A 72,089-nucleotide genomic window follows, 5' to 3' on the forward strand; every position below is an offset into this window, starting at 1 on the left:
ACACAGGAAACCTAGAAATGTTGGAAATTAATTGGAAATACGAGCAGCTAGAGAGGCTGCAGATAGCCAGAGAGATGGCTGTGCAATGAAAGGTCAGACATTCACAAACCCTGTCCTTCATAAGAATTGGTCTAAAATTCTGCTGCAAATGGGTATAAATACCCCACACATGCACCCTGTTAGAAGTTCCAGCATGAATCTGGAAGCTCGGAAGAAAAAAAGCTTCTGATCCCAGGGATAGACCCAGATTGGGTCCTGCAAAATTCTCCTGTCCTTTCAAAGAATTCCTCAAACAAATTCTCATTCATCGAACCAAATAAAAATTAGTACTGACAGGAAAAATACAAGAGAATCCTCTGACTATCACTAGGGCAAAGCATGGTAGCCTACAATGAAAAGGAGTAACTTCTAACAAATTCACATAGTGTTTAACATTAGTAGACAATTTTTATCCGTCTCCCTATCCCATGATAAACATTTGAGCAAAAACATATCAGAGAGATACGATGTTACCTGGTTTGGGTAACGAAATGTCTGCAAGAAAACAACCAAGCTCAGAAGGCACCAAAGGACCCATCATTTGAAACCTGAGCTATAAATATTCTCCTCTATTAGTATTATATTTAAGTCTCATTACCAGATCTGTTGAAGATAGTTTAACACACCAATTCAAAATTTTCCAATCGGATCATGCCACCAAATATGTTTGGGCTATAACTACTAGAAATACCAGCCATTATTGCGGTGGTTACATTTCCAACACAGTTTGATAGAACAGTCAAGAAAAGCTCTAGTAATTTAATTCCCATTGGTTTTTTTTCTCTAAATATGATTAAACACTGGAGGAAGACTTGTATGTAATATTTATCTTCAGTTTGACATTAAATTTATTAGTGTTGATTTGAGCATTATGTTCAGTCAGATTATGAATTTCTGGTTTTTCTTCTAATGGCAGCATTTCCTGGAAGAAAAACAATTAATGTTAGTTTAAAAATTCTAAAAATTTGTTTGTTTTCTACATGATTCTAAAACATCATATGGAAGCACTTTGGTTTCTTATATATTTATAAAATTCATTTTATAATACAGAATTAAAATAATATTCTATAATTCACTTATAAATGTTCATATTTTGTTTGAGTTCAGTTCAATACTAAGAAAGATTAATTAGACATAAAAGTGAATTTTCAGAAAAAGGGATTGTTAAGTATATTGAAGCCTCTACATAAGAGCAGATGTTATATGTTACTAGTTGGACTGACACTGTGAGAATTCGGTTCAGTGAAACTTTCTGACTAGATAGTTGGGTGACAATAAATTTGGGGTCAGGGAAAGTCTTATGTTCCATCTTAAAGTAAAATTGAGATACTAAGATTTTATATTCTGGGCAAATCAAATAATAATCATCTTGTAGAATGGAGCAAGACAAGGAAATTTTCCAACCAAGCCATACAAAATTACTAGAATGCATAGTGTGAACAGACAGATCAGGGCAATTGTTCTGTCCAAAGCTTCAGATACCATAATTATGCACACACTTATTTTAAAAGCAAGTCTTGTTTTATTGCAACACTGGGAATTATTTTCATTCCCAGCCAGTAATGAATCGCAAACAGTCCCTCAAGATAAGCACCCACCTTTCTTTCCTATGAAGGCTTCCAATAACAGAAGTGTCAAATGAACTAGAAAAAAAAAAAAACTAACCAAAATACAAAGAGCTTCAAGAATGAATTTGAACCAAACGAATGACTTTGCTTCCTGCAAAGGTTATGTCATCTTTGCCTGCCCTTTATACCTTATGGGAGGGACAATCACCTCCCAGCCTTACTCCCGAGTCACTCCTTTTGTTCCAGCTGCTCTCACCTTCTAGCAGGTCTGGGTACACATGCACTGAGAACAGGCTCCCCTGGGTCCTCTGCCTCACTGCTGCCAGACTCCGAAGGCTCTGGAGGAAGCACCCCACTACTAAATGGTCCTGGCCCATCTCTGCATTGGATGCAGGACCCACATCCGAGTCCTCTCCAGACCCCTGGACTGATCCCCTTTCTTCTCCACTGTGCAATTCTGCTGCCATCTGCACAGGCTGTGGAGAACTGCTGAGGTAATTCCCCATTAGGAGAATGAGCGCATACAGAGAGAAGTACTTGAGAGTAGTGTTTGAATAATACACACACAGCACACAGATACACTGTACAGTAAATGTAGGTTTTTACTTCCAGAAAGGTTTAAGCAAAGTTCAAAATAAGCAGTCCAAAAGCCATTCACAGGTTAAATCAGTCAGTTTTCAATCCTGGGATAATCCAGTAACAAAGTCCAGTGTCAAAAACAGTTCAGTATCAGACTTACATTAAATCCAGAAATATCAGTCAATTAGGAAAAATGGAGGAACGGCAATACTTTCCAACAGAAGGAAACAGAGATACACTCACACACTCTTCTGAGACTAAGACTAAGACAAACCAGGTTTCTGGCTCCATCTTATGGCCGTTTGAGAAACCACACCTAATTACAGTTTTGCATTTTTTTAAAGATACAGTTTTAAAATGTTTATCCTGGTTTATATATTTCTAACCCAAATAGCTGTTAGGTGACTGATATTCCTAACAAGAACCACAACACAAGTTGCCATATTGTGATAAATCCTAGAAATACAGATATGATGTGTAGGAGAATATGAAGAGAAGTTCAGAAAAATCAAAGATTTTGAAAATATAGAGGCTGAAGAAGGTAACAGTCTATTGCTCTGATGACAAACCTATGGCACGCCCCAGCTCAGCTCGGCCATGCATGTTCATGTGGCTTCTGCCAGCCAGCTGGTCTTTGGGTCTCTGCTGCACATGCCTGGGGGAGGGATTCATGTAACAGGCAGGGCACACATGGGATGGAGTGCATGCAAGGGAACATGCACACATGCATAGGGATGTGCATGCATGTAGAGGGGTGGGCATGCATGCATGAGGACAGGGCACATGCAAGGGGAACATATATGCATTGTGTATTGGGGAAGTGCATTTGTACTTTGGCATTTGATGCCAAAAATGTTAGCCATCACTGGTCTATTGAGAAAAGATGGATTTAGACCATTGAGGGGAATAGTCAAGGAGGATGGAAGGAAGAAAAGAGCAAAGGAGCTGAGAAGTTGGTTGGAAGAAGGAAAAGGACAGCAAAAAGAGAGCTACTCAGGATTAACATTTCAGGAGACAGAAAGAATAGTTTGGATTGGATATAACAAAGCAGCCAACCTTCTACTAGAAGGCCTGTAGCAAGGTTGAACTCATCCCTGAAAGAAACTGGAACATCTCTATTCACCACAGAGAGAAACCTGCTCCCTCATGGTCTTGGACTTGTCAAGTTAAAAATATAGAAATCTGACATGAAAAACCCAATGGCTTTATGGCTTTCCTTTCTTCCATGCTTTCCCTGGCAGTTTTGTTCTTTGGTTTTGTTCCAATGTTTAAATCCACAGCCAGCTTGCTGGAGCGAATGACAAGTGACTTGGTGGGAAGACAAACAAGTTTGTTCAAGCCCTTTTTGACAAATTGCTTTTTTTTAAGCTTTCCGTTGGCTTAAGCACATTGTGTTCTTCTGCATCACCGCCTTGCAGAGCCATATGTGGAAATAATAAAGTATCCTCCTGCTTCCCAAGATAGGGGAGAAGTTGTGTAGCCAAACCAATGAAAGAAAATACTATGAACTGATTAACAAATATGGTTATACGCAGCCGTACAGGGAGCAAGCTGCAGACCCAGAGTGCAGGAAACATTAGTCAGCACAGGCAATGAATAACCTCCCATTATAGATCATCAGGATTCTTTGCCAAGGAAAGACCAGCAACAGTCTAGCTAGAAAGCAAAGGAAGTTTGCAAGCAGTTTTTTTTCCCCTTAGCATTATATTTCCAGCTGCTGAAATGGGATGCATATATATTGAACAGATTGCTGGCTTGGTACACAAAAGGATCCTGTTTTGTCTCCTGCACAAAACTGATGGCACTCGGCTCCCGATTGGCACTCACAGGAGAAAAAAAACAATGTAGGATACTTCCAAGTAATGTATTTTACATACGATGGTCTGGCTCGCCAAACATGAGGTTACATAAAATCTTGTTTGGCATCAGTTTACTTTAAGGACACAGCACCATCTAAAGGTTTCATGAAGTAATGGGGACAGAAATCTCTGGCGGAATGAATAATTATTGGCCCTATCACTTCCCACTTTTTAAAAAACTGTCAGGGGAAAATGCATGTACAGTCTTTATAAAAAAATCAAAACATTTGGTTGTTGTTGCTTTGACAACTTCTACCCATGGAATATTTTCGCATGCATACTAGGGGGGAAAAGATTTGCACTTATTTATATCTCCAGTATGCTAATAGATGATAGAAGCAACCTCATCTGTACCAAGAAGAGTGGGAATAATTTCAGTTTTTCTTTCTTTTCTAAGATTATTGTGCATTTTTAACGTAGTATTATTAGCATTTTTAGCATGGGTACAATCTAGATTTTACTGAAACTTCCTCTATAAAAGACCTGCAAACAGATGGAAATATTTTAAAACTAGGGCACCCCTAGGGTGTGCATGTAATATTTCTGCTGCATGAATTGTATTGGTACCAATTTATGTATAGATCCAAGCAGGATGTTGGTTGTGACCCATTAAAACCCTTCATGCCATAGGACCAAGTTAACCAAGGGACTGCCCCAACCCAATTACATTGAACCACCTATTTGTAGACTATATTAAAGAAGGTAGACTATATTACAGATCCTGATAATTAAAGAGTTCTGACTGATGGAACCCTCTCTAGGAAAAGAGCCTCCTTTGACATATAGTCCCCATCCTATGGAACATGCTGCCCCAAGAGTTCCCACTCTTATGGTCTTTCGGAAGAGCATTAAGAACTGACTCTATCAACTGACATGACGATACAAGAGTGATACCCAACTCTTGGTAGTTTGATGGACATTTACTCCATCTTTTCAACTTTGTTACTTTTTGTCCCAAGGGTGCTTTTTCAAAAGGCAACTGGACTTTCTTGTTATTCCTTGAAGACACTTATCACTTAGCTTCTTCAGTTCAGAGAACCATGACCTGAATGCTAAGAATCTCCATAGATATTTGTTACTTCTTGTAAGGATTTTATGGTTTTCATTGGGGTTTTTTATTTGTAAAACACTCAGTGTCACAGTGAGAAGAGCAATGTAAAATGTAATCTATCTATCAATCAATAAAGTATAGGAAGGACTATGTTGAATCAATCCATCAATCTATGCCCAACAATGTAATTGGGATAAGCACAGAGAAGTCCTGAGTTTATCCACCATGTTAACAACAGCCAATATTGAGACAATTGTTCTCTTTAAACTTGAAAATAGCAGATAGACTTCCTGGTTAGAAGAAGCTATAGCCCAACTTTCTCCAATGCAACCCTCTATAGTTAAATTGAGAGTTCTGGAGTTTGTAACCACAGTACTTCTGAAACCTATTCTTTATGAATTTATTTAATTCATCGTTGAACCAAAATTTCATTTCTTTGCCAGCATAAAACCATTCAGTGGTAGAGTGTTCCACAGTGAAAAGGGCTATTCTCCTTGACTCATTGCACCTCCCTTAACAGGTGGATCCTGAGCAGACTTTTGCTGGTGCGAATGGGGCAGGCTAGTTTCATTGAAAGAGGGCCACAGATTGCAATTATTATAAAATAATGGAAAATATATGCCTCTCTCTACTAGAAGGTAACTTCAAAAATGTTGGATACAAAAATAGTGAATATTAAGAAAGCTACATATACAAAAAGTGTCAATTAGAATGTATTGCAAAATGCAAAAGGGCCTATATCAAGAGAAATGCAGTAAAATTCCTGAAGTTAGGTATATATAACAAGGAAAACTTTGTGATAGGACGTCTTGTTATATTGATTTGCATTAATTAATTGGTAGAAAGTAGTAGAATAGGCAAACGATATGGAAGAGCTTGGCATGAATCACACTAAACTGCACACTGTTATTAAGCTGGTACTGATACATGGTTTGAACATTTCTCTTGGGAAAAAAGCAAAGCAAATCTAAACTTTTTAATACACTTGCTTCTCATTAGTTTGCATATATCATTCATTCATTCATTCAATGTCTATGCAGATTCTTAGATTCTCAATTCTGAAGAAGCTTCTTGGAAATAAAACATTTTCAAGAAAAAAAACCCAAGAAAATCCAGTTGTCTTTTGAAAAGCACCTTTGGGACATTCATTCACTCACTCATTTATTCACTCATTCCATTTCTATAGCTGACCATCTCAGCTAAGTGACACTATTAAAACAATTAAAAACATAAAAAAACTGAAGAATCCATACATACAACACATGTAGAAGACAAGCAGGCACAGCTGGACAACAGAGTTAAATGAGACATAAGTTTAGACTCCTTCAGTTGCCACAAACAATCCAAAACCAGCCCTTCTTATATTTTATTGGCCCTTATCTAGGACCAATTTAGTGCTGGTCATTAGTTGAACAGATTGTTTACAAATAATTATTTACTTTACAAATAATACCAATTCTTTGTACCTGTCATCAGGTGACATAGTGGTGATTTTTAAAAAAATATCTATCAATTGACCATATTTATATAACCACCTATCTCATATCATGATTCCAGGTGCCTCACAACAATCCATAAAAACAAGAGAGATGATTTTACAGTTAAAGGGGATGTTCCATATCTCTGAAACCTGACTCTTTCTAATATGCAACACACACACACACACACACACACACACACACACACACACAAAAACACTATTTTCCCTTGAGAGTGAATTGAATCACGAGAAGCCAAGGAGGCTGCTAGCCACTGGAGAAATATTCACATATCTCAGTTTCACACAATCAGTAAAGGAGAAATCCATTAAAATTCTCTTCTTTGAAATCCATTTCAAAACAAACACTTTTCCATCAAATTAAACAATGGTGGGTTAAAAAAAGAAGAGGAATATTAGATGAATTTTCTGCCCAGCAATAGATAAATTTATTTATGCTCATAAGCATCAGAAGATGGCTTCCTGAGGTGCTTGTTACTATGACAACTAATTTTTGCTGTGGTTTTTTTTAAACCAGTGTTCTTTCCACTGTTTTTCTTTCGCCTCTTTGCACAGATGGAAGATATATTCTCCATTTCTGTGCTTGACCATAGTAGCACTAGTTTTGAATGACACATAAAGGAAGTGAGTGGAAGAAATGATTCAGAAGTGCTTTGATTTGGATAAGTCCTGCTTGGAAAGTGGTCCTGTCCTGGCCTTGAAGGATAATTATGCTGGGCTGATCCCTTAAGCTATATTTGAGCTGAGGAAAAAATTACTATGTCCCCAGTCTGTCCTAGCATTTTCTCTTCTTTCTGGTTTCCTTCCCTTATTCAGCTGCTTTGCCTGTGTGACACATGGCTTCAATCCTGGTTGCTATTAATAATATTTCATTTTTGGTGCAGTGTTTTCAAGAATGCCAACTACTTTTTTGGGGGGAGGGGGCAATCTTCTATCACAATTCTTTCAACAAACTTATCCCCCTCCCCCACTCCTGGTGTGCCCCAGATGTTTTGGGTTGTAATTGTTATTCTTCTCAGTCAGCTTGGTTGTGTCATGCCTTTTGCTGTGATTGTGATGAATGAAAGAATAAACATAAGTACCTTATAAACTGGCAATTAATTACATTGTGCTTAGTATCTCACAAATTGGTTTCTCACATATTTTAGGAGCCATCTATCAGACTAATGGTGGTACTAATTTTTTCAAAAATGTTTTCGCTTACAAGGATTCTTTGTGGGGAGGGGGGAGAAACCTCCAAATACATTTTATGCTAAGATGTGATTGAACATTTTCAGCGGTATTTTTTTTTTAGGGAAATATAATAAGAAAGATGAGATTAGGGATTTGCTCCAGTTTGACATGAACACACAGAAATACTATTAAGAGCATTAAGGATTATTTCTTTTATTTTTTCTGGAGCCAAAAACATGACCAACTTCTACCCCAACATTTTCAATGTAAACAATGTTTTGCCCCTTAATTGTCATGGCAGAACTGCAGACATAGCAAGAATAATTTGTGTATGCCAATAGGGTACAGCAACCCCAGAAAAAGAAATGGAAGAAGGGAAAAAGTGCTAAAAGAAATAGTCTATCTGGATTGTTTGGTGACTTTGGATCTTTTGGGAAATTTTTTTTCTTTGTTTAAAAACACTCGGGTGGTTGTTTTGGGAAAAATTTTTCCTCTTTACAATGGCATCATCCTTGGATGAATCTAAAACTGAATATCCAAAATATAAAAAGGAAGAACAAGACTGGAAAGATACTTTGGACATTCTTTTTCAATCTCTAGAAATGGCGGTGCGTTCCTATGGAGAATTGATTGCGCAGCAGGATAATTGGGACAAAGAAGAAACTATTTTTGATGAACATGTGATCCTATTGGGGGAGAAGAAGAAAGAGGAAAAGGAAAAAGGGATTTTAAAACCTAAAAAAACAACCAAAAAAGATAAAAATGAATTGAAAGGTGGATATAAGGTTAGAAAACAACAGGAAGGGGGAAAGCAGAAGAAGAAAAGGGAGGTGGAGAGACAAAGGGGTAAAAAGGGTAAGGAAAAGAATAAGCAAGGGAGAAAGGAAGGGGTGAGAAGTCTCAGTGATGGGAAGCAAGATTTAAAGAAACAAAATTTATTTAGAGACAATGGGTAAATCTAATTGAAAAAGGGATTCTGTAAGGTACATAAGATTGTGTTATTATAGGCATTTTTAGAATAAAATGTTTAAGATATAAATGAGTATTAATAGGTATGATTAAAATGGTTTTGACAGGGGTACTAGCTATATTATATATTTATAAATTTGTTTCTTTGTTGTTCTTTCTTTCTTTTTTCTTTTTCTCTCTATATAATATATTGTGTGACTTTAGGATGTGCTAAACAGAATCCCAATACAAGTTATGTTTGATATTAAGTATTATTAGGTTAGGGGAAAGAGTTAAAGGCGTCATACTCCAATTAGTGTACAGGAGAGGTTTTGTTTAAAGAAGAAACTCTAAGCAGGGATAAGACAGTGTCAGATCCCTTCCATTATTGCTTCCCAGCAACTGGTATAAGATACTACCTGTGATTTAGGAGGAAGCATGCAGCCATCAATGGCAATACAGGTAGTCTTTCTTTAATGACCGGTTGCTTAAGAACTGTTCAAAGTTACCTACAGGAACATACACAGACACACACATATCCCAGTTTTGATAGCTGCACACAATCCCCTATTGTCACATGACCAGATTTTGGACATTTAGCAACCTGCTCACCATTATTATTGGTTATGATATTCTGCATTCACATGCCTGCAATTTATAACTTTTTTCCCCCAGTTTCTGACCTTTTCAGTAGGTTTCTGGCAAAACACTCATGGGAATACACACATTCATTTAACAGCCATGGCATTTGCTTAATGACCACTGTGTTTGCTTAATGACTAAACAATTGTAGGTCTGGTCATTGTAGGTGCCTCCAATTTTGACAGTCATGGCTTACAATGAAAATTCCAGGTTTCATTATGGTCATAAATTGAGGATTACATGAAGGGATTGAGAACCAAAATTTATGAATCTGACGAGCCCCATTTTAAAAACAATTAAATTAATGACTATCTGGGTATTACTATGTATAATAGGGAAGTATTTTCTTTTCTGAAACTTCACTGTTAGTTTCAGTAAATGGTTTCTGAGCTCTAATATTGTTAAAAGGGGGGGGGGGAGATGCTTCTTATCAATCAAATTAAAGATGACTTTTTAATTTAATTGGATGAACGTCTGAAATCACAGCTTCATGAAGAATACATTTGTCCCTTAATTTAAGCCAAATGCTTGCTTTTATCATTTGCTTCTCTTTATAACTTTGGGACATGTTTTATTTTTGATACTCCTTTCCTGTGATTTTAGAAACAAATCAACTGAGATTAGAGGCATTTAGCAAGTGAACATTCATAGAGTGAAAGGGAAGGGTGTCTTCATTCAATATTTCTACATGGATGATACTATTACTATAAATCAGGGGAAAAGTGCATATTTCAGTTTCACAAATTTTATTAAAAGGCACAAGCTTTCACAAATACCAGTCTTTTTATCAGATGCACAGAGCAGCTAACCTAATGTAGGATTTAAATTGGAGTGAAGCCATGAAGATCAAGGAAGATACATCAGTTTGGAAGGTTCAGGTTACATCTGAGACACATTATAAGTCCACTGCATTAAAAAAAACCATTGTGTGTTTTGAGACTTTCTAGATAGCTTGAAATCTCTTGACGAAGGTACTCATACACATGTATGTGAATATGAAGCCAGAATACATAAATATGAATCAGATATTCACATACATCTAAAGGTTTCCAGCTGTCTCAGAAAATTGCAACAAACACAATGAATTTTTAACACATTGCAGTTGTTAATTGATAAGATAATTTTAATCTTTCTTATATATCCAAATCTAAATAACACTACTTTCCCTTATCCTGTTTTTGTCCTCCAACCTCATATCAGTTTAAATCCTACATCTGTTAAGCACTCTATGCTTCTGATGACATGAGCTGCAGCTTAGAAAAATATAAGCCTTTTAATAATATTTGTGTATACAGTTCTCAGGATAGAAGAACAGGGAGTAAATCAGCTGACTCTTTAGCCGGCAAAGAATAGAACTGTTAGCCTAATGTTTATATTGCATACATTTTGCTGTTGCTTATGCTTTATCTTAATCTAATCATTTAAAGTGAGCCGAAGAAAAAGAAATACATTGGGAAGGAAAAGAAAGATAGAAAAAGGTAAACTAAAACATGAAGATAAGAACAATAAAATATTTTTGGAAATACTGTTCCTGACTCCCCCTTTTTTAAATTCCCCACTTTCTACTTTTTGAGATATTAAAAAGCATATGACACAGTATTGGAAGTGTTTGTGACTATTCAGGAAATATATGGGCAGAGCTAAGCTTTTAACTATATTTGGAGAACAAGCCGGTTATGTAAATAGTCTTCTTCCAATGCTTTGTCATCTACCTAAAAGGGCAGTTTATTCTAAAATAAATATTTAAAAGTTTGGGGATACTATTCATCCATACAAGGACAGGGTGAGATGCATTGCCATTTGGTGATTTTGTTCATTGTCCTTTCTGAAATGAACAAGAATTTCGTTTTCATACAAACTTTAATAGATTGATAGCTACAGCTTGGCTTAAAAGTTCTTGTAACCCTCTTTCTGAGAATTTTAGGAAATGTATGTGGGATAATGTCATTGATTGAATTTCAATAGACCAGTGATTCTCAATGTTTGCAAATTTAAGACAGGCGGACTTTAACTCTTATAAATTAATGACTATCATTAAGTGTTGATTCTTGATTCTTAACTAATGTATCTTTTCTTTATGTATACTGAGAGTATTTACACCAAGACAAATTCCTTGTGTGTCCAATCACGCTTGACAATAAAGTATTCTATTCTATTCTATTCTATTCTATTCTATTCTATTCTATTCTATTCTATTCCTTTCTATTCTAAAATTGTACAAATGTTTCTCAGAGGTTATGGCATATCCTTAGCAGTCCATTGAGTGAGCTTGCTTGCTCGTTCTTATTACTGAACTGTGTTGGAGACCTAAATTCTGCACCTTTCACATTGCTTTGAACAGTACTTCATTTGGGAACATTCAGAAGTATGTATGGAATCATAACTGCTACTGAAGCACAGAACACTGCGGTGGCCTAGAGGTGGAGCTCTCGCCTCACAAGCATGAGGCTGTGAGTGTGATCCCAGGTAGAGGCTAATATTTGCTCCTGCTTGTGCAGAGGGTTGGACTAGATGACCTCCAAGGTCCTTTCCAACTCTGTTATTCTGTGTTCTATGTGCACCCACATGTGATGCAATATTAGACAAAACTCAGCAAAGTGGCTTTCATTTTCTGGAGAAGAAATTCCTCAAGGAGATCAATCTAGGAATCCAATCTCAAGTAAATCAATACTACTTTTATTGTAAAACTATAGTAATCAAATCTTGCTATAGTATACTATAGATTACTATAGTAATCTTGAATGTTCTTTCTCCTCCTTCCCTATCACCTTTGTAAGAAGTAGGAAGGGGCTTCTCTGAGGCATCTATTCATATTACATTCCTCTCCCAAACTCAGTACTGTTTCATCTGATCTTTATTTTGGCTGTAGCTCTTCCTCATGTCTCTCAAAGCCATTTCCTTTCCTCTCTACAGGAGCACAATATTCAAAATATTGAAAGTCTTGGGAACTTTTAATAAAAACTAGTTTGTGAAATATTTGTTCCCCACCAGAGAGAAGACACAGCTTTCAAATAAAAAGTACTACTTGTTTAGTTATTAATTATACTTGTGTGTCAAACATTTCCAGAAGTTCTAGGCAGCTAAGAATAAATGTTTTAACTATTCTTCTAACCCCCAATACATTAAAAAAGTCACATAAACAAGTTAAGTATGCTACAGACCATACCTGCATTATTAAGCATTCTCCTCCTACTATTTCAGATGAGGAAGGGGAGTTTTTGCTAGTTAACTGAAACTCTGAATATTTGAAATAAGTCAAGACTCTACTGGGAGTGAGTTCTGCAGAATTAAGCAATGATGGGAAAACATGCCTTTAAGGCCCCCATCTGCAGGGACAAGAATGGAGATGATTGACACCATGAGATATGGTTGGACAGATAAATATCGGAAAATATGGGCTCTCAGATACTCAGACTGGAGCAATACAGGCCCTTAAAAATGATGGCCAGCATCTTTAACAACACTCAGAAGTCCATTGGCACCCAATGGAGCTCCCAAAGTACATCATAATTATCTACCATGACCTAGAATTTTTATTCTGTATGAGCCATAGCTTCCAGATATCTTTCTCCATTCTCATGAAATGCAATACTTTCCACTTAACTGCCCTAAATTTCAAAATACCACGGTGGTTGATTTTGGGAATTCATATCGACAGATTTGCTTGGTAATCGTGATTCATTTTTCATAGTTGCTTAGTCTCTCATAAATAGAAAAACTAGAAACAAAATCACACAAAGAGAAAATGTTTACCTTTGAGAAAGACAAGACTAACTGGAGAAGATTGGAGCTGAGCAAGTTTAACTTTGGGGGAAAATTGCTTGAGAGAGGACAGAACAATATTCTTCAAATTACCAAAAGGTCACACTGAAAGAGTCATTTGTTCTATTTGATGCCAGTTTGCAAGTTAAGAAATACATGGATGCTGTTCCAGCTGAATATTAGAAAACATAGGTATTCTTCAAGAATTTTTATAGAAGGATCAATTGGCTAATCAGAGAGGTGGTGAACTTTAGTCCATTGGATGTGCTCTAGCAGAAGTTCCATAGCTATCTGTCTTGACTGCTTTAATTTGGATTCTGGCACAAAGCAGTGGGTTAAATTTGATTACCTAAATGAGTCATTCCACCTCTCCTATTCTATAACGTGTCAAAAATTGGATGTGTATACTAGGAAACTCCCAAACAGGCAAGGCAAGCTAATGTTCAGTTGTGGTTTGAAATGAAGAACATTTTTAGAACTGGACATTATTTTGATAGCACCCATTTCAAAGCATTTGATGGGGAACATAATCTTGTTTAACTTAATAAGCAATTCAGAAAAATAAGGAAGGTTTGTGGAAGTGAATTTAGTCATGTTACTAATATCAGGATTACAATCTCTATTTAAAGAATTACTGCAGAAAAAAACATTACTATCAACCTTCCTTCCATTGAGGACCTATGTACTGCACGAGTCAAAAAGAGGGCTGTGAAAATATCTATAGACCCCTCAAATCTTGGACATAAACTGTTTCAACTCCTACCCTCAAAACCAAGCTATAGAGCACTGCACTCAAGAACAACTAGACCCAAGAACATTTTTTTCCTGAACATCATAACTCTGCTAAACAAATAATTCCCTCAACACTGTCAAACTATTTACTAAGTCTACATTACTATTATTATTATTCTTTTTATCACTTCTATCACCCATCCGCTCCCACTTGTGACTGTATGCTTTATTGCTTGTATCCTTAAAATTCATACTGACTTTGTTGGCTATATCCTTACAATTCGTAATGACTGTTTCCTAGTATGATTTGATTGCTTATTTGTACCCTATGACTATAATTAAATGTACCTTATGATTCTTGATGAATTTATCTTTTCTTTTTATGTACACTGAGAGCATATGCACCAAGACAAATTCCTTGTGTGTCTAATCACACTTGGCCAATAAAGAATTCATATAGTCATGCAATTAAAACAAACAATGGAGCTACAGTAGTGACAAAAAGTATAATTCAGGTTGATGACAGCAAATTTGCTTTAGATTTTTTTTATTAGAAAAGGAGGGGAAAGGCTGCTGACTCTTGGAGTGTTTTATACACTTTCTTAGGATATGCTGGGAACTTCCTTGATTCTGAAGGCTAAAACCTTATGAGAAAATTCATCAATTAGATCTTTTTCAGGTTAAGAGGTTTGGGAAGAGAACGAAAGCTTCCCCAAGGGAAAGCTGAACCAATTAATTTTGTTGCCTGAGAGTAGGATAGAAAAATAAAGAAGAACCTAGGCATGGCATTAAATGTAATCAACTATAACAGAAGCAATGAAAACATTTTTTTAGACACTCAGCTACAGACCTACAATCAGCTGCAGAGCCAATGGGGAAGAAAGTGGCAGACCATTGATTCCCTAGTTTAGGACTTACAGTTTGATCATTTTGTCTTAATTGAAATTATTTCTTATTAATTGGTCTACTATAGGTGACAATATGAGGCTTACTTTGGTGGACTACCAAAAGTAAAGTAAGATAGTGGGGCATGAGAATGAAACAACCCAAAAATTACACAGCTGCAGTTTAAAGTAAGGGGGAAAAGAGGAGGAAGAAGGAAATGGCATATCATATTTGAACTGTTACTACAAAAACTATGAAGTCATCGGCAGTCAAGATTGAACAGCACTACTTGGTATTAGTATCTAAGGAAAACTTCTACATTTTTTAGGTAATATCTGTCATCAAATATTTTTCCCCCATTGAGTACACCTATAAAAACTTCAATCTATGTGACAGGATTTCCAGTGAAAAATGACTTCAAGAATGAGTTATTTGCCAAATGGTTTATTCTATTAAAGCAAGCTTCTATGACAATTGAAGCAGATATGGAATCCAGACCTAGGCAGTTGGTTGCAAAAAGAAAACTAAACTCTGCTTCCAGAAATATTAGACAAAGAGAAAGTAGTTTGAGTACTGCAAGTAGAAAAGTCAATTTGTTCTGCACTTAAAAAAAAGCAGAACAAAGCCTCTCTCTGCCTTGTTATAAACCCCTTCTGTGTGTTTACAAAATTTACTTTTCTATTTTAGTATATCCTTTTTCAGTTTACCAATACTAAAATATGACTGTTTTAGTGTTGGCAAACTAAACCCAAAAAGTACTACTCTTGTTCTTTCCTCTTTCTAATAAGACACATTCTTTCATTTTAGAATAAACTTAAAAAGGATTTAGATGCTGTATAAGCAAGTTATTTAGCATATGATTACAGAGTGTTACATTTGTGAAATTTAAATTAAAAAGTTCAGGCAGACAAAAAGTCCAATCCTATTCACTTTATAATCTCCTAGCTCCTAGATTTATCATACACTGTAATATAGTGATTAAAGTACTAAACTTGAATAGATATTCTGGTCAACAATTAATGAACTTCATTGGGTAATTCTGGGAAAGGTCTCCTCTTACAGTGAACATAAAGATAATTATAATTATTTCTGACAATAATTAAATATTTAGTATTTATTTATTATAATTTAATTATAATTAAATGATGATTTAATTATAATTAAAGTTTATTATGCTGAGACTGTAGAAAGTGTACAGAGAAGAGCAACAAAGATGAGAAAGCATCTGGAGGCCAAATCATATGATGAACAGTTGAGGGCACTTCATCACACCCTTTTTACACTCTATGGCTAGCCAGGAGTGTCAAATTCAATTTCATTGAGGGCCACATCAGGGTTGTGTTTGACCTCGGGAGGAAGGTTGAGTGGGCATGGCCAGGGTGGGCATAGCCAGCATGACATCACTTGTGCTGGAGGTTGCCTATGGTAGCCCAAGTGATCTGCCAGCAAAAATGAGTTGTGATGGCCTCCTGCAACCCTCTGCCAGTGAACATGAAGCTGGAGGGGCCATGCGTGGCCCTCATGAGCTCCATTTTCAACTGGGATTGTTTCCTGATGTCAGGGTTCCAAGTAACACACCCATAGCAATCAAAATTCTAATGCAGGTGGATTCCTCAAAGAATAGATTTATTTGACATGTGATATTGGCACGGCCTGGTGAAAACCAATTCTAAATATCCCCACAGTTTTCACCCAATTAAGAGTAAACGTTCTTTCACTTTCTCCAAACAATCAGTCACACGGTCCAATCAGGATACGGTTGCTGGATGACTCCAGTCCCCTCCTTCTAAACACCTGGTGGGAATGTCCTTGGTTCCCAGGAGAAAGTATTTTATTTTGTCATCCCATCACCCCAGCTACCTCTACTTCCCCTCCGTCTTCCATAGTTCCAGTTGTGGCAGCACTGAAGCCTCAAAATGGCCACAGCCAGGTCAGCTTCAAGATTGACACCTGCAACCCTCTGCCAGCAAAAATGGAGCTCCGTTTTCACTGGCAAAGGCTCCACAGGCCAGTCCTTTGCCATTTCCACCAGGAAAATCAGGGCCAGATCTAAGCACGGCAGGCCGGATCAAGCCCATGGACCTTGAGTTTGACACCCTTAGGCTAGCTTATAGAAGAGAGAGATTAGGGAGGACGTGACAACTGTTTCCCAATATTTGAGGGGCTGTTGCAGAGAACAGACAGTCAACCTATTCTCCAAAGTATCTGACAATAGGACAAGAAGTAAAGGCTGGAAACTTGTTAAAGTGAGACCCAACCTAAAAATAAAGAGAATTTTTTGACAGTGGGAACAATTAATCAACAGAATAATGTGCTTCCAAGAGTCATATGTGATCCATCACTGGAGGTTTTTAAAAATATACTGGACAACTATTCGACTGGGATTGTATAAGGTCCCCTGCCTCAGTGGGGATTTAGACTAGAAGACCTCCAAGGTCCCTTTCAGCCCTAAAACTCTTAAGTTTCATGTCATTCCTATTGTTGTAAGTGTAAAGTGTAAACCAGCTTTCTGAGGAAAGGCAGAATAGAAAAGGAAACAAATAAAAAGTTCTCCTCCCCAACTAAAAACTAATGTTGAAATTGCCATACTCTATGGAGACATGTTTTTAAAGAATTCTCTCAAGTCTCTGATCCATACGATTTGTCCTTGGTTTTTCTTGTGTTTGTTTTATAATCTGAAGCATCTTTGGATTTAACCATCTCTTGGGGCAGTGTGCGTTGGCCAACTTGTCTTTTTTCTACCTAAATTCAAGCATCCCACAATATTGTGTTTGTTTGTTTAGCTATAAGGGGAATGTATACTTCTAGTGTATGTGTGTCTTACACTAAGTTTGCTGATCTTGGGTAGCTTCCTGATGTGTAGGCTTCAACTTTCAAACAAATAAGTAAAGAGTGATTAGCAGTCTGGGAACCTCAGAGCTTCTTCCTACCCCATGTAATTTCTCTGGTTGATTATCATAATTTATGGATCTGTGATGAGTGTACACAAATGTAACAAAACCAAAAATGTAAATAATTGTCTTTTAATGCCTCCAACTTGGTCCCACTGTTCTATAATTCTCAGTTGGAGAAAAAACTTATCCAAAAATCATCTTCAAAAGAAAGCAATACAGTCTGAACTTAATGAGCAGATAGAGGTGAAATAAAAACCCAAAATAAACTACAATGAAGGAAATTCCACCAAGATAAATAATTACCAACTGCAAGGAGATAACAAGGTACAGTCTGTTGGGAGGACGCCAACCAAGATAACTTCAGACCAAAATAAAATACACTTTGCTTCTGGCAATGCTGTGTTGTAATCGTCTCTCTTGTATACTATTCTCCTCAGCTGCAACCAATGAGGGGTATCATGGCCTCTTCCTCTCTCATAAGCCAAGTTGTTGCCTTCTCTGTTCCTCCCTGCATGTCCTAGGATGAAGAGGGGATGGGCCTGGTTCTTCCTCTGACTGCCCAGCCAGTCTCTGCCCTTCCCCAGCCTCCTACACAACCTCCGGAGCCACACCTCCCCTCCCTGTCGGCTGTTCATCCTCTCCCTCGGAGTCTGACTCTAACAAGGGCATGGCAGGACCACTGCAAAATGGTAAATAGAAACTGCTGTTCTGGATCAACATTCAAGGCTTTACTTTTTTTCTGAGCAGCCAAATGTCAATATGCTACAAATGCATTCTTTTTCTAATCAGCATTCTGATCAGTTGTGGGAATCTAGGTACACAGCACAACTAGGGAAGATTTTGTGAAGGGGAGGTGGTTATCACATATGGTAGTGAAAAAAACATGTTCCTGAAGAGCATCGATAATTCAAAAGGTCTTGATTAGAAGGAGCCAGTCAACTCCCTCCACATTCTTTTCAACAAGATGTTCATGAATATCCATGTACGAGGAAAGAATTTTGATTGGAATCAATCATCTTCACACCTTGGAAACCTAGCCCTCTGAGAAAATGCTCAAATATTACTTTAATCAAAATCTATCGTTGCCATGTAATTGAACAGAAGAAATTCAGAAAAATGTAGGTTTCTGAGTGATATTTAGACAGTCCATAGGCATATATTTATGTCTATGGAATGTCGAAATAGCACCTACAAAGCTACATTTTTAAGGTGGCAAATATTTGTCTATTGTATGTCTAGTAATTGGTTCCAATATTCTAATACTATTTTTCCTGGCCAAACGAGGTTGCTGTTACTTTGGAAAACTGGGTTAAGCAGAATATTTCTCTAATGGTTGACATTTTCCATTGCGCTTTTGCAGTCTCTAGCCTTCAATTTGAAACCATTCAAATATTTCCACATTTTGCTTCTCTCTCAGCAATACTTTACTTTCAAGGATGCCAAATGTATTTTTACAAAGGTCTATGATGGTGTAGTAGTTGTGCAACTTGATTAGAGTCAGAATAATCCAAATAAATTCACATAGCAATAGCACTTAGACTTACATACCGCTTCATAGTCCTTTACAGCCCTCTCTAAGCAGTTTATAGAGTAAGCATTTTGCCTGCAACAATCTGGATCCTCATTTTGCCAACCTCAGGACGATGGAAGGCTGAGTCAACCTTGAGCCAGTCAGGGTTGAACCCCTGGTAGTGAGCATTGAGTTAGCCTACATTCTAACCACAGTGCCACCATGGCTCCAAATCATTAATAAATGAAGTTCAAGGAATGATAATTAGACAGTAATCTAATTATCACACACACACACACACACACACATCATATATATGGTAAATTAATTCATTTTGTTATGGAAATATTCACCATTCCTGAATTCTATTTTTATTAACCTTCTTCTGCTTTTGTTTCTCCTTTCTTATTTTTGCTGAGATTAAATGAATACACAGCTATCTGTAGGAATACCAAAAAGGAAATTCTATTGTTTCTTTCCTCCTGTTCAGTCACTAGGAGAATCAAAGTCTGCTGAAATCACATATCCAACACCAAATCATAATTTCAGTTAGGTGAAGGGTTGTCAAGGAATGTTTTGAAGTAAGTCTCTCTGTGCATGTGTGTGAATACTCACACACACACAAAACCAAAGAGATTTAGGAAACGGAAGCAGCAGATGTTTATTATTAATTGAATGCATAGACTTTATAAAAGAAGAAACAAGACAGATGGTTTCACAGTAAGAGGTCTCTGTATAAATGATAATTCACCAGGCGCAATACTAAGTCATTTTGCTCTGGATGGAGAACAGCATTTTATTTATTCCAGAGCTACATGCAATCAATGTGCAAAACTAAAACAAAATTTAAAAGATATAAACCTATTTATCTCCCCCTGCAAATCCCAAAGCAATTTATTGTAGTTGTTTTAATGTAACTATTTTAAGTCACTGTTTCCTATGCTCTGTTATATTCTTTTCATGATATTGAACAACCTTTTATTTTATTTATTTTTCTCTACAGGCATAGTCCGTAAATGGGGCGGTGTTATATACTGTCAGTGAAATGGAAAATAGCTGCATCTAAATTGTCTAGAACTCCATACTACTGACTTTATTTCTATAAATAAAAACACTATAGGCTATTACACTGGTATAACATTACTGGAAGAAGAACTATAACTATCTTGTGGCTTAAGTAATTTCAGATTGGATAAGGTCTCCAGAGTAAATTCCAAATTCAGTGGTGCTTAAAATCTCAGCAAAATCACATTTTAAGGAGAGTACCTACTATAAATAAGCTTATGAATATCTTAGAAAAAAATGTAAAGAATTTTGTCTAGGCAAAGACACCACTGATTTGGCTTAAAAGAAAATTTTAATAGTCACTAAAATGAAGACCAGCCAATTAGAAATTCTTGAAAACCCATAGAAGGTTCAGTGAAGAACAATTCGGACTTTCAAACAACGTTTTTCAAGGTATAAGGCCCAGTTACAGACTGATATTTCTAGAAACAAGCTGGGTTTTCATGCTTTGTCTACCCTAATGTATTGGATCTTCCTCTGTTTAGCGCAATGGAAGTAAATCAGATTATGGCATCAAGAAGGTTGGGTAGAACGGGAGTCAGCAACCTGCAGCTCTAGAGCTACATGCGGCTCTTTGGACCCTCTGCTGCAGCTCCCTGTCTCCTTGTCATCTCAGAGTCATGACCCAAGACATGATCAAGAGAGATCAAGCTCAAAATGCCATAACCTTGAAATATTCATTTTTCTTTGGAAATAAATCAATGGTTGTCTATGGAGCTTCTCAATCATGGTTGTCCCAAAAGTGCTTTTTCAAGAGGCAACTGGACTTTCAGGTTTTTCTTTGAAGTCGTTTCACTTCTTGTCTAAGAAGATTCTTGAATGAGAAGCGAAACATCTTCAAAAAAAAAAAAAAAAAGCAAAATGTCTTCAGGAAAAAACCAAAAATTCCAGTTGCCTCTTTAAAAAGTACCTTTGGGTAAGTCAATGGTTTCAATTGAGCTTATTCCCAAGTACTCATGCTTAAATTTACACATGACCCATTGCAAATATGGTGATTTCTTTAACGTTATACCTATTTAAGATCTTGGGGGCGGGGAGAGAATCTTACTTAGGATTCCATAACTATGAGTAGAATTGGCCAGAAGGAAAGAAGGCCAGTGGGATGATAATACAGCATTTCATTAAGAGAAGAAATGGAACTTTAGATTGGCAACAGTGTAGTATGTCTCAGAGGTGCTATCTTTTTCTCTGTTTTTTCATTGAAGCTCAAAACATATTTTTTTTTCCTCATCCAAGCAATTTCATTAGTTGTGATAGCAGGAGGGATGGAAGGATAGGTACTGATAGTTGAGACTCAATGGTGGGAGGATGGAAGGATAAGTTCTGTCTGTCTGTCTGGTTATGGAGGGGATGAAAGAATTGTATTTCTTTACAGTCATCTGGTCTTTAGCACTCTTTTGCTTTCAGGGTCACCTGAATCAGAGAGCAATTGGTTGTGGAATCTTCTTGGCTGCATGGTAGACTAGAATTCTAGTCTACCATGCAGCAGTTATTACTGTATATCATAATATACAGTCCACAAATGTGATTCTAAAAATCACACAGAAAAATTATGTGTCATGATTTACTGTCTGGAAAACCATATCATATAGAAATAGGATAAGAATAGCCCTGAGTAACGGATTGACATTTATTCCATGTTGGAGATCTCATTCTGTTACCGTAACCAAGCTGATGTTTGATGGAATACTTAATTATCAATAATATTATAAAATTTATTTTTATTTTTGTTTGATGGGGGGGAGAATTGTAGAGTAATGTACAATGCAGGACAGTTGAGGAATGTCTCTTGTGGTTTATGTCTTTTCCTTCAGATTGTTCAAAACTCTTCCAAATTACAAAAGTGCCTAAAGTACAGCAGATTACCATTATACAATAATCCACATTAATATGAATGTAAATGAATAAACCTCAATTAATAAGAAACTATTTAACATGGATATTTGTTGCAATGGCCACCAGATGGCACTAAAAGCCAAGTGATATTCTACAAAAAAATTCTTTCTTTTCCTGTTAGTCTATTATTCGAGAATAAATAGATGATATGGATGATAACTAGAATGTATGTATGTATGTATGTATGTATATGTATATGTATATGTATATGTATATGTATATGTAGGTAGGTAGGTAGATAGATAGATAGATAGATAGATAGATAGATAGATAGATAGATAGATAGATAGATAGTGCAATACAGCACAGCACAGTACAGTATATAAAACTAAGAGCAAATTTCATTGTCTTCGAGCATTGATGTTTGGTGATAAAACATTTGTAAGAAAACCATCAACCAAAGACCTTAAAAAACATCTACTTGTACTTTGTACAAAATTTGTAGTAGTTCCTACAAGTAACACTTTTAAAAAAGTGCTTTGAAAAGGACAAAAAGTGTCCTTTATAATCCAAGCTATATAAAGGTACTTCTCAGTTTTCATAGTAATTTAACTAAAGCAGCCAGAGCTAGTACCAGTAAGTCTCTTAGGCCCCTTCAATTATTTGTTGGTAATCAGCAATAGAATAGCAGCCAAATATAAATAAGCCTCTGGTATTTAAGTTAGCTTTTAGAAAGTATTTTTGACTTCACTAGCAATTCATAGTAATGAATAATAGGAGCTTTGTGCTCCTTCTTTTTAAGAGATGTACCCTGAATGTCTATTGTTCCTTTCAAATGCCTTTTCCAACTGATTGGTATAAATGACAAAGCAAGGCAATTTAATTCCGTAACTACACTTGTAAAGTTTGCCAAATATCAAAGAACTTGAAAGAAAAGGGAAAGTGAATTACAAAGTCAAACCAGGAAGGTCAATTATTTGTGCTCCAGTTTCAATAGGCTCACCTTGATCATGACTGGTATATTTTGTTCACAGAATTAGGCTTCTTTATTAGCAGCACTCAATACCTATAATTTCCAGCTTTGGAAAAAAGGTTTCTTCATCAAGACCATCTCAGACTTATTCAAATAAAAGCAAAAATGAAATGTGTACCTTCTGTTCTGAGAGCAAAAAAAGAAAAAGAAAAAAAGATTCTATCTTTAACATTAATGCATACACTGGTGCTCTTCATCACAGGGTACAAATCAAGTTCATTATTTTAATTGCAGTTTTAGGCATGTGATACAAGGGGCTCCTTGTAGTGATAATACACTACTTGTGGTGAAGACTTGCAAGAGGAATTATATCTGCGTTATATTCAAACAAATCTTGAATATTTCACTTAGGTGAAATGGATCCAATACAATCCAGCATTGGCCTGAATCTGGATTTCCAGAAAACTCCAATCCCAATATATATTTCAAAACTTTCCGTATAGTGCTTTTTTACTTGATGGGGAAAAGGAGAAAGATGGAAAGAATATCAATCAGGTTACAAGGAAATAGAGATGGTCTTTCCATTCAGAATGGATTTAGCAAGCAAAATAATCCCACAAGACTCAATCATTAGATCCTTCCCAAACATTCCCCCTCTGATCCTTGCTTATTCTATAGCCCTTTATAACGATTATTGCAGTGTACTGTTCCCCAATTAATTCAGTATTTTATCTGTATGCAAAGTATCTTCACTTGGTGGAAATAATTTATGCTGTTTTTTTTTCTAAACCATATTTTTTTCTGCTATTTAAACAGTGGGCTGTATGAGTTAATAGTCTCAAAGATTTACCTTCATCCAGTTCTACTTTCAAATAAAGAGAACTTTAAACTACAAGATTTTAATGCAAAAATCTCTTTATCTCTATCATGAAATATTGCAGAAGATTCAACACTGTAATATACAATTAGCTTACCTGGAAAGTTTGTCTCAAACCATTTATCTTTTTTCACAGAGGTGAAATAAATTTTATTGTATCAAGTGTAATATAGGACACCAATCAAATTAGCAATGTGTGGCTCAACCTAGCATGCAAATTTGTTCACTTCTAAAAAGTTCAGACTGAGCCCTCTCCCATCCTAAAACATATCTCATTTCACTTTACAGCAAGGACCACCTTGGCTACTAAAATTGGATGACCATTAGATGGGAATATACAATTTATTTTTTATGCATCTCTTTGCTATCCCAGATTTTTAACCCATATTTGATAGTTGTAGTTCTAGAGTGATTTGAGGATAACATAGCTCAGTAATCTAGTTATTATTAGTTATTTATAAGTAATTTAAATGTACATTTTAGTAATTAGTTATTTCTATACTAACCATTTTATAATGTCTTGGTAACTCCACTTGGAATACTACATCCAATATGAGCCACCATATTATAAAAAAGATGTTGAGACCCTGGAAAGAAGTACAAGAATGACCAGGATGTTAGAGGCTAAAACGTATAAAGAACAATTGTGGGAATTGGATCTGTCTAGTTTAATGAATGAAGGACCAGAGGAGACATGACAGCAGTGTTCAAATATCTCAGGGGCTGCCACTGCCATAAAGAAGAGGGAGTCAACCTATTCTCCAAAGCAGGAAGGCAGGAAAAAAGCAATAAATGGAAACTGATCAAGAAGAGAAGCATTGAGAAGAGAAGCATCTAGAACTAAGGAGAAATTTCCTGACAGAACAATTAATCAACGGAATGACTTTCCTCCAGAGCTTCAATACTGGAGGTTTTTAAGAAGAGATTGGACAACAATTTGTCTGAAATGGTGTAGGGTTTCATGCCTGAGCAAGGGGTTGGACTAGAAGACCTCTAAGGTCCCTTTCAACTGTTATTCTGTTAAATTTCTGTAAAAATTAAATCGATTCTTTGACATGTTTAACAAAAATCTGATCTTGATCCCATTTTAGGCCACAAGTTAACAACGCCACATCTTCTTCAATTGGGACCACATCATATTGAAACTTTGCCACAGAAGCAGCTATTCTGAAACACTGATTCTGTTCTGAAATTGCTGTAGTTGTCCCATAAAGATAGCTTCATGATTCATTATGTAAAATTTCATTATGTTCAGCCAGGTGCAATTGCTCCATGCTCATTTAAATTAGATGGCAATTAATTTTATTAATCACAATATCACTTAAACTCATTCCTACCCTAATGAATTGAGAATCTTAAATTATGTGTGTGTTTTTCCTCCCTTTCCTTTCTACCTTCATAACAATGTGAGGTAGATTAAATTAAAAATAGTAATTGCACAGATTTCAGTCACTGTCCTTTATGGCTCAGTATACAATGGGACTTTTATTTTCCTACATTAGTTTTGAAGTTTTAAGTCAACTTTATGTAATCTTGTATAGCTCTTGGACTTATATACCACTTAATAGTGCTTTACAGCCCTCTCTAAGTGGCTTACAGAGTCAGCCTATTGCCCCAACAATCTGGGTCCTCATTTTACCCACCTCGGAAAGATAGAAAGCTGAGTCAACCTTGAGCCTGATGAGATTTGAACTGCCAAATTGAAGTCAGCCAGCAGTCAGTAGAAACAGTCTGTAATACTGTACTCTAACCACTGCACCATCATGGCTCTACTGCCATGATGGTGTTGTGTTAATCCAATAAATGTACAAGGTAGTAAGTTGGTGTCCTTTTTGTGTTCAGGTGTGTATATCAATCTTCCACTTGGTTTCTTTTTTATGTATTGTTTTTTTTTATTTAATTCTCTTTTTTTAAATTGTAGGCCACCTAAAGGCATCATGGGAGCCCCAAAACTAACATAGTAAATGATTAAATATTAAACTGTTGCATTATCCATTTAATTCAAATGCATGATGAATAGTTCATATGGTTTACCTTCACAGTGAAAAGCTTCACCTATTGATTTCTTTAAGCTAAATTATTTTTAAAATGTTGGAGCAGGCATAGCTGAATTTCTTCTGGTTAATTGGCCAGCTGCCAAATAAGGCTAGTATTCCTCAACTCTAGTTTTTTTTTTAAATGTAAAACAATAGTACAATCAAATTAAATGTAAATCAATGCATTACTAAAAATAATTTATTAGCCTTATTTATTTGCATGTACTATATTTTACTAGTACCATATCAATAAAGACTTGACTGATACATAAGAATATTACTCAAACAGTGTTTTCTTGGAAAGTAGCTAAGTTTCAGCCTTAATTGTTTCCATACTTTAGCCAGACACCATCCATTCTGAATTAATTTACAGCTCTCATAACTGATTTAGCATGCCAATTAACATTCACGAGTGAACCTTCTGTCAATCAACATGTAATTCAACAAGATCTGCCCTGCTAAACCCCAATTAAATGCATGTCAGAGATTCTCAGCTAGCTGGATTAGCCTATTTGGTTTCACTGCAGTCCACTTGCAACTTATAGTAGTCGCACAATCTGCATTAAACTGCAGCAATTTTATGGCTCATTAGCATGGAACAATATTCACTCACTGCTGATGACTCTTGTTCGAGAGGTGTATATAGCTACCTGGTGAGGAAAGAGAATGACATGGGTGGATTGGCTTTTCACTTATAAAGTAGTTAATCAATTTGATAAATAGGGGCTCTAGGACTTCCCTAATGGATAGGTCAAAGGGGATAATTTAAGACATACTTAGAAAAACATTAGAGAGCAATGTTTCTTGAATTTTGATTAAAAAACAATTGGAGATTGAAAAATAAATCATGAGGAATGAGATAGTTATGTTGAAATGTCAAAAGACATTCCCAGGGAAGAAAATTGTTAAGATGGCAACCAAAATATATGTGGTATTTTTAGCTAGGTAATAAAGGAGTATTTTCATCACCAATGATTGCCAACATCTTAACTTTTTGACACCTTCTTTACAAGACAACCCTGGCAGAAAATATCAGAGAAATTATGCTAGCATTTTTTAATTGGGTTTACGCAATATAGTCTACTAACTGAGCTTAAAATTTAGCAGCTGTCTTTCTACCATATGTTAAATGTGGTAGATTTTAAGGTAGAAGGTGAGTCCAGCCCATTTGGTTAGTCAATGGGTCAATGTATTGTTCCAAACCAGAAAATGTATATATTCAGGAACCAGGATAAGTGCCTTCTGTGAACATAGTGCATTAAATACATTGGAAGTTCAGCCCAAAAAATTTTGTTTTATTATTTTTGTTAAAAATCTAAAATTATATTGAAATATTTTCTTATAAAATTTCAACACTGATTTTGAATAGCCATCCATCCAGGCTGTAACCCATTGAACCTTGGCCTGCTTTCAAAAGATCATTATAAGTAATCAGTGTTCAAATTATTTTTACAATAAGCACTTATTGCAAACAATGATTCAAGGATTATATAACAAGTTAAACATTTCTGTCTGGGTGCCTGTTAGGCTTCATTTAGTGAAGAATAAACAGTCAAGAAGAACAATTATAACTGAGTATACTTTGGATTAGTTGCCAATTTAATTTTATATTGTGTCTGTATGTTTGGCATTAAATGAATTAACCTGATATTGACCAGTGATCACAATATCATTAAAGTTGGAAGGAAGGAACATGTACAGATCTGGAAAAAAGCAACACATCCATGGAATGACATTGAAAGATATGCTCCCTAAAACTCAGATCTAAGAAAAAAATATCTCTATTCTAATTCCAAGCTTTACCATAGAGGAATCCAATAAAATTGTATTTTAAACTCAAAAGGCAAGCCTGTGTGAAATGGTTCCATTCTATAATTAAATAATAATGTGCAGACTTTGGGAAAGGAAGTATAACATGTAAGTAAACTCTCAATAACAGTACCCAGTCTTCAACAGTCCAAATAGGCCTAAAATTAAAAATTCAAATATCAAAATTAGTAAAAGTTCTCAAGGTTGATTAAAGAAAGAAGAAAACTCAGTCAATAAGAACAAAAGGGAAGTAATGTGTGTCAATATATTCTGCAGTTAGAATTCAGAATAATTTTCATCTCATCTTCATACATGTGTAAATTTCCTCTGAGCGCTGAGTATTAAAGGAGAGGGGTGGGAGAAGGAAGGGAGAGAGATAGAGAAGGAAGGGAGAGAGGGAGAGAAAGAGAGAAAAGGAGGGAGGGGGTAGAAAGGGAAAGCGTAAGAGGGAAAGTGAGAGGTGGAGAAAGTGAGAAGGGGAAAGAATGAGAGAGAGAGAGGAAGAGGGGGGCAGAGACAGATAAAGAAAGAGAGAGAAAACAGATATTATTCGACTTACAACTGGCCAGTTAGTGACTGTTCTAAGCTACAATAGATCTCCCAGAGGTACCTACAACCTGGATTTGAAGTTTCAATGGCTTGGTTTCCCACTCCCCACTCTGGTCACATGACCCTGCTTCAGGCTCTTGGCACCCCAGATACATTTATAGCCTTTTGTAGCATGCCATGGTCACATGACACTGTTTCTGATGATTTTGTTCTTAATTCAGATTTACTTCCCTTTTCCTTTAAAATCAGTCCATTGTGGTGAACCATTGGTTCATTTAACAACTGCAGCATTTATTTAATGACAATGACAAAAAAAGCCATAAAATTGGTTAAACATGTGTGTGTGATGTAATTTTTGATTGTCACAAGTTATGACTGTGATGGTTCCATGATGGGTGGAACCATGAATACAATTGTAGAATGCGAGATTGGCTGTTGAATCTCTATTACACAAATGATAGCTAGTAAAAAGACAGGAGTGATTCACAGTTTTAAGAAAGTGGAACAAATGTGCACCACCAACCAAACACTTCAGTTCATGGAGTGTGCTCTCCAAAAAATCAGGAGTTAAGGGATGTGACAGAGCAATTTCCAGGTTTATCTATTGATAATGATTCCTTCCTGATGATGTACATAGAGGTAATTGCAGCTGCAAACTATAGTTAGATCTATGTGTCTCAAAGTTTTGAAAATCTCAGTGGAACCTCAGAGGCAAGATCAATTTTTTTTTTAATTTAACCTTCCAATTAATGGAACAGGACAAGAAAATGAAATGAGAATATTGTAGCTCAATGACCAATTCTATAGCTGTTAATAACTGGAAACACAATGATTTGTTTAGAGGAACTTGCTGGCCTGAGATAAATTGAACCTCACAAGAACCAGCAGAACTCTTCTGGTCAAAATATGCTTAGAAAAGCTTTAATCTGAATCTTATGAAGGATGAAAATAAAAATAGTGAAAATAAATGCTCTAATAAAGAGTTGTGCACCCTACTAAAATTTTCTAAAATGAGACCTTGTAAATTTAAACATCAAGAACATAGTTTCATACATTTCATAGCCTTAAATTAACTTAATCTCTTGGTACAGAAAGATAAATATCGTTGATTAAGCATAATGAAGACCATTATGGGAGGACTCAAGTAATTGAAGATATAATTTGTTCCAAAGTTCATGTCATAGGTCTCCAGAAACATCCATCTCATGAGAATTATGCTGAGTGTCCATAAGTGGCACATTATCATCTTCTGAATGGGTCACAGTGGGTCATGTGGAAAGATGCTGGGCCTGTTGTACCACTAAGGTCGGCAGCTCCCGTAAGTGAATAAACCACAGAGGGACAAGAAAGGAGCATCCCCCAAATGCCTACCAGTATTCAGGCATCCCGCAGGTAAAAGATTACACCTCCCCAAAAAATCCTTTCACAGAGGCAGCAGCCACCTCGGTGATTCCTGGCTAACATGTGCCATATGCTAAATAAAATAAAAATCATCTTCTGAAATAATTTTCCTATGCATTTTGGTTAGCACCTCCAAATATCCTTTGTAGGAAACCAGACCAGTGGATCAGGATTGCCAGTTTGCTCAGTTTGAATAAAGCAACTTTTAAATAATCAGGGAAGCTAAGAATGGAAGTTTTATGTAGCTGAAAGTTTAGGGAAAGTTTTCTCCCCATCTTCTCTCCCTTGATTTTATATTTGAACAAGTGTTGCTTTCTGCAAAAAGGCATTTGCATTTCCTAGTATGAATTAATGAGCGAAAGGGCAGATGTTAGTCAAATGGACTGCATTTTGCCTCTGTCTCCCAAGTGCAAGGGCCAAGCACATTCATCACCATCTGTTTCTTTCCATGTCCTGATGCTTCTAAGAACCTGGCAGCATCAGGCAGATGGAGGAAATCAGCAGGATGCATTCTGGACTTATAACAACCCCAGATTTCTCCAACTTGCCAAATAAGTCCTTTGTGGTAATACTTAGGTAGCTCTGCTAAAAAAAGAGCTAGAGTAGAGGAACATTCCTCTAAACATATGTGCTTTCATGACTTGAAATTGCAATAAAGATTTGCACAGCTACTTGGCAAAATGTTGGGAACATTTCTGGTAAACCTTTCTAGAAAGACCGTTCAGAGTCTGATGAGGATGAAACCAAAGTATGTGCTATGTGCCATGGAATTTATTTTATCATTCTAGTGAAAGGTATTTCTAATGAAGAAGGCAATATTAAGAAACATTGTCCAGCTTCACAAGTAATATAATACAAGATTTTAAGCCAACTTCAGTCAACATCCAAGGGATGTTGAAGACGGTTACATAATTTTGAATGCCAAGATGTGGGTTAAAAGAAAGACAGGTTATCTTCTGTAGGTCTTCTGAAAACTATGCAATAAGAAGAATATCTACGAGTAATGTAACTAATCTGGAAAATTAAGGAATACAATGTCTAACATAGCACTATTTTGTGCTATACTGTGTGTTTTACTTTATTATTTTATTTATTCAATTTATATAGCTACCCATCTCACTCTGATGAATTCTGGGCAGCTAATAGCAGTTGAAAACACAACCCAACAACAACTTCTGCATTTACAACCTCTGGAGGCAGGTTGTTTCACTGATTATTGTTCTGTCAGGAAATTTCTCTTAGTTCTAGGTTGCTTCTCTCTTTGATTAGTTTCCATTGCTTTTTGTCCTGCCCTCGGTGCTTTGGAGAATAGCTTGACGCCCTTTACTTCGTGGCAGTTCCTGAGATATTGAAAGACTGCTAACATGTCACCCCTAGTCCTTCTTTTCATCAGACTAGACATACACAGTTTTCACAACTGTTCTCTGTATGTTTTAGCCTCCAGCCCCCTTAAGATATTATCTTAATTTAATATTTTATATATCCATATAACATATGGATGGATTATCCATACACACAAACACACACACATGTGTAGATGTACGCATATACACATACATACACACAAGAATGAACCTTCATCCTGGGATTCTAGACTACATTCTATCATTTTAGTATTTAGTATTTATTTGATTTGTCAATCGCTTGCAAGATACAGGTATAAGAATAAATATAGTTTTGAATACATGAGATAGATACTTATAAGAAAAATAAAAAAAACAATAGGACAGGGACGGTAAGCACGATTGGTGCGCTTATGCACCTCCTCTACAGACCTCTTAGGAAAGGGATGAGGTCAATAGTAGACAATCTAAGGTTAAAGTTTTGGGGTTTGGGGAAGAAACCAGAGTCAGGTAGAGTATTCCAAACATTGACCACTCTGTTGCTGAAGTCATATTTTCTGCAATCAAGTTTGGTGTGGTTAACCTTGAGTTTGTATCTATTGTGTGCTCTTGTATTATTATGATTAAAGCTGAAGTATTCATTTGCATGTAACCCATTACAATGTATAATTTTTATATACTATATTTAGATCGGACCAGAGGTGGCATAGTTCTAGGTTTTCTAGGTCTAGAGTTTCAAGTCTGGTGGCATAAGGTATTCTGTAATGAGTAGAGGAGCAGAGAACGCTTGTGAAATATTTCTGAACTTTTTCTTTTGTGTTAATATCAGATACATGATATGGATTCCAGACTGATGAGCTGTATTCAAGTATATGTCTAGCAAATGTTTTGTATGCTCCAGTTAGTAGTGTGATATTACCATTCGTTGTTTGTTTGACAGGAATGCTTCTATCCAGTTATGTAGGTGTCCAGAGATACCATAAGATTTTAGTTTTAGCAGTAGTTTGTCGTGTACTACTGAATCAAAGCTTTACAGAAGTCTATGGAGATTGCATCTATTGCTTTGCCCTGATCGAGTTGTGATCATAGAATGCATTGATAGAGAAATACTCATCCTGTGCCCATACTGGTATATTTCTCATCAGATCCAACTTCAGGATGCTCTTTTAGAGAAGCACCTTATACAACTATTGCAGAAACCCAAACCCAGGAATTGACTAAAACTATAAGCTCTTAGTCTAGGAGCAGGAAAAAATGTTGTATAGCATAAAGCTATGGAAAAGTCATCCTGGACAAGTGGCAGGAGCTGTGAGTCCAGAAGGATCTCCTCTCAAGTTGCATATGAGTTTTGTTCAGGGCATTCCCATCCTTTCCAGAGCTACCAATGAAAAATTTCCCAGGACATGGAGGTCCTAAAGTCCAGAACTACTCAGCCCTGTATGTATTGGAATATTTGCAAGAAATTTGCCTGCAACCAAGAATCAATACAAAATACACAAAGTAGTAGAAAATGAAGAAGCTAAAATGCTCTGAGACTTTAGGCTTCAAACAGACAACATCTGCCACATAACACACCCCAGTCAGTACTTCTTCACTCTCCTACCATTGGGTAGGAGATATAGAAGCATAGCCAGCAGCACCAACAGGCTAAAGAACAGTTTCTACCCATGGCTGTCAGACTCCTGAATGGAAAATAACTTCATGTCAACATAGTATGATAGACATGCAGGGCTGGCACGTTGTGCAACAAGGTCACATGGTGTAATAAGATTGTGTGCTTGTTAGTAGGATTCACTGGGTTAGGGACTTTCTTTCTTCATTGTGAGTTGTGTTGTAGTAGGGTGCACAAAGGAAGGCTCACCCAATCTCATTGTATACATGTTGTACTTTGCCAATAAACTGATTTGATTAACAATTGTCATTAAAAAAAATGTCTGGATAGTATGTGGCAATATCTACAGACAGTAAAATAGAAGAGAAAGAACTGAAGAAAATCTCTAGCTATAAAGATTAGTAAGCAGAAGGACAATGTCTGTAGCTAAAGAAAGTAAATATAAGTTAATATAAAGATTATAAGGCAAGTTCAAACAATTGGAGCACAATTTGAACATCATCAGCATTGATAAAATCCCCATCAGCAAAAGACATCTTTACTTGGAACAATTTACATCCTGTGACAATATCTTTAACATCATCAAACAACATCTGCCTAACACACTTACCTGGGAAAGATTCAGTAGATGAATAGAAATGACAAATTCTGGCTGGATATGAGAATCAACCATAACAACCAGAGAAATGGTCAAATATGCAATTCTTTCTTTTTCCTTGTACTGTTTTATTCCTTGCTTCATAAAAGCATAGTAATAACTTTCTCCTACTGAAAACTTAAACTGCATTTCACAGCATGAAATGGCACCTGGCAACACAGAACAGAATAATGAGTGCGGACCAAGGACTAAGACAAGATATATTTCTCTTGGCCAATATTCCACAACTTTAATGTTTGCCTTGTGAGAAATTTGAGATTCATTTTCTTTGAGTTTTAAACATAAATACCAATTCTGCAGTAAGGTTCCTACGTCTCCTGCCCAACATGTAATAAAATAGGATAGGACGATTAAAAATTACCTCATTTCATGCATGGTGATCCTGTTCCATATAACATGATGTTCTTCTTTCTTCTAAGTAATTCTAGAGGTTGGATTATCCAATATGAAATTTATGCCTCATTTACATGTTGTATGAATTAGTGCACAAAGTTTGCTTTTATTTAACAACAGCCCAAATGAACCAGATTTGAAGGATCACATTTTATTTACAACTAGGGAAACAAATTACATGTATCTCCACCCTTGAAAACATCAAATTTATTTCATGAAATTAATTTAAATGATTATGCAAGTTCATAAATTAAAACAGTCTCTGTTTATGATATAGAAGGAAAAGAAAACGAATGGACATAGCATTAGTCGAAATGTAATATTTTTCCCCATAATGCATTGGTCCCTGGTAACCTTTTGAAACTTTCACAGTGATTAATATCAATTTGGAAATGTCTCCAAAGGAAAGAAGAGCTGAATTCAGGACTAATTATTGCTCAGCAAATATCCTGAGGTGTCAATGATGTGGATCAGTTTTAGCAGAGAACAAAAGTATTCCAAATAAAATACTGAAAAGAAAAAGCAAGATAATATAAATTTGGCACAAGAAATGTGAAAGTTAAGAAGGAGCCAGTGTTTTAAGCTTGCATGAATTTTTCCACTCTGCAAATCAGTTAGAAAAATAACAATAGCAACTTTGCTTAATATGACCCTAGGGTATTATTCTCAAGGTCAAGGATATTTCTATTGCTTAAAGGGATGTAATATTAACAAAAAGACTGTAAATCATACAGGCTGTGGTTAGAATAGAGAAGGTCTATATTCAGAGTCACTGGGGAGAAGTGCAAACTAAAAATAAGTTATTGATACTGATTTGCAAATCATATGAAATAAAAATTGTTGCTGTGCTAAACATATCTGGTCCATTTTTTTCAGTTAGATAGTAAAGAAATTACTGGGGGTCTTTTCCCAAAGAAGAAGAAGAAATTACTATTAATATGGTGGCAGTGGTGAATAAGATAAGAAGAAGATCCTAGTATACTTATCCAAGTTAGGAAATGACTTTAAAAATGCATATAAAAGTTTTAATTTGCTTTGTACAAAATCTTCTCCAACAATAAGGACTATATTATTATCACTCCAACTATCCGTAGCCTCCTTGCTTCTCATTTTTTCATAAAATTCCAGGGAAATCCATGAAGTCAGCAAGAATTCTACCAATTGTATTTTTTCAGAACTGATCTGAAGAGGTTCTGCATTCAGAACTTGTTGGAGAACTTCTCTTTCCCTTGGAGAAACCAACAATAAAACACTCAGTTTCTCTGACCACAAACTGGGCGGAGATTTTCCACAAAATAATAGAAAAATGTATGAGAGAAAAGAAAATGTGGGGGAAATCAAACCAGCAAATCTTGCTACTTCCCCTCGATTAAATAACAAATAATACTTGACTTTGGGTATTTTACAAATATGGAAGATTTCAAGAGGGAACTTTTCTTACCTTGTATTAAGTGCTCTTAGAAAAGTTTGCCTTTCCCAAAGTTATTATAGTCAGGTGCCAATGAAAATATATTTCTTAACCAAAAGGATTTTAAGTATGATAATTTTTGAGTTTTTAATCTGCTGAATTTTATCTATGCTTATAAATGTATGAGAATTTTATTTTATTCATATTTATTTTCCTATTATATTATAATTAATAATATATAATAAAATAACTGAGTTGGAAAGGAGCTTGAAGATCTTTTCATCCAATATCTCACAAGAAGAGTTCTCCACTCCTCTATCGTTGCAGAATACCTTATGCCACCAGACTCAAAATTCTAGACCTAGAAAACCTAGAATTATGCCGTCTTTGGTCTGATCTAAGTATGGCATAAAATCATACATTGCAATGACTTACCTGTCAATGAATACTTCAGCTTCAACCATAACAACAGAAGAGCACACAATAGATACAAACTCAAGGTTAATCGCACCAAACTTGACTGCAGAAAATACAACTTCAGCAACAGAGTTGTCAATGTCTGGAATACTCTACCTGACTCTGTGGTTTCTTCCCCAAACCCCAAAAACTTTAACCATAGACTGTCTACTATTGACCTTATCCCTTTCCTAAGAGGCCTGCAGGGGGCGTGCATAAGCCACCAATGTGCCTACCGTCCCTGTCCTATTGTTTCTTTCTTTTTTTTTTCTTATAGGTATCCATGTATTCATAACTATGTTTTTACTGATACCTATTATCTTATAAGCAATTGACGAATAAATATAAATATAAATAAATAAATAAACTCCCTGTTCCAATATCTCAGGGGCTGCCACAAAGAAGAGGGAATCAAGCTATTCTCAAAAACACCCGAGGACAAGAAGCAATGGGTGGAAACTAATCAAGGAGAGATGCAGCCTAGAACTAAAGAGAAACTTCCTGGCTGCTAGAATTAATCAGTGGAGCAGCTTATTTCCAGAAGTTGTGGGTGCTTCAACACTGAAAGTTTTAGCAAGAGATTGGACAACCATTTGTCTAAAGTGGTCTAGGTTTTCCTGCCTGAGCAGAGGATTGGACTAGAAGAACTCCAAGGTCCCTTCCCACTCTGATATCCTGTTATTTAAATTGAATTCTGTTAAATGAGAAGCCAAAAAGAGGATTCTAAAATCATTGGATTCATTTTTTTTTCTGAGGTTTTAATCTATGACCGTACCCTTTTAATCTAAAATTCATATTCAAACTGGATTTGGTACAAACATGTGAAAAGAACCATTTTTTTAAAAAAAGTATGGTATTTCAGATTTTAATTTCTGTGTGCCTGCTTTCTAACTCTTTCATTGTACTGGTTGCATAGATGGATTTTATTATATTTTTATTGCTATAAGTCACCTGAATTATCCACATAAATAGAAAGTTGGGGTACTATTGTTATTGTTATAACCACAACATTGAAAAAATGTTATAGTTTAAAATGTTGTTTAAAATGCATGGGATTTTGCATTTAGACTGCCACCTGGAATATGACGTACTAGATATACAACAATTGAAAACAAAGGGTATCTTTAACAGACATGGCAATACCCAGGAATAACAGAATTAAAGCAAAAGAATTACGGAGACATAACAAGCAAGGTGGAAATATTAATGGAGAAAATCTAGCAAAAATTATTCCTAAAGTATTTGCACAATAGACAGAATAACAAAGAGAGTAGACTAACATTTATAAGAACTAAATATTTTTGGCTATATCTACTGTGAATTTATAAAAATCATCTTGCTGGTCACATGTTGCGTTCCTTGGATTATCTTTAGATACCTGGCAGCAGTTTGAATTTCCAAATGACGCCAATGAGTGTTTTTATTTTATTTTCTACTGGGTGTTTCTTGGTGAATAAAAGTATTGAGGGTGGAGGTTTGTTCTCTGAACTTGTGAGTTGGTTTCTGAATGTTTCATTACCAGGTGACATCTTCGGTGGAATTTAGGGAATATCAGTGTCAGTGATCTTCTCTTATAAGGGCTTCATGTGGTCAGTAGCTCTTGTGACGGTCACCTCAAGTGAGGTGAGGACAACCTCAGGTCAGGGTCTTGTGATGGGAAGGTCACATCAGGTGACGGTCATTGAGAGGTGAAGTGCTGGTTGGGACATTTCATTGAGGGTCACTGCTATGACTGGTTGACTGTGTGGTCTATTTGAATTCTGAGGGGTTCATAGGCTGGTTGTAGGTTTATGTGTCTGTTGATGGAATTGCTTGTGGAGTGCCAAATTTGAGTATCAATTCCTCTGAAGATGTCACCAAGCCTGGTAATGAGACATTTGGAGAAAAAAAAAACCACTAGCTCGGAGAATGAGCCTCCGCCTTTATCCTACACTGAGCTATACATATTTTCCACTATTGCAATAAAAAAATTATCATCAACAAAATATTTATCAGACTAAGGAACAGATTCAGTTCTTAATATTCTCCATCCTCCCCTCTTCTTCCCCTAATATTCTAGGTGTTGTTTTTTTCCTGTGAAATGTGAACAATACATTCATGTCAGTCTAACGGCTGGAATGGAGGAAGCATTTTAATTATTTGATCAAAAATCTGATTCCAGGCTGGGCTTGAAGGTTTACAATGTTGAACTTAATTGCTATGTTTCATATGACCATCGATACAGGATTATTGTATTATTTAACTTGGCCAGCTTAATCTGAGGCAATTGGTCTTTAAAAAAAAAAAGCAGACTGATGAAAACTTGAGAAAAATGATGGATTTTATCCAGAATCATCAGATCTAGCTTGTCTTTTAAATATATCAAGTTATTATTTGTAGTACAAAAGATTGATATGAAACGTTGCATTGCATATCAAGAGAAGAAAAGCAATGCAAACATACATAATGTCGAAGTACAGGATTTCCTCATACAAATTTAGTGAATCTTTTTAAGGATTTTAAGCTGCCAAGAATAAATTCCTGCAAACCAGTGGAACGAGCTTGTGGCTGAGGACAGTGAGTTCTTAAATTTAACCCATTAGTATTAAGTCTCTGCCACTAATAATAGAATATTAGTAATAAAACTGGCAAACCACATACTCTGCAGTAGTAAGTAGATGTTTAATCGTTTATTCCATTTTATGTGGGACACAGTGGAAAATCACAGCCTTTCCTAACTTCCTGCCTTCCAGCTGAGTTGGATGGCATTCCCATCCTACCTAGCCAGCACCAGGAAAGTTGGAATAACACTTAGAACATGGCCTATGATTGGAGAAATCTGGTTCAACTTATTTTAGCTGAAACTCTAAAGTCTCTCTCTTTTGTTATCCTGAATCAGCTTCAAAGTTGAATTCAATGGGACATATAAAATCCTTTCAATTAAACTTTGAATTTCTCTCACTTTAGGGTTTAAGATTCCTCTTCAATATAGGTAAGATAAGATAACAGGTATAAATATAAATATAGTTATGAATACATGAAGGCACATTGGTGCGCTTATGCTTCCCTCCTACAGATCTTTTAGGAAAGGGGTGAGCTATAAAGTTAAAGTTTTGGGGCTTTGGGAAAGAAACCACAGAGTCAGGTAGAGTGTTCCAGACATTGACCATTCTGTTGCTGAAGTTGTATTTCCTGCAATCAAGTCTGATCCGGTTAACCTTGAGTTTGTATCTATTGTTTGCTCTTGTGGTGTTATGGTTGAAGCTGAAGTATTCATTGACAGGTAAGTCGTTGCAATGTATGATTTTATATACCATACGTATTACGACCATATTAAGACTCAAATTTCTGTTGCTAAGCAAGACATTTGTTAAGTAAAATTTGCTCAGTTTTACAACCTTTCTTGCCATAATTGAAGTTATTAAATTAGTAATACGGTTAAGTGAATCTGGCTTCCCCATTGACTTTGCTTGCCAGAAGATAGCAAAAGATGATTATATGAGTCTTGGATGTGTAACCATCATAAATATTAGTCAGTTGCTGTGTATCTGAATTTTGATCATATGACCATAGAGATGCTGCAACAGTCATTAGTTTGAAAAACCTTTTTTCAGTACCATTATAGTTTTGAATGGTCACTAAATGACCAGCTGTAAGTTAAGGACTCCCTCTGTACCTCTGCTCCCTGCTATCCATTCTCCTAATCCATCTGTCAAGAGGTGAGTATTGAAAGTTTTCCTGTGCAGTTTATTGAAGCTGGATGCTTCAATATTTTCATTTTATTCCTCCATTGTTCTTATTCAGTTTCAGCCTATTTCAGAAAGACTTTCTCTGCAGTCTTAAAGTAGTATGTAGCGCTTAAAATTCTTGCTCCTGAATCCAGTAATTGTTCCCAAATCACAAACTTTACAGTTCAGAGAAAGGGAAAATAATTAAATGTGTGACCAACACTAAGTATTCTAAATATATTCAATTTTAATTAACTCTGAATAGAAATCAAATTTAATTTTTATCATATAAGCTCATTTGCAGCTTTTTTTTTTTTTTGGATGTTTATTGACATGACTCTCCAAAAGCCAAATATAGCCTTTAGCTCAGAAAAAGTTGAACATTTCTTGTTTCGAGATTTTTCTTTTTTTTAAAAAAACAACCCTAATTCTGACTCCTATTGTATTGAATTAATCCAGTTGCTTTTGATTAACTGGCTTTTGATTTTATATATATATATATATATATATATAAGAAGCCTGATGATGGCAGATGAGATACAGCCAAAACGTTGCTACAACTTTAAAAGTACAACTACAATGACGTGGGAAAATACCCGAACAAAGCTGAATGCCATATATGTAAGTACCTGCGAAAACTTAAGAATGTATGTATGTATGTATGTATGTATGTATGTATGGAATTCGGCTTTGCTTCAGATGAATCTGACTCACAGATGAAACAGATAAAAGCCTGACTCACAGATGAACACTATACAGAAGTCTGATGATGGCAGATGAGATTCTGCTGAAATGTCGCTACAACTTTAAAAGCACAACTACTATGACGTGGGAAAATACCCGAGCAAAGCCGAATGCCATACATGTAAGTACCCGCAAAAACTTAAGATATATATATATATATATATATATATATATATATATTTGTTTTCTGAGGTTCTCGCGGGTATTTGTATGTGGATCTTTGGTTGTTCGGGTTTTCTCCCGCGTAAGATTCAAAGTGTCTAGGCAACGTTTCGATGAAGTCTCATTCATCATCATCAGGCCTCTGTCTTTGGCTCTTGCTTTTCAGAGTGATGTGAGGTTGCAGCTGCTTTTTCTTTCTAACTGTCAGTGGGGTGGGATTTGAATGGGTGGGGGCTTGGCTGTGTTCTGATTGGGTGGGGGTGTCTTCTCATTGGTGGGGGCCTGGCTGTGTTTTGATTGGTTGGGGGTTGGCCGTGTTCTGATTGGCTGGATTTCTTGCTGCCCGGCTTCGAGTTCGAGGTCGCGCTGCATCTCCATAGTTGGTGTCGGCTTGCTTCATGTATGGCTCGGAGGGGTTTGGGTGGGCAGTGGTGAGGTTGCAGGTATTCGTCTGTTCATGAGGGCGGGTTTCCAAATGGCTGGGAGGCGGGAGGTGTCATCTCGTTTGTTCATGCTGTGTGGGCGTTTTCTATTTCTATGGCTTCTCTGATTATTCTGCTGTTGAAGTGTTCGGTTTTGGCAATAGTTCTGGTATTTTTAAAGTTAATTTTATGTCCTGTGGCTTTGAGGTGTTGGACCAGGGAAGAGGTCGTTTCTTCTTTTTTGATTGAGTTCTTATGTTCTTCAATGCGTGCACTAATTCTTCTGTTAGTCTGTCCAATGTATGTGGCAGGGCAGGCAGTGCAGGGGATTTCGTGATACTCCTTGGTTTTCTAATTCGACTCTGTCTTTGGGGTTTCTTAGGATGGTGGATATTTTTCTGTTTGTGCAGAATGCTGTTTTAATATTGTGTTTTTGGAGGATCTTGCTGATTCTGTCTGTAGTGCCTTTTATATATGGGAGGAGGGCTTTGCCGTTTTCTTGTTCTCTGTCTTGGATTTTGGTTGGGGTTTCTTTTTGGATTAGGTGGGTAATCTTGTGTCTTTGGAATCCATTGGCTGTAAGTACGTTGGTGAGGGTGTGTAGTTCGGCTTTTTGGTGTTGTTCATCGCTAAGCATTTTGTTCTGGAGATGAGTGTTTTGGCTACGGAATTGATCTGTGCTGGGTGGTGGTGTGAGAGTGCATGTAGATAGCGGTTTGTATGTGTTTTCTTTTGGTAGATGGTGTGTCCTAGGGAGCCATTGGATCTTTTGTATACCAAGACATCTAGGAAGGGAAGTTGATTGTTGGTTTCTGTTTCCATGGTGAATTGTATCTTGGGGTGTAGGCTGTTGAGGTGTGTGAGGAACTTGCTTAGTTTTTCTTTCCCATGTGGCCAGATTATGAAGGTGTCATCTACGTATCTGAGCCAGAGTTTGGGTTTGTGGTCGTATTTTTCTAGAGCTTGTGTTTCAAAGTGTTCCATGTAGAGGTTTGCGATGACAGGTGAGAGGGTGATCCCATGGGTGCTCCTTCTATTTGTTTGTATTTTTGTCCATTGTAGGTGAAGTATGTATTGGATAGGCAGTGGTTGGTCAGATCTAGGATGTGCTTGGGGGTTGTATTTGTTTTGGATGGCTGTCAAGGCTTCTTTTATTGGTATTTGGGTGAAGAGGGATATGACATCGAAGCTTACTAGTAGGTCGCTGGGTTGTAAGTTTTGTTTCTTTATGATTTCGATGAACTGGAATGAGTTTCTTACATGTGAGTTGATGGATTCTGCATAGGGTTGTAGTTGTTTGGCGAGAAATTTGGCCAGGTTTTGTAGAGGTGAGCCTATGGAGCTGACTATTGGTCTGAGTGGGGTTCCTTCTTTGTGTATCTTGGGGAGACCATAAAGCTTGGGGCATCTGGATGATTTTTCTCTGGGTATGATTCTTTGCTGGATTTCTTCACTGATGGGGGAGGTTTTTATTTTGGATTTGGTAGTTTTTTCTAGGTAGGTGGTGGGGTCTGTCTTTAGGGGTTTGTATGCGGGGTCTTGGAGTAGGTTGGTTAACTTGGTTTGGTAGTCAGATGTGTTCATAACCACTGTCGCGTTGCCTTTGTCTGCTGGTAGGATTATTATGCTGGTGTCTTCTTTCAGGTTAAGTAGTGCAGTTTGTTCTTCTTTGGATAAGTTGCTTTTGGGTGGTTTACTAGTGCAGAGGATGTTGGTGATTTCAAGTCTGATTTTGTTAGCATCATCAGGGTTGGTTTTGGTCAGGCTGGTTTCAACTCCACATATGATGGTTTCTGTGGGGATGTGTTTGGGGGCGACAGCAAAGTTGAATCCTTTTGAAAGGACCTTGGTTTCAGCTTCAGTGAGGATCTTGTCTGAGATGTTGTGCACTGTTTGTTTCATGTGTGGCTGAGTGATGTGAGATTGCAGCTGCTTCCTCCTTTTAACTGCCAGTGGGGGTGGGACTTGATTGGGTGGGGGCTTGGCTGTGTTCTGATTGGGTGGGGGTGTGTTCTCATTGGTAGGGGGTTTGGCTGTGTTCTGATTGGTTGGGGGGTTAGCCGTGTTCTGATTGGTTGGAGGCGTGTTCTGAGAAGCACAGAAGCACAGAAGTTCACTCTGAGAAGCACAGAGCCGGAGACAGAAGCCTGAAGATGATGAATGAGACTTCATCGAAACGTTGCCTAGATACTTCGAATCTTACGCGGGAGAAAACCCGAACAACCAAAGATCCACATACAAATACCATGAGAACCTCAGAAAACAAATATATATATATATATATATATATATATATATATATATATATATATATATACACACACACATACATACATACATACATACATACATACATGTTTTAAGTTTTCACGTGTACTTACATGTATGGCATTCAGCTTCATTCGGGTAGTTGTGCTTTTAATATATATTTTTAATATATATATATATATATATATATATATATATATATATATATATATATATGTATATGTATATGTATATGTATATGTATATGTATATGTATATGTATATGTATATGTATCAGAATCTCATCTGCCATCATCAGGCTTCTGTATTGTGTTCGTTTGAGAGTCAGACTTTTACAGTTGTTTCAGTTTTAAATTTGGGGCTAGCCTACTGCTGTGCCAGAATGGTTTTTTCTTCATCCTGATTGGTTGGAAGTCTTGGTCTGTGTTTATTGGTCTTGGAGTTTGCTGTGTTCTGCTTGATTGGTGTTTCTAATATCTTCTGTCTGTTTTGTGGCTTTTTTTGTCTTGATTGGCTGGCAACATTGTGTTCCTGTATTGGAGGCTTTTAGTGCAGCTTGGCTCTGAGTAAATGGACGGCTACCATTTATTAGGAAGCTAGGTTTCATCTGGGTGCCTGGTTGGGGTGTGTTTGAGCTGGAGGTATCAGGGGGGAATCTGTTTGTGCCCAGGTGTTTGCCTGGCTTGTGGTATGGAGATTTTTTTGTTTTTGAGTGCAGGCTTCCAAATAATTGACAGTCTGGTGGAATCATCTCTTTTGTTCATGCTTTCAGGTTGTTTTTCAATCTCTATGGCTTCTCTGATAATTCTGTGGCTGGGGTTTTCTATAGTGGCTAGGGTTTTGGTGCCATTGAAGTCAACGCTATGACCTGTGGCTTTCATGTGTTGGACTAGTGAGGAAGTGTGTTCCAGCTTTTTTACTGCATTTTTGTGTTCATCCAGGTGGGTACTTATTCTTCTATTGGTCTGTCCAATGTATGTAGCAGGGCATGATGCACAGGGGATTTCATATATGCCTTGGTTTTCCAGGTCAATTTTATCTTTGAGGTTTCTAAGGATGGCTGCTATTTTACTGTCTGTTTTGAAGGCAGTCTTGATGTGATGCCTGTGTAGTATCTTACTGATTTTGTCTGTAGTACCTCTTATGTAGGGCAGGACAGCTGTTCCATAGGTCTCTCCTTGATTAGTTTCTATCCGTTGTTTCTTGTCCTGCCTTCAGGTTCTTTGGAAAATAAGTTGACCCCTTCTTCTTTGAGGCAGCTCCTTGAATATTGAAACACTGCTTTAATTGACACAGAATTGATTCTGATAAAAAGTATTTATTTTTGTCCAAAATCTTACTTATAACAGAAAAAAATCCCTGCTTTCTTCTTTAAACTGTTCACTATTTTTTATCTTACCTTTCCCTTGAAAAAGATATTCCCTTGAACAAAGACAGCCTTATTGAATTATATGGGGTTTCTGTTGAATATCATATATAGACTTGGAGACTTGCAGGCTTTTTTGGAAGAGTATCAACTATTTTGAAATATTAATGTAAAAAAGTTGTCTTGGTTCTGCAGTTGGTGGCATTACCACATGAACTTCTTGTGGCCAAAGTATAATATAATCCCTGACTTGAAGTCTATTCCCAGGTGCTGGAAAGTCAAGAAAACAGGGATGTGGTCTCATCTTATCATAAATTATCTACTTGCCAATTCAGTATCTAAATGGGTCTACTGTATTTTATGCAAGCTGAAATAATATCATTTTACATAATCTGATCTTACTGGCTTCTAAGTAAGTTATTGGAAGACCAAATCCTTCCTCACTACAGAAGTATATGCTTTTGGAAAGGAGGAAAAAACAAGAGAGAGGATAATTATTCTAGCTCTATTAAAAATAAATAATAAAATAGGTTACTGAACTCCATTTCCAGGACTATCATATGTTGTAAGTCATCTTTATGGCACATTTTACCCAAAGAATCCAGGCAGTAGTCCAGTTATTAGTGTGGGAGAGTCAGTGGGACATTGTGTGTAACAATGTGTGACAATTAGTAATGCTCAAATATGGAGCTCTTACTAAAAGGCAAATAAATCTGGATTTGGGTTGTGAAACTATGAAAGTTTGAATCACTGATCCTTACTGAGACTGTAAACGTGTTACGACTGCAAAAGAAATCAGCCTTGTCATTAGTTCAGAATTGGATAACAACAACAATAATAACAACAACAACAACAACAACCCATAGGGTGCTGCCTTGACGTGGTGGGGGGCTTAACTGCTCCAATGAAGCTGAGAGGTGTGCTGGCAGTAGTGCAAACTACCAGCAGGTCCAACCATGTCAGAGAGGTTCCAGCCAAGGAGCAGAACTGAGTGCACCCAACAACCAATGCAATGAACCATGGTGAAACACAACCAAACAAAGCCTATACTGGTTTGGTCATCGCCCGGGTTTAACAAGGACCACATTGGGTTTTGGGGAACCTGGGCATCCATCAACAAGTGGGCTATAGGCCACAGGTCCCACAGCTGAGCAACCAGGACATAGGCCTGCAGGGCTACTGGAAGCTGAATAATCTCAGAAGCGGCAGAAATACACTATGCCGGAGAACTGCACCGTAATGAAATGCTACTACAAAGCAGAACCAGAAAAATGAGGCTACCAAAAAAGGATGTACAGGTTATGGAAACACGAATACCCAGACTCAAGGATAACTGAATTACTATTAGCTGACCAGTGATGATTCATCACTCGGAACAAAGTGCTCAGTAAAGTCGAACTTAAAGAAATACAGAAAAATGGTGAAACGGGAACACTGTTGAATGGCAAGACTGTTGAACAGCAGACTGTTGAAGTGGCAGCAGAAAATACTCCAATAACTTCTGGAGCAATTGAAAATCCTGAATTCAAAAAAAAACTGCAGATATTTTGCAAGAACAGAAACAGCAAGGACCTGCAGTCATCACTGAAACACTAGGAGTACTCAATGCCAGGCAGCAAGAACTGAGAGCTAAAATCTTAGCACATGCTGCATCAAATACAGAAAGAAGACTTCCAACATTGAAGACTGTGCCTAGAAAACATTTGGCACCACTGATGATAGATGTGAATTATGCACTTGCAGCAGTCCAGATAACATCAATTGAACAAACAAATCAGCTTGCTTACAGTACAGCAGTCATAGTAACAGAAGAACTGGAGATTCAACAGCCATAGCCCCCTAGAAAATTGACTGGAAAACCACACCTCAGTGGAGTTGAAAATCAAGAGCCTGCAAGCAGGTGCAAGCAACTTGAAGAATTTGCAGGAGAAAAAGCTGAGGAACAGCAAGATCAAGAAACATCAGATAAAAAAATACGGGCTTAGTAGAAGAAAAATTTATTAAACCAGACATACTCAATTTCTGCAACTATTCTTCAGATGTTTTAGCCTCCAGTCACCTAATCATCTTCGTTGTTCTTCTCTGCACTCTTTCTATCTAGAGTCTCAACATCTTTTTTATGTTGTGGCAATTAAAATTGGATGAAGTACTCCAAGTGTGGCTTATTAAGTGCTACTAACACTTCACATGATCTTGATTCTATCCCTCTGTTTATGCAGCCTAGAACTGTATTGGCTTTTTTTTTTTTTTTGGCACCTGTGTAGCGCACTGCTGGCTCAAATTTAAATAATTGTCCACTAGGACTCCAAGATCCCTTTCAGAGTTAGTGTGATCGCACTAATAAGGCTAATGCTAGTAACATTAGTAACATAAGAGTTTTGGTGGTGCACATTAGTAACATAAGATCTGTAGTTAGAATGTAGTACTGCAAGCTACTTCTGCTGACTGCCGGCTGACTGCAATTTGGCAGTTCAAGTTTTATCTGATTCAAGGTTGATTCAGCCTTCCATCCTTACAAGGTGGGTAAAATGAGGACCAAATTTGTTGGGCGCAATATGCTGACTCTGTAAACTGCTTAGAAAGAGGGTTGTAAAACACTGTGAAGCAGTATATAAGTTTAAGTGCTATTGCTATTTGATACTTAAAATATGTTAATATGCAGTTTATCATAGTTCAGAGGGATTATTCCTCAGGGTGGATGTTTGTCAGAGGTCACCTTCATCCCTGTCACTGCCAAGTAGGTATGTCACAAAGAGAAAATCTTCCATTATTCTGTAACATTTAAGACATTTCTTAGTAAACGGGACTCATTAAGCAGCTTGTTTCATCTCAATACATCCATTTTGGAGCTTGGAATGGGGGTTGAAGTTGGCTTATAGTTATCAGGAATATAGAAATCATAGTAAACCTGTCAGTGTCAGTTTGGTGGGAGAGTCATGTGCTTCCTAATCTGAATAATACAATAATGGCTGCCTAAATATAGATGGGCATGAAACCCCGGTCAAAAATTATCTCATTGAATCAGGGCTATTAATCAAGAATGGGACAAAAAAAAATATCAAGAGAGGGGTTGCAACTAAGCAGTTGAAGATTTTTTCCTTTTTATTATGCTGTACACCATTTTTAGAGGGCAGAACATCAATCTTAAGGTTTCAGACGCTATACTGATTTTTTTTGACACATACAAAAATACACACCCTTGCAGATGCACCTGAGTTGCACCAAAATAGAACAGAACAGAATAGAACAGAATAACAAAGTTGGAAGGGACCTTAGAGGTCTTCTAGACCAGTCCCCTGCTTAGGCAGGAAACTCTACACCACTTCAGACAAATGGTTATCCAAACTCTTCTTAAAAACTTCCAGTGTTGGAGCATTCATAACTTCTGGAAGCAAGTTGTTCCACTGATTAATTGTTCTAACTGTCAGGAAATTTCTCCTTATTTCTAGGTTGTTTCTCTCCTTGATGAGTTTCCTCCCATTGCTTCTTGTCGTGCCTTCAGATGCTTTGGAGAATAGTTTGACTCTCTCTTCTTTGTGGCGATTCCTGAGATATTGGAAGACTGCTATCATGTTGTCGTATTTTGTAATAATACTCTTAACATGGTATTTTTGTAATAATACTCCTAACATGGAGTATAATACTCCTAACGTGAGTTCTCTGCACACAAACTGCTTTATTTTTCTTAACTCCTCCCTTCCGGTTCCTTCATACTGTGTCACCTCAAAACATGTCCCTCACTACTCTCTGTCTAACATTGGTTCCTCTTCACAGTTAAACATCAACAGGTTCCATTTACCCTACACTACATCTCCCTTTTCTAGAGAACAAAGGGTAGACTACCTTTGTCTCACCAGACCTTAGACGATTATTCTACCTCTTTTGTTGAAGGTCTGTTCCTATCTAAATCCTGTGGGGAAGAAAATGTTATCATATAGCTATTTACTAATCCAGTACACCTAACTGTGTTTAAACTATTCTGCACCTCAGATTTCTTACTGAACTACACATCAACATTAACTCTTTTTCACTTTCTCAGTTCACAGATTCCGTCTCTCTGGTTTAACTATTGCTCTCCCAGACTTTGTCCTTAGGGTAGCTGTCACACTAGGAAAGTTTTTAAGTATTTTCCCAGGTGATGTAAAAACTTGTTCACTGTTTGTCTCTGGTAACTCCTGCTGCTCCACAGCTCCTCCTTCACTTGCATGTGTGTGTAAGGGTATCAAGTGCTGATGATTGCATCTCACCACACCTTTAGGTACATCCCACCAGATATGACCTTGGACTCGTGTGATTCTGCAGCACAGTCCCAGATTCTTTTGTATCAGTGACCCATACATGCTCTCCTGGTACCAAATCACTAAGAGGTTTTGCACGATGTCTCCTGTTGTAGTATTTGTTCCAGACTAGCAGGCTCAAAAGCCTGCAACTCTGATTGGCCCGCTGATAGCCGATCGTGATTGGTTACCATAGACTGATGCGATTGGCCAGTAAACGGGCTGCTGCAATTGGCCCTGCCAAAAGCGGCAAACTCAAATTGCCTTCATTGGCTGCCTAGCCACAGCCAGCCCTATAAAAGGGGCTGCTCGGCTGGAATTAGTTGCTCAGATCTGAAATCACTAATAAAGAGCTGTTGTTGCTATCTGAGTCTTGCCTCCATTCTTGAACCATCCTCCCAGATTTAACACTGGCGATGAGGATGGGATGCGGAGGCAACGAACTCTATTGATTTGAACTAGCTGAAGGAGCATGTGGCTGACAGAGCGCAATGACGGCAACATGGCCAGCAGCGCTATACCACCCGCCCCATTCGATCCAGCTAGCGAGGACTGGGACTCATATATGGACAGATTTCAAATGTTCCTGGAGTCCAACAACCTCAAAGATGCCACGCCCAGCAAGAAACGAGCCATTTTTCTAACCCATTGTGGGCCAGCCGTTTTTAAGATGGCTAAAGCCTTAGCGAAGCCAGCTGAGGTTAAAACCATGGATTGGGACACCCTTGCTCCCATCCTGCGCAACCATTACGCCCCAGCCGTGCCAACTCTCATTCACAGACACAAGTTCTACCAGAGGGACCAGCATGAAGGTGAGAGTGTTGGGGATTTTGTGGCAGTCCTGAGGAATCTGGGCAGTTTATGTGGCTTCGCCAATCTCAAAGAAGCCATGAGAGACCGCATCGTCCTTGGCCTCAGAGACCCAACCGTCCAGAGCAAGATCATGGCCAAGGGAGACATCTCGCTTGCAGATGCCATAGCAGATGCCACCGCAGCTGAAGCCACTCGTAAATCAGCAGCACAAATGCGTCGAACCAGCGGAACCAACCACCAACCCACCAACGATGCTGGGAAAACTCCAGACAAGTACACATCAACCACCCATCATGAAGATGTCGAGTCATCCTCAGACAGCGAGGAGGAAGAAGTCCACAGACTCCAGTCAGAATGTGAGCAATGAGACCAGCGGGGTCATAAATCCAACTACAAATGCGCCAGATGTGGAGGAAACCATCCTCGATCCGAATGCAGATTTTTAGACGCCATGTGTCATTTTTGCGAGAAACGAGGGCACATCGTGAAGGTATGCAGAAACAAGAGAAATTCCAGCCCCAGACGGAGAGGGAGCAGCCCAAAGAGGAATGACGGCAACTCCACCACACAGAGAGACTGCCCTAGCAACCAGTGGAACCAGTACAGCAGACCCCGAAGGTTTAATGGCACACCCAGACGAGAGGAGGCTCATCAAACCATCACCATCGACCACGCTTCATCACTTGATGCCAAAAAAATCAGAGTAAAGGTCACCATTGAAAACAAACCGTGCATCATGGAAGTCGACTCTGGGTCATCACTATCCATGGTATCCTGGAAAACACTCAAGCAGCTGATTCCAAACATCCGACGCCAAGACCTCAGCAGTCAGAGACTCATACTGAAAGACTACCAAGGCAACCGGATCCCAGTCGCAGGTACCCGCCATTTCCAGGTCTCTTTCAAGGGACATAATGCAATTCTACCACTCACCATCATAGACAGAGACCGGCCAAGCCTATTGGGCCTTCCGTGGTTCGCGCCATTAGGAATCGGAATGGCTGGCATCCATCATACTGAAGACGATGACTGGGAGGCAGCCCTCATCCATGACTTCCGAGAAGTGTTCAACGAAAGCCTAGGTAAGTACAAGGGGTCCCCTATTTCGTTTAATCTTTACCCCGACATTGCACCCATTCGCCTAAAGCCACGCCGAGTTCCCTTTGCTCTCAAATCCAAAATTGATGAGCACTGGACAAATTAATTGCACAAGGTGTGTTAGAACCCATTGACCACACCCGATGGGAAACACCAATTGTCACCCCCATAAAGCCTGACGGGTCCATAAGAATCTGCAGTGACTACAAGGCCACCCTCAATCACGCGCTACAACAGAGCGCCTACCCAGTACCAGTTGTTCAACATCTCCTGCATTCACTTGGGGGTGGCAAAATATTCGCAAAATTAGATCTGGCCCAAGCGTATCAACAGCTGCCAGTTGATCCCGAGACTGCAGAAGCCCAAACTATAGTCACACATCGTGGTGCATTCAAATGCAATAGGCTCCAGTTTGGCGTAAGCGTAGCCCCAGGCATCTTTCAAAGCCTGATGGAGAGACTATTACAGGGTGTAAAAGGGGTCGTGCCCTATTTTGATGACGTATTAATAGCAGCACCCACAAAAAGTCAATTAGAGAAACGCCTCAGAACAGTCCTACAGAGGTTCAAAGATGCTGGCCTCAAGGTTAAGAAGAAAAAGTGCCAGCTTTGCACAGAAAGGGTGGAGTTTCTTGGCTACCTCCTTGACAAACAAGGAATCCACCCCACAGAAAAGAAATTGGCAGCTATCAAAAATGCCCCAAGACCCAAAAACAAAACCGACCTCCAAGCCTTCCTGGGACTTATTAACTTTTATAACATCTTCCTACCCCAGAAGGCAACTGTTGCTGAGCCCCTTCATAGACTACTTGATAAAAGGGCCTCCTGGATTTGGGGACGTCGGGAGGAACACGCCTTCCAGCAAGTAAAAGACCTCCTTACCTCTAAAGCAGTACTAATTCAATATAATGAGACACTTCCTTTGACTGTTACTTGCGATGCCTCACCATTTGGGGTGGGGGCCATCCTGAGCCACGTCCCACCAAACGGCTCAGAGGCACCAATTGCACTTTTTTCAAGAACTCTATCAAAAACAGAAAGAAACTATAGCCATTTAGACAAGGAAGCCCTTGCTATTATCTCTGCAATTAAAAGGTTTCATGAATATGTTTATGAGAGACCATTTTCTATTATAACGGATCATAAGCCACTACTTGGCATTCTGGCAGGCGACAAACCTACTCCACACATTCTCTCCCCCAGAATGACGCGATGGTCGGAATTTCTCGCTGCCTACGACTATCATTTAAAGTATCGCCTGGGGAAATCTATTCCTCACGCAGATGCCTTGAGCCGCTCACCACTACCCGAGCCACAGGAAGACCCAGCTCCCACGCTCCCAGTATTTCAAATAGAGACAATGCCCTTGCCTCCACTAATGGCCCAAGACATCGCCTTTGAAACCAAAAGAGACTCTTGTTTGGCACAAGTTCTTGGCTGGGTGGAGAGAGCATGGCCAGATTACGACCCTAAGGAAATATTTAAGCCATTTAAAAACAGACAAACATAACTTTTTTCACAAAGAGGGTGCATTTTGTGGGGAGACCGAGTTGTTGTACCAACTAAGTTACAAAAAAGGGTCCTGCAAATGCTACATGGTGGACACCCAGGCATCGTGCATATGAAAGCGCTGGCAAGAAGTTACGCCTGGTGGCCAGGTATGGACAAACAAATCGAAACCTGGGTCGCCTCTTGTAACAGATGCCAGGAAAACCACTCAGCCCCACCAAAAGCTCCACCAGCAGAATGGGAAACACCCAGGGGTCCCTGGTCTCGCATTCATATTGACTTTGCAGGACCTACGAGAGGCCACACTTTCTTAATAACTGTAGATGCATATTCTAACTGGGTTGAAGTCAATAAAATGAAAGCAACCACTACTGAGGCAGTCATCAAAAAACTGAACAGACTTCTTGCCACACACGGCCTACCAGATATCCTGGTCTCTGACAATGGACCCCAATTTACTGCCTTAGCCTTTGAACAGTATTTAGCGGAATGGGGCATCTGACACACCCTCACATCGCCGGCTCATCCTGCGGCGAATGGTAGGGCTGAATGAATGGTTCAGTTTACAGAGAAAACCCTGCAGAAAATGGAACAAGGTAACATCCACGACAAAGTCACTAGAATGCTGCTCCTGCAACACATCACACCAAACAGCATGACCAACAAGAGCCCAGCTGAACTCCTGATGGCCAGGAAACTCAGATCGCCTCTAGACCGCTTGCACCCTGCCTACACCCCGGAAAAGCCCCTGGGTTCCAGCAGCAAGCACCGTGCCTTTAAGGTAGGAGACCTTGTTTTCACAAAAATATTTTCTGGGGATCCCCTCTGGATTCCTGCTCAAGTAACTCAAGTTACGGGTCCCCGCTCCTACCGTCTACTCACCACTGATGGCAGAGCGTGGAAAAGCCATATTGACCAGCTATGCTCCAGACTGACCACAACTTCCACCCCTGACCCTAACTTTGACACCAGGGAGGGAGGGGAAGCCGTGAACTCAGAATTAGAACCAACACCTGTTTATTCTGAACTAACACTGAGATCACCACACCATAGCTTGCAACACTCTCCAGCTGTAGCTGAGCCTGGGCAGACAAACGCTTCGCCAAGAAACAGCAGCCAGGCAGGTTCAGCGAGCCCGGGGAGCCATGGCAGTAGCAATGAAGCTGAGGACTCTATCACCCCGGGGGCACCAGAGGAGAGCCCTGACCATGGCACCGGTTCACCATTCCTGCTTGATCCAGCAAGCAGTCCATCTGAACCCGAATTTGAACATGAACATTTGGAATTGCATAAGTCAGGTAGACTGGTGCGAAGACCTGCCTACCTGTGAGACTATATTACTCCACCCCTTAAACGGAACCGAGAAGGGAGGGGTGTTCCAGACTAGCAGGCTCGAAAGCCTGCAACTCTGATTGGCCTGCTGATAGCCGATCGTGATTGGTCGCCATAGACTGATGCGATTGGCCAGTAAACAGGCTGCCGCGATTGGCCCTGCCAAGAGCAGCAAACTCAAATCGCCTTCATTGTCTGCCTAGCCGCAGCCAGCCCTATATAAGGGGCTGCTGTGGCTGGGATTAGTTGCTCAGATCTGAAGTCACTAATAAAGAGCTGTTGTTGCTATCTGAGTCTTGCCTCCATTCTTGAACCATCCTCCCAGGTCTAACAGTATTCAGTATTCATTTTCCTCTTCTCTCTCTCTTTACAAGCAAAATGGTCAACATCTGGCAATGCTGGGTCTAGCTGAGAGAAAAGAGTCAGCACAGTGGTACGAAGACATCGCTCCATAAGCAGCTGAGCCGGACTGAACCCACTCTGGAGAGGTGTATCTCTATAGGCAAGCAGGACCAGATAAGGTTCACTAGCCTTTTTTACTATCTGAACTGCACATTCATTTTCTCCATTACTTTGTGGAAACTTTGGACTGCTGGTAACATGTTTGAACCCATATGTGGATGCAAAATGAGAGAAAGCTTGGCCAGAAAACTGTGGTCCATTGTCTGACATCAATTCCTCTGGAATCCCATGCCGGGCAAAGATTGATTTCAGATGGACAATGACATCAGTTGACTTAGTGTTCGATAGCAGTGCAATCTCAACATATCTGGAGAAATAGTCTATCACAACTAATGTTTTCCTTCCAAGTACAAACATGTCAATCCCTAACTTTTGCCATGGTCTTTCCGGGCACTCAGATGTCATGAGTGGCTCTTTAAGATTCTGATGCTCTTGAATACATATCCTGCATTTGAGCACCATTTCTGTCCACCACACAGACTGGCGAGCATGTTCTTTGCATTTCACCACCCCTTGGTGGCCTTCATGCAGCCTCTCCAACATCTCATTCCTCAGAGTGGATGGGTGACAAGCCTTGTGTCTTTCAGTAGTAATCCATCTTGTACAGTGAGTGTAGCTCATTCTGGCCAGTATCCTCTCAGTGCAGGATCCTGTTTTGCATGCACTGGCCATCCATCTGCACACAATTTCATGACTCAGAGCAAATACTATCAGCTTGCAACTGCTCTTTTATGATTTCCATATATGTGTGGCTAACAGGCAAGGTGTCTACTACACAGTCAACATATATGTTAGTGCTTTCCATCAGCTCCAGTTCTGTTTTGGACATGTGACAGTCCATAGGCGAATGTGACAATGTGTCTATTGTCCAAAGTGACTTTCTGGGCACATGCACAATGTAATAAGAGTAACGCATGAGCCCTCATCCTGAATGCTGAATTCTCAAGGGTAGAAGATCTAGTGCTTGGTCTCCAAACAAACTGACAAGTGGTTTGTGGTCAGTCTCCAGGCAGAAATGCTTTCCTAGGAGGAAATCCTGAAATCTTTCACATGCCCAGGTTAGAGCCAGGCCTTCTTTTTCCACCTGTGCATAGCGTTGTTCAGTTGGAGTGAGTGAACGCAACGCGTAAGCCACAGGCTTCCATTTATCTCCCCACTCTTGAAGAAGAATGGCGCCCAAGCCATATGACGATGCATCCACTGACATTTTTGTCACTTTGTTCAGATCATACATGGCCAGCACTGGAGGGGAAGACAAAACATCTTTCAATATCTTAAATGCCCTGACCTGTTCCACATCCCAAACCCAACAGTTTTTCTTAAAAGGAGATCATGAAGTGGCTTGTTTTTTTCTGCCAACTGAGGGATGAACTTCCCCAGCTGGTTTACCATGCCAAGAAAACTCGTCAGTTCATTCACACTAGAGCCCTCCTTAATAGCTCTGCTAGCCTCTGTTTTCCTTGGGTCAGGTCGTATCCCTGCATCAGAGCTGATGTGACCCAAAAAGACCACTTCACTCCTGGAGAGTTCATACTTATCCATGTTCAGAGTGATTCCTGCCTTTTCCAGTTTTTTAACACTGCATGGAGTCGATTGTCATGTTCTTCTTGATCCCGTCCCCACACTAGTAGATTATCAATGTGGCAAACTATACTTTCCAGTCCCTGTGTAACTTCTGCCATCATACACTGGAAATGTTCGGGCGCTGAGGCAATGCCAAATGGAAGACGATTAAAGTGAAACTGCCCAAAGGGTGTAATGAATGTGGTATACTTTGCTGAATCCTCGGTGAGGGGTATCTGCCAAAACCCCATGTTCACGTCTAATTTACTGAACATTTTCACACCAGCCAGTGTTCCAAGACTCTGTTCCACTGATGGTAAAATGAATTTTTCACAACATACATACTTGTTCAAGCCAGTCGGGTCCACATACAAATGCACCTTTTTGCTGTCCTTCTTGGGCACCACTACCATGCCTGCGCATCAGTCCGTAGGCTCTTCCACACAAGTGATTACTCCCAAGTTTTCCATGTGTTGAAGCTCATCTTTGACTTTCCCCATCAATGGTGGGGGAATCCTCCTTGGGGTTTTCAAAGAGAAAGGCACAGCATCAGCTTTGAGCTTAATACAATAAGGTTGTTGAACCTCCCCTAGGCCGCTGCATAATTTAGAGTAGCTTGACTTCAAGTTTTCCATGTCAATAGTGTCCACACGTACCAACAGACCAAGAGCTACAATAGCTGTTGGTCCCAGCAAAGGCATACTCAGGTTTTTGACCACATACACCTTCTCTGTAATTTGTTTTGCTCCTTTCTTTAGCTGTAGCTTGGCAAACCCCATCACTTCCAGTGGAATTCTCCCTGGACCCAGTAGAGGTCTCTCTGCTTTTTGCAGCACCAGCACCTGTGTGTTGTGAAAAATGTTGGCGAAATTCTTCTGTGAAACAACAGTGACATCTGCTCCAGTATCCAACTTGAATGTGATGTCTTTATCCATCATTCTGATTTCCACAGTCCATGGATCAGCATGTGATATCACAGAGCCAAGAAAGAAGCTTCTCTCCTCTTCCTCAATGCCATGCACAGCCTTGCTTGCAAAACATATATGTTGATAGTGACCCTTTTCTCCACATGTATGGCATTTAGCATCCTTAGCAGGACATTCCTGTCTAGGGTGGAGCATGCCACCACATTTGTGACTCTGGGGGTCTTTAGTGTTTTTGTTCTGCCTGCTTTGAGGCTTTGCTCCATCATTCTTTGATCTGCTGAATTTTTGCTTTTCTTTCTGATGCCTGCCTTTAAACAGTCTGTCCAAAGAGTTCACATCCTTTAGATTTACAGCACTAGCATCACTTCTCAATGGGTTTGCTGTTTTTTTAATCTCCTCTGATTGTCTTGCGATATTAATAGCTTTATCCAGGTCTAGATGTTTTTCCGGTTGCATGCGTTCTGATAGCCGTGTATCGACCAAGCCTACTACAATCCTGTCTCTGATGAGCTCGTCATGTAGTGGTCCATAGTTACAGTGTTCTGCTAATGCATACAGCGCTGTGACAAATGCATCAACTGTCTCATTTGCTTCTTGTTTGCGCATATTAAATCTTGCACGCTCATACACAATGTTCTTTTTTACTACAAAGAATGACTGAAAGCCATCTCTTACTTTAGTATACGGACGCTGATCAGCTTCACTGAGTTTCAGGCCACACAGAACATCATCTGCTTTGTTTCCCATACAGTAAATCAAAATGTTCACTTGATTTTCTTCAGAGCTTATTGTGAGATTGCTTGCTTGCCTAAATATCTCGAATCTCCGTATCCACTCATTTGATTTGGAAAAATCAAAGGGCTCCAGTGGTTGAATGTTAAAAGTAGTGCTTGGTGTGCTAGCCATTCTGCTAACTCCTTCCTCATTCTGCTCATCCCCACTGCCGCTCATTTTCCTCTTTTGGGTAGACCTCGTTGTTCAGTTACCGTGTTACAGAACTTTTGACACCATGTCGTATTTTATAATAATACTCCTAACACGTGAGTTCTCTGCACACAAACTGCTTTATTTTTCTTAACTCCTCCCTTCCGGTTCCTTCATACTGTATCACCTCAAAATATGTCCCTCACTACTCTCTGTCTAACATTGGTTCCTCTTCACAGTTAAACATCAACAGGTTCCATTTACCCTACACCACACATGTCACTCCTAATCCTTCTTTACATTAGACTAGGCATGCCCAATTCCAGAAACCTTTGTACATGTTAGCCTCCAGCCCCCTAATTGTTGCGCTTCTCTGAATAATGTATTTCATTCATTGATTTGAGATAGGACACTTAGAACATGACTTTTGATTAAATCTACTTAGTCTACTGACTTTCAAGTCCTAAATCTTCATCTGTGTTAAATGCAAACATCTCAGATTGATATAGATTAATGGTGACACAAAAGTGAGGTATACGCATTTTGTCCCAAAAGATGACTGCACACAGAGCATCACATTTGATCTTTGATATGTAATGCTTTTTACAAGCTTTCTGTCATTGGTGTTTAAGCTATGGAGAAGCTTTAGTATGATTCCCATTGAACAAACCTTACATTTAGTATGAGGCAGCCTTTAACTCTCTTGTTGTATGTTGAAACTCTTTGAAGGATTGCCACCAAGATGAAACAAGGAGGCTGGCAAGTGTCCAGGAACTTCTCTGGAAACACTCTGACCCCTGAAAGAATCAGAGCAAAAGATATAAGAAACAAACATTTGGCACCAAATGCAATCTAGAGTCAAATCCCTGGCAGAATGAGGCTAAGATTTATGATTCTGAAGAATATCCTTTCTTGCAGCAAATCTATACTACAAAAATATTTGGAACAAAATCCGTATTTTCTAACCACAGTTATAATGAGTTCAACCACAGGGTGGCAATGTTTCTCCATCTATATGAAAGAAACTTTTCATCACTTCCTCCCTTAGCAAAAGTTCTTTATTGATATAGTGCGCCCTGTCCCTCAAATCTGGTTCCTTGACAGTTCTTATGATAATAGATTTCTGGGGAAGATTTGTTTTGTTTAGTTATAAGAATGCAATAATACCAGTCAAACTGGGACAATTCATGGTCCATCTAGTCTTGGGTTTTTATTCCCCCTCCAGAAACCATGCAGAAGCCTATGAAAAATGCATATACAGAGTGATAAAAATGGGACTCAGATGAAGAAATGTGTATTTCATTTAAGGTTTAGATGAGAGTCCACTATAAAGCTTCAAGGCTGTGATGTTCAAATATTTCTGTAAAGAAGGAAAGGTCAGAAGCTGAACATGACTTAAGGAAAAGTTTACCTTTACCGGTGTTATATTTTTGTACTAGCTCGATACCCGTGCTTCAGTACAATACTATGTGGTTGGGCTTAGTTTTGGGGGAAGAAAATAAGGGGGGAAATTCTCCCTCTGCCTACCTGCATCCATCTGTATTCATGTGACTAGCGTCCTGTGAGTGTGTGAGAGAGTTGAGGGCTGTTTGGAAACTGAAACAGCATTTGCTGTGTGAGCAAGAAGGAGACAGCAAGGAGCCTGGGTGTGGCTTAGCTCAAGTGTTCTGTACTAAAGCTGCTTGCTGCTGTGAAACTGAAACTCCTCTCCTCTGCTTGTGTTTTGCATTTGGAACCGATTTCTTTTCAGGTGGGGAGGGGGAGTAGAACTCCTTAGCATCAGAGCGTGTTAATAATAATATATGAAATACTAATGCTCTGATGATCATTTTCAAAAATCATTCCTTAGTGAGCACCTAGACACGAAAAGGAACATATGTGCCAAATTTCAAGTTTGTAGGCTTTACAGTTCTGGAGATTTTGTGATAATGCGTGAGTGGTATTTCGCTTTTATATATATAGTTTGTATTTTATCCTTTTGAATACTCAAACACAACCTTAGAAATTTCTACTCTTGAAAGCATTTTAAGCATATTCTAAACAATTGCATAGACATGTGAAAAGAATTCTTATATATATTCAGTATATATTTACAAGTACAGATCCATTATACATAAGAGAATAAAAGAATTGGAAGGGACCTTAGAGGTCTTCTAGTCCCGCCTCTACTTAAGAAGCAGACCCTACATCATTTCAGAGAAGTGACTATCCAGTCTCTTCTTAAAAACCTCCAGTGATGGAGCACCCACATCTGCCAGAGTTTCTTTGGGGCCAAAAGCATTGGTTAAAACTAACTGGATACCATGGTATTCAACTGATGTATGTTCATAAGAAAACAGAGCATTACATTTTGGTTTGACTGTTGCAAGTAAGGATTTGTTGGCTTTAAAGTATTGAAGTTTTATTTCTGTAAGCTGACTGGAGTCACTGGAAATGAGCCAGGCAGCCATATAAATATTCTAACTAAATAATAAAATAAATAAGATAAAATAAAATAATAACTGAGAAAAAAATAAAATAAATAAAATAAAATATAGGTAAAGCATAAAAGTTTTTGGTCTATTCATTACAACATAAAAGAGTTTTCTCTGTTAGCTTCAACTCAGCCTGAATGTACTTTTTAATAAAACATTGTTTGCTAAGGAAACCATTATGAACACCTGGCAGGATTCATCACTGCTAAGCAAGTGTTTGTTGATAGTAAGTGAACCTATGGCTCCTCAAATTCTACATATAGCAGAAGTCAAAATCTAGCCTCAATATTTTGCTCTTTATTCCATGTGTTTTATTTATGACACTTGTATTTTCTTTGTCCTGACCCTCACCAAAACCATTTCAACTGTTCAAATAGTCCTTGATGTACCACCATTTTTTTTAGTGACCATTCAAAGTTAAAACAAATCGACTTCTCTCAAGCAAAGTCAAGAGAGAAAACAGATTAATTTACAAACGTGTTACTAAGTGAACAACTGCAGAGATTCCCTTAACAACATGGTAAGAAAAGTTGTAAAATGGGGAAAAACATATTTAACAGCTATCTTGCTTAGCAATGGAAATTTTGGGCACAATTGTCTTCATAACCTGAAGGATATCTGTAATATGTTCTCCTCACTAATATAATATACTTTTAGATTTTTTAAAAAAACATAACAGAATATAAAAGCAATTTTGCTTGATTATTCCTGTAGAATCTAATTTCAAATGTATGTTACTTGCTCCTTTTCTATATTTCCAGAAACATTCTATTTAAGATATGGCAAATAGAAAGCTCCTTGACTTGATGAATGGCTGCCTTAAACCTATCAGTTCACACTTACAAAACAATTCTTGAAAATCACAATTGGCTATGGTTCTTTTTCATAAGAAATTGGTCAGAAATAATACTTTAATCATATAGAAATCAAAATTATTTGGAGATGAGAAAACGAAGAAGTAACATTATTCTATGTTCTAAGTACATGTTCACTTTTAGGGAAATCTTGGGGAAAAACAAGAGGTTTTTTTTTTAAACTAGGTCTATGAACTTAAATGAATAAGAAATGAAATCCATGAACTATTTTGAGAAATCTACGAGTCAGTAAGTACAGTAGGGAAAAATATGGACAATAAAACATAAATTAAGAGTTTTATAAGAAAACATACATACAATTCTTGTAATTTTGTGCTGGATTTATAAAGAGTAGCATTGGACTGAGCTTGTCATTGGTAAGATGAAAAATTCAGGGAAACAAACCTGAAAATCTTTTATACCATCTAGTATTGTACTGAATGATAAAATCATCTAAACTTAAAGATAACTGTTGTTATTCTGCTGCTAACATTTCAGATGGCAAGTAATTCAGAAATGTAGGAATATCAGCAGGAATATGGATTCTTGCATAGCTAAAGAATAACCAGTATTTGGTTTAGGAGATGCATTTTCAGAAATATAGAAGCACACAAAAGTATAAAAAAGTTTCAAGGGAAATAAGTATAGGGTACAGGGAGAGATAATCATAGAAAATTTATTGGGGGAAAGGTCAAAAGAGATTATACTACCTGAGGCTTCTCAGAAAACAACAACTGAATGAGAAACTGATGGTGACTTTCTACCGCTGCACCATAGAGAGCATTTTAACATACTGCACCTCTGCATGGTTTTCCAATTGCACAGAGGCAGATAGGAAAGTACTCTGGAGGGTTAACGTCATTGCCCAGAAGATCATTGGTTGCCCTCTCCCCTCTTTGGAAGAGCTTTATAGCTCCTGCTGCCTTAAGAAAGCTCAACACATTCTCAAAGATCCATCTCATTCTGGGAACCCTTTTTTTGAACTATTACCATCTGGCAGATGGTACAGAATAATAAAAACAAAGACAAATAGGCTGAAAAACAGCTTCTATCCCAGGGCAGTAGCTCTTTTGAATTCTGCTATATAGTGCAGTGTTGGTGTGGTGTCAACCAGACTTCGCACTTACAACCATTGTAACATCCTCAAAGTCATGGGATCAAAATTCAAGAGCTTGGCAACCAGCATGTACCAACAGTTACCCAGATTGATGTGATGGCAATGTGTGACTTTCCCAGCCAGCTTCCAAACAAGCAATGGAGGAACCAGGAATTGCTTAATGACCACAGGATTCAGTTAACAACCATGGCAAAAAAGGTCATAAATCTGGGCATGATTCAATAACTGCCTTGCTTAGCAATGATAATTATAATCCTGATTGTGGCTGTAAGTCGAGGATGACCTGGAAAATAAATATTCCTTATTCAGTTCTGTTTATTATTACAAAAAAGGGAAGCTTAGTTCTAGACTTATCCAAAGCCAAATTTAGGATTGGAAGATCCAGGCTGCAAATGGCTGGACAGGTCCCGAAGTAACAAGAAACAATGATTTTGGTGCCTTCTAGTGGTCATCTGGATTATTTTGCTGCCCAGATCTGGTAGCCCCAGGCATGGTGACATTATGAGTGAAAGCAGCACATGAGAAATGCGTTTCTTCGACAAACCATGCTGTGCACAGTTCTGACGGAACAAAACAGTGTGGGTTTATTCTTATGTTGCCCTCATGGATAAATTGTGTTCAACCCTCCTCCCCCTTTCTTTTCTTCACTGTTGATATAGCGTCTAAATTAAGGCCCAGGAGAAGAGAGAGAGTCCACCTTTCAATCCAATAGTCTTGGCAGCAGAAGAAAGTGTTCAGTTGTTCTTTACACAAACGGTCCCCATTAGTGCTCAAGATGTTCTTTTCCTTCTAATCCTCATTTGTCCCCCTTATAGCCATTTGTTTAGAATTAAATTAACTGCAATTTGGGAGATGTGGATGAAAGGTAATGCATTGAGGAGATATCACATGTTTTCTGAATGGAGCCTGTCCTGTCTCTTTCACAGCCATTCAACGTGCCTGAAAGGGTGCAGTGTGTGAATTGTCCGACTGTCACTCTGTGGTGAAGCCTGGTAGCTAGTATTGCCATGGAAACAGCAGGAAAAAGACAATTAACAAAATGGTTCTGATTCTACAACCCACCCCCCTTTCCAATTTCTTGGAGGGGAACATTTTCATTAGTGATTTTTGTTTTGTTTTGTTTTTTCCCTGGAAGAAGAAACAAGAAGCTCAAGGGAAAGATTCTTCTCATTAAATTAGATCTTGCCGTCATTCTGGAAGAGAAATTTATGCTTGTCTAACAAAATATGTTTTTTTTACTGTTGTCTGGTGTTATTCCTTTCTTCCCTTCCAAGGCTGGAAAGAATTATCTCAAAATATTCTGAGGTGAATGACTGTTAATGAGCAGAGCTTGTGAGTTTAACCTTCACTCATTCATGGATCTTTTAATTAGCTTCTCACAAAATCTTCCCTGTGACAGAAACACAATGTACTCTGGAGAGTGTGAACGAAAAAGGGACTGTGTATAGAATTCCCCCGCAATCCTTCGCTGAAAATCAAATTGGTATGAAGAAGGAGTACTGGCTGCTGTTAATGTCAGATTTGTATGCCTAAAGGGTAGTCCCTCATCTTTTGCATCCAGAAAAATAGTCATACCAGAATGCAGCATCTTATCGAGTCAAAGGGAGAACAGAAATCTAAAATTGCTTTTTTAGAAAAATTGTTGCTCCATATATCACAAATGGAGAACCACATGGCATATAACTTCCATTGGTTTTATGACTTCAGACCCCTTCATATTGGCAGTAAAAAGTATTTGAAGGAGTTGATCTTTCATTGTAAGTTCCTATTTCACTATATCTTTAAGAGTCTGACTGCATACTTCATTTTACATAAAGTGGAAGAGTTAAGCTGAAATTCCTCCAAATTCTTCTGGATTTTGAAGAGATCCAATGATCATGAATGACAATCATATTGTTAATGGGCTGGCAGATTTGTAAATTAGTCCCTGATCCTAGACCTAGAGGTATTGTTCTTGTGATAAAAGACATCCTGATATCCTAGGGATTAAAGGCAATTATATTGTCTTCTCGGGTGGCTTTACATCATTTTGAAAATGCAAAGACTTGCTAATATTTAATGTTCATTGAACATTTTTTTGTTCCTTTCAAACACTAACACTCAGTCAGTCCGCTACTATGCTCTTTGCTTCTTTAAATATTTTAAAGGAAAAATGAAGGGTAAATTTTTTTCAGATGTCATTGGCAATACAATTTAAATATACACCCTTTTTGGTTATTAATCTGATACTGACTGATACAATAATTAGCATCAGTGGATCAGATATATATTTCTTTCAAAACATTACAAATATACCAATTGTTGTTTTGTTTGATTTTATTATGTAGGGGATGGTAAGGAATGTTGACAAAAACAAGAATTTCACTGATTTAATACAAAAAACAAAATAATGGTTTTTCTGCAAGTTATTGCAAATAAGTTTTTTTTGCAAGTTATTGCAAAGTTGTATATATTTTTCATAAAAATCCAATACTTCAGTTGCATATTATATTAAACAAACATCCTGAAAGAGTAGGCTTAGAAGATTATTTATTTATTTAGATGGTACCCAATCATATACACATGTAGATGCTGTTTTTGTTACTACTACATTAGTTAATATTGAAAAATAATCATGGAAACGGGTTAGATATCAGTTTGAATACATTAAAGCTAAGCATTATAAACATATGGCATCAATTAAAGCAATATAAATGGACATTTGTTAGTGTAAAAATAGGATTTAAAGAAGCAGGATTATTTCAAACACATATTTGAAATATAATTTTGATGTTTTTCATACTGGAGATTTATTTTTGGAACGTCAAAAAAATTTAATGGATGAAGTTAATTCCATTCCATTCATCCTGGCAAGTTAGAAACTAATCTCTGCTTTTCAATTTATATTCCATTTTTCAAATTCTTTTTTTTTTCAAATTCTTTATATAGCAATAGCACCTAGACTTATATACCACTTCACAATGCTTTACAGCAGGGCTGGGATTCAAAATTTTTAACAACCGGTTTTGTGGGCATGGCTTAGGTGGTGGGCCTGGCTTGGTGGTCATGTGACTGGGTGGCTGGGCATGGCCAACTCAATATCACTCACATCGAGGCACGCATCTCCTCGCCTGGCCTCTCGTGACTGTGGGGATGCTGCAACAGTCGTAAGTGTGAAAAATGGTCATAAGTCACTTTATTCAGTGCCATTGTAACTTTGAATGGTCACTCCACACAAGCAAAGTACCAACAAAGGAGGGGAAAAAACCTCCAGAGAAGTTCCAGAGGCAGGAAGTCTAGTCCTGCTAAGAATGTAATAAGAGTTAATGCAGAGGCAGTTTCTATAAGCAACACCAGAATGCTTCCTTCCTGCCTTCCTCACAGGATTAGGCCAGTAATTTCTTCTAACAACTGGTTCTTCAAACTGCTTAGAATGCTAACAACTGGTTCTAGAGAATAGGTGCGAAGTGGTAGAATCCCACCCCTGCTTTACAGCTGTCTCTAGGTGGTTTTTCAGGGTCAGCATATTGCCCCCAACAATCTGGCTCCTCATTTTATCAATTTTGGAAGGATTGAAGCCTGAAATAGGTACAATTATATAAAATGTAAAGACACGTTTAAAATTCACTTAAGAAGTCTGGAAAAAGAAAAATGATTTTTGTCTGATGATCTTTATCTTCTGCTGCCATTTCTGGGGCATCCTTCCATCCTTCCTTTTAGCTGAAGGATAAGTATGTGGAGAACAAGAAAAGTTAGAGTATTTTGATGGAATTAGAGCAGTTTCGAAGTCCAACTCTCAGAATGCCCCAGCCAGAATGAAATTCTGTTTCTTGCAGATTTTTATTTTGCTGCATACTTTCTTGGAAGAATGTGTGGCTTGCAAGGCAAGATAAAAAATAATTGGAGAAAGAATAAATAAGTATTTGGAGGAGGCAAGCAAAAGGTAAGAGTGGTACATGATGAATTGTTTGTAACTGTGCTGAATGCAAATACTGGGATTTTTTTGTTTTGCTGTTCCTTAGATTATCAATGTGACTCTTATAAAAAGAATTATTATGAAACATCTAGATCACTGAACAAAAGATGGATGGTGGTAGACAGTGTGCATTTGTGTGTAGGGATTTATACAGACAGTGTCAGAAACACTTAACCTACAAGGTTTTTCTCATTTGGATGTAGATGGAGTATTAATTATTGATTTGATTTATATATCATCTTTTTATTTAAGTTTATTCCGACCCAAGGATTTTTTAGGTAGATCGGGGCTTGGAAAATATGATAGACCCAAGCTTTTGCACTGAGAATTAATAGTCAAGGGTAGACTTTATTCTAGCTTTTCCCCATCTTAGGCTAACATTTTAATATCTAAACCACTATAACAGCCATGATGGCACACTGGTTAGAATGCAATATTGTAGGCTAATTCTGTCCACTACCAGGAATTCGATTCTGAATGTCTTAAAGCCTTCCATCCTTCCAAGATTGGTAAAATGAGAACCCAGATTATTGGAGGCAATATGCCGACTCTGTAAACTGCTTAGAGAGTCTGTAAACTGCTATGAAGTAGTTAGTATATACATGCTATTGCTATATTGTCTTCCATTTTTATACTGACAGAAAAATCCTGGTTGGGCTAAGAGAGCATTCAGTCTAAGTGCTATTGCTATGCTGAACTGACTGTATTATTTTAGGAGAAAAACCTTGAAGTGTGAATTCAATAAAGCACTGTCAGGGTCCTGAGTGAAAAGTTAAATAGGATACAGATATCACTCAATTTATAACCATTCATATTCTGATCATTCAAAGTTATGATAGAGTTGAAAATAACTCACTCATGTCCAATCCTCACATTTCTGTTGCCTCATGGTCATATATCCCACTTGGCAACCGGTGTGTATTTACAATAACTGCAGTATCCTTGGGCCATGTGACTGATATTTGCAATTTTCCTGGTGGGATTCTGACAAACAAAATAACTAGGGGAAGCCAGCTTTTTATTATAGTTATGCATTTGTGAAGTTTTATTCAAACATGTATTTTCTGTGCTACATATAGTGTATCTATGCTTTAATGTATTGGATAGATTGCTTTTAGATACTGTAGCTTGCATTCATTATTTGAATATTTTTTTAAAAGTATATATATATTCTGCTTAATATGCTAAAAATTCATTTTCTACTTCAGGGAAATGTTCTGTATTGTTTTCTTTGATCTCATAATGTAACCAGAAGGAAACAAAACAAGGAAAATAATTTCTAGAACAGGCTTCAGAATACTTATCATGCTTCCAAATAATGCAAATATTTTTGTTACATAACCAATCAGTGAGTTACTAACTTTGGTGGCAGTGATTTTGCAGAACTAATTGGTGGATATATCATCCCTGTTCACCAAACAGTTTTCTTCCTGGAGCAGAACAGAAAAGAGATCACCTGGTATCCTACTTTCAATCTCTAATCTGCTATTATTATGTAAGTTAACTGTTTAAAGATGTATTCCATTGGGCAGCCCATAATAATTAGAAAAATAATTAGTAATGATTATTAAGTCACCTGCCCTTTCCATCCCTTGCATGTTGTTCATCTCTCTCCCTGTCTCTCTTTCTCTCTCCCTCTCCCTCTCTCTCTTTCTTTTCTTCTTCCCCCTCCCTCTCTCTCTTTTTCTCTCTTTCTCTTTCTCTCTTTCCCCTCCCTCTCTCCATCCCTATCCCTGCCCCCTCTCTCCCTCTCTCTCTTTCTCTTTCTCTATCTCTTTCTCTCATTCACCCTCACTGCCTCTCTTTCTGTCTCTCTCCCTCCCTCTCTCTCTTTCTCTTTCTCCCTCTCTCTCCCCTCTCTTTCTCCCTCTGTCCTTCTTTCTTTCTCTCTTCTCCTTCCCTCCCTCCCTCTCTTTCTCTCTCTTCCCCCTCCTTCCTTCTCTTTCTCTCTCCCTTTCTCTTTCTCCCTCCCTCCCTCCCTCCCTCCCTCTCTCTGTTTCTCTTTCTCTCTCCCTGATTTTGTGTCATTTTTCTCAGTTAACAATTGTTTGCTGATATTTAGATATATTGAGCCTCAGTGGTTAGAGGTTACTTCTTCTGACTGCCAGCTAACTGCAATCTGGCAGATCAAATCTCACCAGGCTCAAGGTTGACTTGGCCTTCATCTTCCAAGGTGGGTAAAATGAGGACACAGATTGTTTGTAGCAATATGCTGACTCTGTAAACCATTTAGAGAGGGCTGGAAAGCACTATAAAGCAGTATATAAATCTAAGTGCTATTGCTATTTAATAGCCAAGTAATGAAGTTGTTTATTATTTCATTAATCTTACAGATATAACATTACATAACTTCACATAACTTCAAATACCATAACTTCACATAATACCACATATGCAACATAAAATAAAATAATAAAAGTAATAAAATAAATGAAATGAAAAACAATCAAATAAAATGAAGAGAAAAATAATAAAATAAATTGAGAAAATAATAAGTAAAAGAACACAGGATCTAATTCCAGGGAAAAATGGATAATAGAAAATACTTTAATAAAATACATCGGTATAAAATACAAAGAATCAGCATTTAGATAAATACATCATCTTTACATGACACCCACACCTGTTCAATATAAGGGTACTTAGTTAAACTTCCTTGACTATAAACTTAGCAGTTCTGTTCACAATGTATACATTAGAGCCCAAAAGGAAATAGAACAATCAGCAATTCAGGTTCCAATGGGCAGCTCGTTCAAGTAGGGATGTTAAATAACTAAGCCTAAAAGACCCATAGAGTTGACAGTTAAACAAAGCATGAGTAATATCTTTAATGACTGGAACATTGCATACACACATCCTCTCACTGTATGGCATATGATATAAGTGCCCATATTTGGCCATGGAATCCAACATCTTGCTCTAGAATAGGCCCTTTTTAAGAATTCCATCAAACTCATTGACAGGGCATTTTTGAACTGGAAAATGCTTTTGTTCTTAGCCAGGCAGTTTAATTTTTTTTTTTTTTTTTTTTTTTGCCAATAACTCCAGGTCTGTTTGGACACTGATATCTAGGACTCTCTGTTTAAAAATATCCTTTGCCTGGGAGGCTGATGAAAGTAAATACTGGATAAAAAAAACTCATGCTTGTGAAATAATTTTGATAAATCAGAATACCCAGGAGGTGGGTTGAGCCATACTTATCTGTTACAGTAAACATATTTTGGATAGCCTATCAGGGTCCATTGAATGGAGCCTCTGCCAATATGTGAAAACTCTAATGATTGATTGGATATGTGGAATGGATATCTGTTTCTGCTCTGACTGTGGAGCTGATGCGTTCTTTTGCTTCTTAATAAACAGATAACTTGTTCAAATGAAGTAGGTTCACTGAGGCATCACAATTTCATAGCGTCATTCAATAATTTTGTACCTGTGAACTTGTAAGTAAATAATATTTTACTAGTCCATTGCCTTGTTCAATGTCAAACTTCTTTTAAAGTGATTTACCATTGTCAGGTGTTGACAAAAAGGAGGAGGAGGAGGAGGAGAAGGAGGAGGAGGAGGAGGAGGAGGAGGAGGAGGAGGAGGAGGAGGAGGAGGAGGAGGAGGAGGAGGATGTGGAGCTGACTTTTTGCTGGTCAGCAGATCATTGAATGAATAAGTGGGAAACTGTTTTCTGATGTTTGTTCATTAAAGAAGTTTATGATAAAATGTGATAAAATAAATAATGGAGTATGTAATATTTTTCATGTGGTTGAAAGTTAGTTGCTGAATATGATAAGCAGGCTATGATGGAAATTGGGAGTGCATAAAAACAGAATGTTTAGCAAAAGGTTCAGCACTCTACATATCAAAGGATGCAAATCCTATAATATCATTGATGTAGAGTTTTAAAAGCAATGGGGCTAGAATATAACTCTGCCTAACTCCTCTTTATGAGCAGGTGGACTCTTAGTTACAATTCAGATTTTACAGCCATACAGATTTTCAAGTTGGTGTTGATGTTTAATAAATCATACAATTATAGGACTGGAAGGGACCTTGGAAAACACCAAGATAGAGCTTTGTGCTCACTAAACTGTCATTTTTAAGTCAATTCTCCTTTCTAGAGAATCTACTTTGTGTATCTTTGAAGCTTATGCCTTCTATATCTAGATGTCAATTCCTACTTATGCTTTCTCAATTTTCTAAACAGTCCATATTATTTATTTGGGTACTCATGTGACTCCCAAAATAAATAGGTTGGCTGCCTCATCCAATTCTTGTCTAATAGTAGAACTTAGGCTGGTCTTTTCTCCTTGAGAAGAAAAAAAACAAGGTACTGTATATTCTTCTTCTGGTTGTACCATATCTGTCATTAAATGTTGATGATCATGTTGGCGATCCTATTTTTATCAACCGCACAAAAAAGTGCTGTTGAGTTTTGTCTAAACCAGTCCCTTAGATTTTGAAGCCATGATGTTCTTCTTCTGCCTGGACTTTTTTCCTTCAATCTTTCCTTGGAGAATTAAGTGAAGTAGGCTGTATTTTTCCAGGTGTCGCATCACATGTCCAAAATATTCTATCTTTCACTTTTTTGATTATTTCCCTTGGCTTTCCCAGGTGGCTTATCACCTCCTCATTTCTGATTTTGTCAGCCCAACTTATACATAACAGCCATCCAAGGGTGGGATTCAAATATTTTAACAACCGGTTCTATGTGTGTGGCTTAGTTGGTGGGCGTGGCTTGGTGGTCATGTGACTGGGTGGACCTGGCTTTGTGGTCATGTTATTGGCTGGGTGTAGCCAACTCAATATCACTCACATTGAGGCACGCATCTCTTCACCTGACCTCTCATGACTGTGGGGATGCTGCAACAGTCGCAAGTGTGAAAAATGGTCATAAGTCACTTTTTTCAGTGCCATTGTAATTTTGAATGGTCACTCCACACAAGCAAAGTACCATCAAAGGAGGGAAAAAAAAACCTCAAGAGACGTTCCTGAGGCAGGAAGTCAGTTGGCTGCCTCATCCAATTCTTGTCTTTACAATTACTTAAAAGTCTCACTGGCAATCCAATCAAGCCCTTCTTGAAATTTACATATTTCCCAGTGTGAAAGAACCCATTTAACAGGATCCAATGTAGGATGTCAACACTTTTCAGTCAGAAGCTAATTAAACAGCAGTCTGGAACACATTTACAGAGGGAACATAAGTTGGTATCCTTGAAAAACATCAGTGCTAGAGGGCAGAGGGAGTTTGACTGGATCTCACTGGCAATCTTATTGAGTGATTTACTCCTTAACTATTTAGAAAGAATGCCATTCAAAGGATCTTGATTGTCACTTGCAAACTTGTGAAATACACAAGTATTTTTAAAGTCCCCTTTTCCTCTCTCACCCACCCCCTTCACTTTTCGGAGATTTACATGGAAACAGAACAAATAATGAGTCCATCAACAAGTCTTTTTTTAACCGGTGTTGTAATTTTCTCTGTGAGATTCTTTTTCTTGTTTAATTATCAGCTCTTTAAGAGACTTATCTTTCATCTGACTTGATTACTTCCTCCATTTTCCAGATAATGAGTAGCTTAATCTGATGCCCTGTAAGACATATCTGTTTAATTCCCCCCTCCCTTTCTCCCCAAAAGTTGTTTTGGTGTCCATTTTGTGAAAGTACACAAAGAACCTGATGGCTACCAGTTCCTATTTCTTCATTCCAGAGGCACACATTCTTGTGTGCTGATTTACTTTTAAGAGAATGAAACAGCACACAAGATGCTGTCCTAAATACCAGTATTTCTGAAAAGTGTTTAATTATTTTTTTCTGGTGTGTGACTGGGTGGTTATTCTAGATGCACTAAGTTAATCTTGGAAGGGAAAAAACATCTATAATTCAATACCTTACTTTGGTTTGGCTTGGTACCTATGAATGGTTGAAGAAGATGACTTGGCAATGATTCCTTATGGGCCTTGGATCTTAGCATGGATGGAGGTTTTGTTGCTCATATTTATGCAGTTGGCTCTAGCAACCTGGATTCTATGTGCTGTTCCTGTATAACAGCCAGCCACTTGGCTGAGCTCTTATACTGTGGCTCCATCTGGAAGCTTATCCACATTGACTTTTTAAAAATACCCAACTTCTAATTTCTGAATTGGCTTTGTTTCCATAATCATATTTAGATTGACTCCACATTAATTTTCTCTGCTGTATCATGGATTTGGGAAACCACCGGCCACATATTGGAAGGATTTTCCATTGTCCAATCAACAATCCATCAGGATAAATACTGATTGCATGGATGAGCTTGGAGAGTACATTATAAAACAATTTTCACTCTAACTCCTCAAATAATATGGAGAATCAGCCACAACTAGAGTGCAACGTTTTATAACAAAGTTCCCAAAGCCAGATGTAATGGAGAAGGAGCAAGTAGATGCAGGATTTACTCTTCCCTTAGGTACTACAGAAGTTAGCCAGCCGATTTTGGAGCAATCACTATCCCTCAGCTTTAGACTATGTGGTCAAAATTATGTATCTTCCAACCAGAATTATAAGTTTCTATGGTCTAATCCAGGGGTCGCC

The sequence above is a fragment of the Pseudonaja textilis genome, chromosome Z, assembly GCF_049901715.1.
Source record: "Pseudonaja textilis isolate UNSWEBS1 chromosome Z, rPseTex1.2, whole genome shotgun sequence".
NCBI lineage: Eukaryota > Metazoa > Chordata > Lepidosauria > Squamata > Elapidae > Pseudonaja > Pseudonaja textilis.